At 40.5% G+C, this 57,208-nt stretch overlaps 2 protein-coding genes across 2 annotated transcripts; one reads left to right on the top strand and one right to left on the bottom strand.

Annotated features, from left to right (window-relative positions):
* Window positions 1-10,291: 10,291 nt before the first annotated feature.
* On the top strand, window positions 10,292-15,861 carry DCSTAMP (dendrocyte expressed seven transmembrane protein). Its single transcript, XM_054644476.2, has 3 exons — window positions 10,292-11,347; window positions 14,390-14,710; window positions 15,471-15,861. The coding sequence occupies exons 1-3, from the start codon at window positions 10,322-10,324 to the stop codon at window positions 15,540-15,542; spliced, it is 1,419 nt and encodes a 472-aa protein (XP_054500451.2). The 5' UTR covers window positions 10,292-10,321; the 3' UTR covers window positions 15,543-15,861.
* Window positions 15,862-24,321: 8,460 nt separating this feature from the next.
* DPYS (dihydropyrimidinase) lies at window positions 24,322-54,806 on the bottom strand. Its single transcript, XM_054635379.2, has 10 exons — window positions 54,537-54,806; window positions 51,177-51,335; window positions 48,876-49,055; window positions 47,812-48,001; window positions 40,963-41,119; window positions 39,850-39,991; window positions 37,873-38,015; window positions 27,972-28,179; window positions 26,372-26,477; window positions 24,322-24,558 (listed from the first exon to the last, which is right to left on the bottom strand). Exons 1-9 carry the CDS (start codon window positions 54,804-54,806, stop codon window positions 26,403-26,405), a joined length of 1,524 nt encoding a protein of 507 aa, XP_054491354.2. The 3' UTR covers window positions 24,322-24,558; window positions 26,372-26,402.
* Between the last annotated feature and the right edge of the window lie 2,402 nt (window positions 54,807-57,208).

The raw sequence follows: 57,208 nt of genomic DNA, 5'->3' as shown, positions 1-57,208 counted from the left end.
ACAAGCACATAAGGCCAATCACAGATGCACCTGATGCATTCCACAGCAGCAGACAATCATTGTTTACATTTTGTCCCTGAGGCCTCTCAACTTCTCAGGAGGAAAAAAAATCCTAAGGAAAGGATTTTTTATAAAAAGATGTCTGCGACACCATTACTGTACTGTTGTTACAATTTGTGAACTGTCTGTTCCTCCCATTTTACAGTGACCAATAGTCAACAATGTCAGCAGGGAAGTCCAGGAACCAGAAGCCTCAGCAGCTGATGTTTGCTAGAGACAATATTCCCCCATCAGAGGGAATATTATCCCCCCTCGGCCACCACCAGCCAGCAGGCATTCACCTTGATCCCAGAAATTGTGGTACTGACAAGAGTTTGTGAGGGCGTGCTGTGAGTGGGTCACTAAAATATTCCCTGTTAAAAAACCTGTCAAAAAAATGCAGTGACACCAGCACACCTGGTTGCCGCATAGGGGTTGAGAAAGACCAGCTGAAGCTCTTTATCAAAATGTTGTATCTCTGAAGGGAGCTGTGGCCTTAGGTAGCTTTTGGATTGCGGGGTTGATTTCTACATTGTCTGTATGTACTTTACAGAATATTTGATTCTCTAGGAGACACTAGAAATGCTGCCAGTCACTGTCAGCACTTGATCCAAATTGGTGGATATGGGTAAAGCCTGCCCATACAACTCCTTGTTCTTGAAAATGTAAGGTGTGGAAATAGTCCCTCCACGTGACCATAAACTACTTTCTTTCTCATATAGAGCCCAAGGGAATGCAAAAATGCCTTTCTTCAACTGTGTCTCTACTAGGAGGACCAGCCTTTAGGAGCACCAGGCCTTTGAGACAAGGGCAAAGATGGAGCAAGGAGGACTTAACCTCGGTGGAGGATAACCATGTTGGGGCACATTTAAGCAGGTGTGCAACCACGGGACCTGATGGGAGGCACACAGGGGTGCTGAGGGTGCTGGCTGATGTCACTGTGAGGCCACTTTTGACTGTTTCTGAAACATCATGGGGCTTGGGAGACATTCCTGGAGAGTGGAAGAAAGCAGATGTTACTCCCACCTTCAAGAATGGAAGGAGGATGATCCAGGGAACTGGTCAGCCTCATTTTGATCCCTGGGAAGGATACAAAGCAACTAATCTCGTAAATCATTTGCAGTGAGTATTCAGCATGCATTTACAAAGGGGAATTCACGCTTACTCAGTGTGACAGAGTGCAACGAGTGACTAACTAAGTGGGGGAGGGGAGAGCAGTGGATGCTGTTTACCTCGCCCTCCAAAAGGCTTTCACAGAGTCTCCCATAATATTCTCATAGACAAGCTGAGAAACTATTGAGTAGATAATGGACAGTGAGTTGGATTGGAAACTGGGTGAGCTACTGGTCCCAGGGGTCAGGCACAGGAAGTTCAGTCACACAAAGTTCACTAGTGGTGTGTGCCATGGGTTCATACTGGGGCCCATACAGTAATAATAACATCTTCATTACTGACCTAGAAGGGGTGCACCCTCAGAAGCTTTGCAGATGACAATAACCTAAGAGGGATGCCTGATACCCCAGATGGTTGTGTTGCCATTTGGATTGGCCTCAGAGGATAGAAAAATGAAAAGACGAATGTCAATGATCATGGAATCAAATAATAGTTGAGGTTGGAAGGGATCTCTGGAGGTCACCTCCACCCCTCCTTCCCCCTCCTTGCAGGGTCACCTAGACCATGTCCAAATGGTCCATATTGCCCATGTGGGATTCTGTAAACATCTGCTATATGCTGCTATTAAGGGTTCAGTGGAGACTTGGTCTGATTTAATATGCACCTACCTGCATCCCTTAACAGAATATTCCCTTATTTCATAATATGAACAATATGTTCTGCTAAAAGATCATTTCATCTATTCAACCTATAATAATCAGAGACTTTCTCCAGTTATAGATGGTCCACTCTATCTAATTATAGCCCTACATTATGCATAATTTAGATGCTATGAACATTGTGCTATGTTCACCATTCTGTCTGCCAGCTTTCTGAACTTGTTCAATAGCTGCTTTTGGAAGAGCAAGGATATGGCTGCTCTGTGGAGGGGAAACCTGGGCTCAACCTGCTACTTCAGTACTATCAGTGTCTGCTGCAAAACCAGCTGTCTGGAAAATTACATGCAGGGACATTTCAAGCAAGGGCAAATAGATAATGCGCATGCCAGCACTACAGTAGCTACTGATTGGATTCTGCGAAGAGTCCAAGGACAGAACTGAGACTAGTGTACAGCTCTGGATCTTTGAAATCAGAGTCTAAATGAGAGTCAATTTCCAGTTTAGAATTCCTTACATGTAGCAGGTAACATCTCTGCAATGGACCAAACTACCTATGACGTTTTTGAGAAAAATGAATCTGAAAGGTTAAACAGTAAAACCATAATTGCAAGTTAGTTCTGAAAATGGCTGGAAAAGGCAGTGTATGAAGGATGTTATTGAAAAGGTATTGTAGCTATGTAACAATCCTCTTACTCTTTTCATTGCTGTTGTCCTTGTGAAGCTGTGTATAAGCCTTTGGTTTGCTTTAAATCTGTTGTCCTCTTTATCAGATGGTCCTGATGACAACTGAATAAAAGGACTGACTAGTTCAATAGATCAATCCAATAATTGGCAGGATGTTGTGACACATTTCATGTGGGGAGTATGGGTGTCCAGAATTATCTTTCTCCTCTGTACGCACAAATGCATATGAAAACTGTGTCTGCAGAAACCAATAGCAGATTTAAAACAAAAATTGAAGTTCCTCTGCATAACAGTTCTACCCTCCTGTATATAAATTATCTTTATTATATATAACTTGTGTCTTTATTGTATATTTAAGATGTGTCTTATTCTAAGGACCATATTCTGACTGTCTACAAAAGTATTTGCACAGATCTCAGTAGGAACATTTTTGGGGTGAAAATTATTAGAGCTTTAAATTTATTTGGGTACTGAATTTCTGCAAGTTTCAAAGGAAGTACCAAAATAGCTAAAATGTTCTAGACCTAAGGCATTACTCAACATAATATTAAATCTTTGAAATTTGGGCCCTGAACTCATTTGCTGATATCTATTACCCTGCCAGAAAAAAGGTGGAAAGTGGCACTTGCAAATTATATGCTATTCTGGTCTTGTGCACAAGTTACTTCCTCATGAATCTTTGTCAAAACCAGAACAATTTCAAAATTGTATTGTGTCTGAGTCATTGAGGGAGGGTATAGGAAAAAAAATTACTCATGTGAGATTTTTTACTACTGTCTGTCTCGGTTCTTCACCAAAGTCAAGAGACACACAGCACTGGGAAGAACCTTCAAGTGCTTTACAGCAGTGCCTGTAAGTAACACTTTAAGGTTAATAAGGAACTTTGGACAGTGATCATGGACTGAGCTAGCTGTTCTAAGGTAAAAGGACTTGCTTTAAGTTAACTGCTGTCACCTTACTGATTGGAGAGTCTATTCCTAAAGTTTGTGAAACTATTTACTCCTAAACTCTCCCAAAAGTATGTGTAGAGCCATTCTGTGTAGGAGAGGGACTATGTAATCTCATATGTTCCCTTCCTTCCCTCACACTAGAATTTTCTGTGTTTTGTAGAGTTGTTTTTGGCAATAGGCAAATTGCCATTTGGATTTCCCAAACTGGGCCTACATTCCTTCCTGTGTTTTAAGGGAAGAATTGCTGTAGGTTTATTGCATCACAGCTTCCTAACACAGCCCATAGGGTTGTGAGAAAATTTGATTTCTTTTTCTATGTCCCTTCCATAGCTGTCCATCTTCCGTGGGTGCCCAAAACATCTTTTCTGTGTCCTTCTCTGAGTACCCAGCTCAGTGAAATACAGCCTGTGCTGGCAATTAGGGAACACAGGGAGAGGTTCATCTTCCCAGGCTTTGGATAGCTCTGTCTGAGTAACTCAGACACTTTTCACAATTGAGCTAAAGTTCACATAGAATGCAATCCATCTTCTGTGAAGGTGGACTTCTAAAACAGGTCTGAAGTAATGGTTCTGGGTGGCTGCCCTTTTCTCTTCATTGACATACAGACAGCTCAGAAGTGGACATCACAGAATCACAGAAGACTTGGGTTAGAACCCTTCTTGAAGATCATCAAGTCCAACCTCCAGCTATAGACATCTCATATATATGACATTTAATCAACTTGTGGTATCCTAGAGAACTTGTCATATTGTGCAGTGCTAAGAATTATCCCAAGCTATTTTCAATACATAGAGAAGAAGAAGAGAGAAGAAGAAAAAGAGATCTCACTCAGTTGCTATTTTTGCATGTTTGTTTTTCCTTGTGTATAAATCGTTATATTTGCATTGCTGTGTTGTTTAGTATTTCAAGTTCCTATGTGCACATACATGATTAGATATTTTAGTCATCCCTTCTGTTTAATGTGTTTAGTACCATTTACTTTCTTTCCTCATGCAGCTAAAAGCAAATAATATGAACTTGAGAAATTGTGAGGGTGTCAATGAAGCCCTGGGGATAGCTGCAGTAATGTTGCTGGATTTTTTATTTGGCTGCTATTTCTCTGTTGAATGCTCTGTATTGACCAAAGGAAATAGTGTGGGACTCCCTCCTGTATTTTTGCTTTTACTATGCCATAGTTCAGTACTAGATTTTTTGACGGCATCCAAAAAAGGGAAGTAATTTTCTTGCATTTCAATGTAACTGATTCAGGCTAGAAAAGAAGGCTCCTGAAACTGCCAAAAAAGGAAATATTTCTTTTAAAAATCTTATTGTGTGCTTTCTGTTCTTTAATTCCTGTATAAAATCCCAATAGGATTTATGAGGCAAAGATCACTGTGAAGCTGGGTGTCAATGGGATCTAATGTTTTTCTTAATAAGATTTTGTTTTTATGTATAAGGATCCTGCACACTGTTCTGGGCAAAGGGCCTGCCAAACTTCCATACTGCTCCTGAGATCAGCCCAAACAACAGTGCTGTGCAGAGAAAGTTATATATCAGACTTGATGTGAAGATGCAAAAACTGGGTGGTACTTTCAGGCCTAAATCAATGTCTGTTGTAATCCCCAGGCTTTGCCTGACTTAGGTCTGGATCAAAATAGAAAGTAGACTTAGAGATCTGACTCCTTTTGTCATGCTTTGCCAAATCAGCTGTGTCTCTGTTAAAAACCCCTAATTATTTAGTAAATCCTATTCTTTTACTCACTATATATTTTTAGGAGATACCTGCTTCTTCCTTTGTATTAAAAATTGGCAAGATGTTTGCATGAGTGACTAATCCACATACTAGACATATAGACCTGCTGTTCATCTCTAAGCAAGCAACCTATGTAGAAAAGATTTCACAAATACTCTCCGAAAATATTTAGAGTTTCAATCTATAGCAGTTGGACTAGATGACTGTTGTCGGCCCTTTCCAACTCAATTGCCCTGTTCTATTCCATTCTATCTGTAGCAAGGCCATCATCAGCTGCAGGGTGAGCAAGGGACTAGGGCAGGACCAAGCTGATAGCAGAGGCAGCCACAACTGCTTGGAGGATGAATATGGAGGAGTCTCCACAGAAGGCAGGGAGGAATTCATACATAACAAACACATCCTTTTAAAAAAATTACATAGCTCCAGCACAGGGGTCATGGCTGAACTGGAAGGACATTTCTAAGGGACTCTTGATGCTTTGTACTTATCTTCTGCTTCCTCAAATCTGTAGCCATATCTGAAAAAACACAAACAGGAACTTAAAATGCTTTTAAATTTGTCTTTTTATTTTAAAATGAAACTAGAAAAATGCCTTTTAAATATGTTGCATTAAATTCAGTACATCACAAGTCTTAAGAACTGTGGCCCAACCTCCTTGCCAGAGAAGCTCCTTTGGAGAATTTGTTTTTATAATTACTCCTGCCAGCATGCCATATGGTAGAAGAATATCATGCTTTCAGAGTTGAGTAAATATTTCCTAGAGAGGGAAACTAAAGCATAGAGAGGTTCCCCTTGGACCCAACTAAAAAATCAGTTACAGAATCAGAACTAGAGCACAAGAATTTCCGGCTCCCCTCTGTGGGAGGGGGAGTTTTTCATCACTAGAAACTATGGTGGAAAGAAATTGGGAGTTCAGAGCAAGAAACAGCTTTCCAAGAATCATTCTTTCCTTATGCTACATAAATAGTGGCAGCAGCCCCCACCTTAGTTCATGTTACAGGACAGGAGAAAAAGTATTTTGCTTCAGACTGCAATTGAAATGAAGGTTTTGTTCTTGTCAGCCTCCTGTTATAATTTCTAACTGCACCAAACAGCCTCAGGAAACTTTTGTGATTTATGTTTTTAAGAAGAATCATTCCAGAAAGCTCTCACAATTTACTATTTCTTGAAGTTCTGAATTAGCCTCTTTAGTGATGCCAAGAATTTATTTCTACCTCTAAGCCAGAGTATTATTTTCCTTTCCCAAGCATTCACAGCTGCGTAAGTGCCTAGTGATAGAAGAATGTTCAGCCTCCAAAGATTTTTTTTCAGGTTTAGAGTTTTCATCCTTTGAGTGGTTCTCCTGTACTCAGTGCTGAATATCTATACCTATTGCTGATACCTCATGTGGGGAAAACTGAGGTGTCAGACAAGCCAGAGAAATGCACACTGTGAGCCTGACTCTTACCCTGGAAAGGTTTAAGCTTAGAGATGGGCTCTTGAGGGGATGAGGATGCTCCCTTTGTGACCTCCAATGACCATGAAGAGACACCTGAACATCCATGCCACAGGCTCCAAAATTACAAAATGTGTCTTTACAATGATTTTCCTGCCTTAAAGCTCTGGGCTCACGCAGGTCAGGACAAACCTATCATATATGTTCTGAATACTGCAGGAATCTCATGTAACAGGACTGAATCTGTTCAGAAAATGAGACTTTTTGATTCTTTTTGAGTTCTGCCCATATTTTGCAAGTCTCCAGCCTCCCAGTCCAGAAGTACTTTATTAAATCTAGGGATGCCGTCATGCCAAAATCCCAGTCACATATTGCAGCCGTTTACTGAATGCTTATAAGCATTAACCCAAATTCACCATATTCATACATAAAATGCTCAAAACCATGTAAAAACTGTGCCTGAGAACAGCTGTGAAATTGGTGCTGCTAAAGAAAACTGAAAATGTGTTATTTTCTTATACAGATGTTTTGGACAGTGTTAGATAAATAGCCTTCTTGCTTTTTATTTTGTTAAGGTTTCTTAAATCAAGAACAGAATGCCAGATGTATTCACTGTGCAAGGCAATTTTTCTTAGATCTACAAAGAAGTTGTGGCAGCCCATACTGTTTAACGATCTGATCACGGAGGTGTCAGGATTTGCTGACAAGGTTTGCTGGCTGTTAGGTCTGGTTCTTCTTGATTTCAGGATCATAAACCTCTCCTTTTTGATTATGTTTCCTAAAAACATCTTTCAGTAGAAAAAGGACAAAGCAGACCATCCATATAAGCAGAAGGGCAGCTCTGCTCATAGCAGAGCTGGACTGTGCTAACTCTCCTCCCCATTTCACTTGCAGCACCTTCCCAAACATGGAAGGTTTCTTCTACTTACTTCTAGGGCATTGACTAACTAATTTTGCTTCTGCGAAGGAGCTGTTAATTGCTCTTGTACTTCATTTACAGCTGAGTTCACTTAGGCACTGGAGGGGAGCAATTTTCTCAGCCTTCCTAGGCCCTGTGATAGTGCTAGGAATTAAACCCCCCCAAGGGCCTACTGCCCACTGCTTGCCCGTGTGAAGTGGTTAAACAAAAAAAAACACTCAGCATTTTTCAGAATAGTCCTCAGCACTATAAAGGATCAAGCCCAAGTAAGGCCAAGGAAAAGCAGCACATCAGTACAACAAGGTCCCAGTTGGTGATGGATGCTTGCTCCCATAATATTCAGCTCCTGTTGCGTACAAAGGAGATAATGACACAACTAATAACTAATTACAATGAGAAGGAGGGAGAAATGGTGCAGTGAATGCTAGCAGGATTCATAAAGGCTAATACTAGTAAAATACAGTATGTGTACAAAATTATAGTTTAGTTCCTGGCTACCTGCTGTGCTCAAGCTAAGCAAAAGACAAAGTAGTATCTTCAGGATGTATTTTACAAAGACAACTATTCCCTATTTAAGATAAATTTACCACTGTTTATTTTATTTAATTATTATCTCATTTATTCTAGAATGTTAAAATGCTAATATGCATGTGAATTGACCTTGCATCTTTGGACAAATTGCACTATAAATATTATATTATAACATCTCCCATCAAACAGAATTGAATCACAGAAATACTCTGTAATTTACATAACAGGCTTACTGGTAAGCAGGACAGATGGTGACAAGCACAAGCAATTAAGCTTAATAAGGGTTAAACACAAAATGGTAAGGTTGGAAGGGAGCACAGTGAGTCAGTCATCTGCTCCAACCCCCCTGCTCAGGCAGGGTCATCCCAGAGCACATGGCACAGGATTGAATCCAGGTGGTTCTTGAGTATCTCCAGTGATGGAGATTTCACAACCTCTCTGGGAGCCTTTCCCGGTGCCTGGTCACCCTCACAGTTATGAGAGGCTGGAATAATTGATGTCTCCAGATGTTTTGGGGTGCATGTGTGTGGGGGAAAGGGCAGGTGGAGCCTTGCCCTGGTGAGGAAGTGCCCAGCCCTACAGCCCCAAGCCCAGAGCCTGTATCACAGCCTGGCAGTGGCTCCAGTCCCTGGCACACTGCAGGCAAAGCTGCACACGCCACCCCTGGTGCCTCTTACCCACTCCTGAGTGACCAAATGACTGGGAGTCCCCCCTGGGGGAAGGGCCAAGGGGTGTTTAAAGGGCAACATGAGGCAAGCATGTCTTGACTCTACAGCCTCTTGGAATTTCTATCAGCTGCACACCACTGGAATCCAGGAGTGGGAGTTTTGTGGCTCCTATGTATCTGTGTATTTTCTGCCTTTCTGTTTCTAATTCTTTCTTCTCAGAATTTTTGTGCAACTTAACATCAGAGTTTCCTAAGTTAATGCTTTGAGAAGTGTTTTATATTGATTGAATGTTGCACTGAATATTGTGTCAAAGTTCTCTGATTTTCTAAGTTGCCAGCAAAGCTTTTTAGTTGTTTTGACCTCTTGAGAATATCATGTCCATATTTGTCCTGTGCATCTAACTCAGAGCTTACATGAGCAACTGTAAGCCCTTCTAAGAGCCATGTTGAACAAGGGTTTTGGGGATCTTACAAGAGTAAAGAAGTTTTTCCTCAAGTTCTGGTGGAACTTTCTGTGCATCAGTTTCTGCCCATTGGCTCTTGTCCTGTTGCTTGGCATCACTGAGAAGAGCCTTGAGACATTCCCTTCAGTTCCTTGTATACGTTGATGAGATTCCCCTCTCAATGATCTCTACTGAAGGCTGAACAGGCTCAGCTCCCTCAGCCTGTCCTCCTGAGAGAGATGCTCCAGTTCCCTCATCATGTTTATAGCCCTTCACTGAGCCTGTTTCAGGAGCTCCAAGTCTCTCTTGTACTGAGGAGCCCAGAACTGGACACAGCACTCCAGATGTGCCTCGCCAGGGCAGAGCAGAGGGGCAGGATCACCTCCCTCAGCCTGCTGTGAATGTTCTTCTTAATGCACTCCAGGATTGGCCTTCTTGGCCATGAGGCACCCTGCTGGCTCATGGACAGCTTGTTGGATTTGGACAAATTTGTAGGTGTGCTACTCCAGGGGAGACCCAAAGAAGGAATGGTGCCTCGGAGGCACATTTCCTTTGCTCTGTACTAACCTACCTCCACCTGAAGAAGCTGTGCTTCATTCCCCATCCCTGGGCAGTGTGCACATGCTGCTTTGCCAGCTCCTTCCTCCCTGGCAGCTGCTCTGGCTGCTCCCTGCAGATTGAGCCATGCTCCCCTTCATTGGGCTACCAATAGGAAGTTTCTGTGCTCCTCTCTTTCCCTTCTTGGCGCTTACAAGGCAAAGCTAGCATCTGTGGGGAGCAGTGGGTGCTACAGGAGGCTGGTCTCTTTCTTATACATGCACTCACACCCACACACACAAACACATATGCATGTGAACTATTGTCTCTACATAGCTAATGAGAAATCAGTGTGCAAAATATAAAAGGGCAAAAGATAGAAATGCTTTTGGAGTCACCTCTTCAATATTTATATCTGTGATATTGGAGACAAATATTTTGGTCTCATGTGTGGTGGTTCACCCTCATGTCAGATTGTGCAGTGTGAAGAAGTATCAGACAGTCAGTTAAAAGCACATCATTGTCATTAGTGTGACCCTGTAAATAACAGTGTTTTTCTTTTCCTTTCCTTTTAGTTTGAGCCATTGCAGTGTCAGCAACAATCAGAAGAAAATGCAAAAATTCATCTCAATAGCTCAGAATGCATGGGAAATTTTTATATCTGAAAGGAAGCCTGGCTGGAAGTATCAGATGCAGCTTTTTGCAGTTTGCTCTGCAGTTGGCTTCCTCTCCAGCTTTTTGTTTTTCCTTAGCATGCACTTCTCCTTGGCGCACCATTCCTTGGGGCCCTTACTGATTTCTGGATTCATCTGGATTTTGTTTTCTATCATAGTCTTTTGTTTCAAGCATCTGCGCTGTTTCAGTGTTCTGTTCCTCCTTTCTTGCGGACTGAAAAATGGCAGGGATGCTCTTATTACTGCTGGCATGGGTGTTGTTGTGGCCAGCAACATTCAAAATATTTTTCACAATCTAAAGGTTCTGGCAGACAGTATAACCTGTCATTTAAAGCAGGAGCAATTTGCCTTGATAAAATATTATATTGAGGCAATAAAATGGATTTATGAGGTGGCCAAGCTTCCTGCTGAGCTACCTAAAGATATAGTGGTCCTAAAGCACGAATTCACATCATCTTATTCAATTTTAGATGATGCATTAAAACAGGAGCTAAATGACACAGAGAAAGAAATTCAGAGAATTGCTAACCAGATATCTTTTATGTTGACTATACTGCCCTATATAGGTCAGAAAATATTGCCTGTATTTGGGGTTTTTCTAGTTTCTTTTGGAACTGGCCTCTTTATCAAAAAATTTGTGGGTTCTCATAGTACCAAATTTAAGAATACTTATATCACAAAACAGTTCATTGCATTTGATGAGCAGCAAAAGCAACAGCAAAGACCCTGTCTTCTGCCACTTAACAGAAAAGAGAGAAAAGATTATGTGATGATCCCATCCTTCTTCTTCACAAGAAAGGACAGGAAAAAAATGCTGCGTTATTTTCTCCCTATAATTATTCATCTTTGCATCTGGCTTCTGTTTGCTGCAGTAGACTCTTTGTTTTATTTGTTAATTATTTCTGTGAACAAATATCTCCAAGAAGTACCGGATCTAGACATTCAACTCAGTCTCTTTCAGAATGTAAGTACTTATCAGTACCATATATTTCTTAGTTTATTGCTGAAAAATTTCTCTTAATCTTCAGCAGCTGCAAGAGCAAACATATAGCAATGAGCCATCAATTCTTTCCTGGAATATCATTCATTTCAAAAAGGGTCATTGCCTCAGCATACATCGGTTGGATGGAACCAGACAGCTCTTTCCAGAGCATTGTCATATTTCTAGAGAATGGTAAATTTAAGAAGAAGGATTTTCATTCCTCCATTTATATATATGAAGAAAACCAGAGGCTTGAAATTGGAAACTCACAGAACTGAAATTTGTGAAGCACTACTTTTTATAGTCAAAAGACACTGTGACACTGATGTAAGAGATGTCTACCTTTCTTTTACTGAGTATTGTGAGGATGCATCATTGCTTGTATGGATGGGCGCATACACACAAAATAATGACTTGTTGCCAAAATCTCCAGGTCCCTCTAGCAGGAGCAGCAGCATAGAGAACCATAGATTAGCTAGGTTGGAAGATAAGTCTGGAGGCCATCAAGACCAACCTCATGCTCAAACCAAGGACATGCTGGTTAGAGCATGGTACTAATAGCACCAAGTTTTAATGGTGTTGTTTGGTCAAATATTGTACTCAATGATCTTGGAGGTCTTTTCCAACATTAATTGTTCTATGATTCTGTGACCTTTCAGTTCTGTGCACCATTCAGGGAGAAGAGAAAATTAGGACAAAGTGAAGGAAATACATTTTTTGTTTACTCTTCAGTTGATCAAACAATAGAACAAGTTTCTGAGATAGGTTGTGGGATGTCCATTCCTGAAGATAATAAGGAGCCAATTGATCACAACCCTAATCAACCTGTTGTTGTGCCTTTGCTGTGTACTCACTATTTGCTGTGTATTTTTGTGTGTCGTTTTGCCTGTGTTTCTATCCTTTGTACCTTGAAGGCAACCTCTTATCATGACCTGCCTTGGGTGTGACCTGAGTCAGGGCAAAGGAGCTTAGTCCCACTACCCATGGACGGAAGTCCTGAGCACTATGCCTGCCTGATTCATGGCTCCTGTGCTATGAATTTTCTCTCTTTGTGTGCATCATTCACTCATGTGGAAAGCTGCTTGACTCTTTCAAAACAGAAAACTAATGCCATCATCAGATTGTTTCTAGTTCCCCAAGGAAAGCTAAGTACATTAAAATGTAAAATTTAATCTCAACAGATTTGTAATATCATGCCTCAGGGCTGCTGATCCCAGGGAGTCCAGGAAGCTGGGTGAGCAGGACAGACTCAGACACTTGAGATGTTTATTAATTAGCATGAACAGTAAAATTCTTCATGCACTAGTACTCCTGTTTCATACTGAGTTCCTAATGAAGATTTTTCTTGCCTATACATCAGTTCAGTTTAGGGATAAAATGGCCTGAGATAGTTTGGAACAGGATAATGTCAAGGAAGGGCTAACAGGCTGAAGATGGGTAGCATGCTTTGGGAACTTCATTTGTCCAATGAACATCTAACAGAAGTTCTTGGCCTCTGTAGGGTGATTAGAAAAGCCACAAGGAAGACCTTATTATTCCTTTGACATGATCAGAAAAGAGGCTGGGTTATTCAGTGACTCTACAGTGCTCTAATTCACAGAACAGAAAGTTGCCTGATAGTATGGTCCCAGCAGCACGTGTCATTTACCCTTCTTATTGAGCTTTTCAGTCCACAAGCAGTGAAAGACATCAGCTAAGCAGAGGCAGCTACAAGAGGAGGTCAGGCAGCCTCATTTGTGTGACAGCCTTTGGTCAGAGCACTGCCTGGTCCAGTGTGTGGCTGCAGAGAGGGGACAGAGCTTAGTACCATGTGGGCATGGCTGGGTTGCTGTTCTAGACCACGCACAACATCACTGCAGGTGTGGTTTCAGGGGGAAAAAAAGGTGAGCACCCTGAACATGCGACGTTTTTGCCTCCCTCTCTCCATTGGGAAGGTTGTCAGGATCAGCCCTGCCCCTCTGCTGCCCATGGCCCTCCTGTTCATCCAAGACTTGACTCAGGCACACGGTGCTGAGAAGCAGCTGCGGGGAACAGAGTGGCAGAAGTGAGCCTGAGCCCAGCCAAGTCTGAGCTGAGCTGAAAGGAGCTGAAAGGAGCTGAGTGGAGCTGGGTGGAGCTGGGAGGAGCAGTCAGTAGCACCAGTACTGGAAACTGCTGCACAGAGTTGAGTCCAGTGTCCGAAGCAGTGGCGCAGTGTGGCGAGGACAATCATACTTTCATACTTTCAGGGGTTTATCTGTCGTTGTTTTCTGCTGTCTCAGGCTCAGGCACAGAGAGAGTGCTGTGGTGAGTGACTGCCACCTTGTCTTTGTCTGGGGACAGCCACGTGGTGCCGGGCATAGGAAGAGCCACCATCCTGGCTTTGCCCCAGGGCCACGTGGAACTAAGTCGAGATGGTGAATACCTTTTGTAGGTAAACCACCTTCTCTTTTTATGTACTTTTGTTGATAATATTGCTGCTGTTACTGTGCATGTCTTATTCCATTGCTTGCTGCTTTCAGTAACTTGCTATCTCCACCCATAGTCTCTGCCTTTGTCCCTATCTTACTGAAAGGGGAGAGGCTTATTTGGAGTTTAATTTCTGGCTGTTGTGGAACCATGGTGTGGGAGCACTGCTGATCATGTGCTGAGACAAAACCAAAGGGACAGACACTCTGCTCTGCAGTTTTACTCTCAACGAAGGACCCTCCAACAGGGCATCCGAGCAGAGTCATTGGAGTGGAAAAATACTAAACTATTATAACCACATTAACTAAATATTTCCCTGTCAGAGCCACTGAGAAGGTAAGTTTTTAATGATCCAAAGTGCTGGACATTGTCCACCAAGAGAAATTGTGAAAATAGAGTCCAAAACATTTATAAATAGCCAATATATATATTGTTTTGAGCATACTGTATATAGCCACTGGATGGTCTAGATGATTTAGAGTCCTTTGTAAATCTGAATGTCCAGTGGAAGAAATATTAAGAAAGGAGGGAATCTGTCTTATAATCAACACCTTTTTTTCCACTTTTCTTGTGCAGAAGAATGAGAAAAGCTATATAATTTCTATGAAAGAGCATATTGGCAAGACTGATTCTTTCAAGATCCCTTTGGTCAAGCAAAACTGCATCCCTCATCCCGAGCTTGCTCTCTCCACAACATGGATTCAGCTTGGAGTCATCATCTTCTTCTTAATAATTTTTGGGTTATTCTCTGGCCTCCTGACCCAACTTAAAATACTCGTGTCAACTTCCTTTTATCCTGATACTGAGATGAAACGGATACATTATTTACATGCAAAATTACTCAAAAAAAGAAAAAAGCTACAAGAGAAAACTGGGAAGAACATGTTTGCAAGAACGGTAAGCCATGAGCTCTGGGGAAAAAAATAAACCTTCCAACTGGGTGGTAGCCAGATGCAGGAAATACTTAAACACTTGTTAACTTCAATTATGTGCTAATAGACTTTCCCCAATGCTCAGGAGCCACACACACATTGCCTAATGGTAAGATTAGATCATCTAATAGTTTTGTTCTGTACTTCAGCACACATGCCTCAGACATGACATTGGTATACTCAAATGACTATGTACTGGTAAGAAAATACTTCTCAGATTCAGAGTCCTCCAGAGAAGAAACTTTGTTTTCATGAACATATGAAAAGCACTTAGAGTATTCCTGAATCTAGATAGCAAGTGCTAGGCAATAAGAGCAGCCCTAAATGTAGAGAAAGATATTCTGATATTGCTTAGCAATATGGAAGGTGGTATATTTCTATTTTAAAACACAGTATGACTGCATATACTATTAGGAAACAGAACTTTTGCTTGCAAAAACATTTATCCTGTACACACACACACACACACACACACACACACACACATATATATATATATATATATATATATATATATACACATGCACACACACACAGACACACTAATGGAAACAACTAGCACACATGCATATACCTATGGCATATCCAGATAGAAAGCTGCAGACATATAGTTTGTTTAAGTTCATTTTTTTAACAGCCTTCAATACTGAATATACAGGGTATCAGTGTCTGGGTGATCTTAACTCAGTAATACTATCATACAGATCATATTTCTGTTTTTTCAGGTCAACTTTTGGTTTCCAATACTCAAGGCAAGAGAGGCAGTGAGGAAGAAAGAAAGGAGTATAGCAGAATGACAGGATGATGTGAAAGAGACCAAGTGAATCTTTGGATATGGCTGAGATGCTTTAGCTCCACCTGTGTTTTGCATCATTTTTCCTATAGAATGTCAATTGTAAAATGTAAAAATTTCACACTCAAAGGCTGAACAGCAGTATTTTGGAAAAGATGCCATTGTGGATAGTGTGCAGTTCACCACAGATCTCTCTGGATTGCATTAACAGTTGTTTTTCAGCTTGGGGTTTGCATTATCTGGTACTTGAGAAAATCGTGGATGATCTGTAATTCTGTCTAAAGCAATAAAATAGTTTGGACCTTTTAGGTCTACACCAGAAACCTCTTTGGATTGAGCTAACAGAGGATGTAGTGACATCAGCAGGTTTGTCTTCTTCAGGTTTGCCAGACACAGAAGATAGAAGACACAGCAGAGGCTGTGCATCCGTTGCCTTCTGGAATGGCCAAGAACTGGGACTTAGATGTTTCTAGACATTTTTATCCATTTCTCAAGCCTCAAGCTCTTCAGCCTGGATCTTTGTCATCCCTAGTTTCTTGTCTCGTATCTAGTCTCCCACCCAGAATTCCTTACTTGGTCTTAGTCCCCAGTTCCACATATCCATAGACTGTATCACTAGTGCAGATTGTTCAATGCCTTTGATAATCATGAGAAATCATGTAACAGGTCACAAGAGCTAGAATGGAGAGGAATCAGGTGCTGTGCAGGCAAACAAGGTATCATTAAAGGATGAGGCATGTAAGTAGAGGTGAACAACATTTCAGATCTTGCAGACTGAGGAAGCTTGAAGAAGGGACAATAATGGGCTTAATCATGTTGCATAAGCACCAATTACTTCAATTCAATTAAACTGAGCCAAAACTGAAGTGCTTCACCTATTCAAGCAACAATGCTGATGTGACCTTCATATGATACAAGAGCAAATGCAAAACACCTAAAGACGTAGGAATGACTTATGTAGCTTTAGAGATTTAATGTAGAGCTAAAAAATATACCCAACAGGCAGTATATTTCTGATTTGCAGCCACAGCCAACTTCCTTTTTTAGTCTGAATAATAGGAAATTCTGCTCTCTTCCTCTATAATACATGCATGGTTTCAGGACAGCCATTGATCAATGTCTCTGTTATCTGAATGAATTAAGACTTAAAACTCTCCAGTAGCAAGTGTCAGAAGTTATTTTGCACTTAAAACACTGAAAAACACAAAGACTGCTCTTCTTTGGGCCTTCCAAAGTCTCACTTCTCCATGCACGCAGGTGGTTCAGGTTGCTGGTGTAACAACAATTTGTCTCTGGGAAACAGTGCTGGATTAAAGCCATGCATTATTGAGGGTTGTGCTGAATGTCTCTGAGAGGCCTGACTATGTCCTTTTTGCTAAAGTGGGACAGCCCTGAATAGCAGCAGAATGTCAGCTTGTATTTTAGGTGCTACTGTCAAGCACCAGTGGCAAGAAGCATTCTGGTGAGAAAGAAGCATTTAGAAGGTTGCTCTAAATTTGGACCCCAAAACAGAATAGCTATCCAGGTACTATTGATAAGAGGATCACACTCTTGTTATCATTGAGATGAAAGGGGAAGAGTTACAGGTCAATAAGAGCTAAATATTTTTGGCAGAGTTCTCACTAATTGCAGGCAGGAGTTGGATGTGCTCCTTCCAATCCCAAAGGACAAGCTGGTGAGAAGCCCCAATATGGGGGCAAATCTGACTGACAGCACTACCACAGAACACCATGCACTTATCACCTGGAGGAAAACTTTGGTTTGGAGTTTCTTGCCTGTCCTGTTTGATGGTGCTGCCACTCAGAATACCTTTTCACTCTGTTGTTCTATGAGGAGCACACGAAAGCTTTGCAGCCCATGGGAATGGTTCATCAAAATTACTCAAATGCTGGTGAATCTTTGGGAGAGATGCCTAAATCTGCTAGGATTTTGAATTCCATAGTACACTCTCAGGACAGTGCCATTTCTGCATTTTTCATTTACTTAAGGAAATTCAGCCAATGTTGAATGTGGATGCTCACCCCACTACCTGTCAGGACAGTTAAACATTGCTTAGTTTGCCCTTCAAACTGATAAAAACCAATCCTTCTTGGGCAACTAACTGTAATTCTGTAAAACATGTTCAGTTCTGGTAAATATTTTACCTAGATGCTTGACCTCCCTACCAGTGACAGAGGACATGGAAAAGCCCAAGGTATTTCTTTGTCTTGGTCTTTGCAGGTAAGACTGGTCTTTAGCCATAGACCTCTCAGACCTGAAGGAAAGGCTGGAGCAAGGAGGACTTACCCCTTGTAGTTAGAGAGGACTCAAACACACAGGAGCACTCAAACACTATGAGACATGAAGAGAGGTATCCATGGCTATTGGTGGTGCTGGTTGATGTCACTGAAAGGTATCTTGATTTTTTGTAAAAGTTCTTGGTGATCAGGAGGCATTACTGACAACTGGAAGGAAGCACATGTCACTCCAATTTTCAAGCAGGGCAAGAAGGAAAATCTGAGAAACTACAGATTTGTCAGACTCATCGCCATCTGTGGGAAGGTGATGGAAAATTTTCCCCTGCTAGCTGCTTCCAAACATAAAGGCCCGGAAGCTGACTGGTATAACACTGAAACACAAGAAAACTTTTTTACTGTGAGGGTGGTCAAACACTGGAATGGGAGGCCCAGAGAGGTTACGGAATCTCCAGCCTTGGGAATACTTAAAAGCCACTAGACATTGCTCTGAGCACCTCAGAGCAGCAAAGCTGGAGCAGATATCTCCAGAGCTGCCCAACAGCCTCAGCCATGTTGTGATTATTGATTTTAACACAGCACATTTTAGGAAAAATACTAGATATGCACAGCAAAAGCTTGTTTTAATTTGTGAATATTCTGTGCCAGCATCAAGGGTGCCAACTGAAAAATATTGTTACAATTACACTCAGAAAAGTCACATACTTGAGTGGACTAATGCACACTTTGTTTGTGATCATACACATGCATACCTGTATGCTGAACATGACCCGAATGGCAGGTAAAAAGGAGATAATTTTGCTCTCCCTCCATCTCCCTAAACCTGGTTTATCAGGGAAAATGGCACATTCTGCACCTTTTTTTTAAAATATTTTTTTAATAAATGAAATCTACCTTCTATGCCTCAAAGTTATTGAGTTTTATCTCAGCAGCAGGACAGTTCTTACCCTGACCTACAGTAAAGGACCTATTCCTTCAGTTGCCCAGTGTCTTTCTTTAGCTGTACAGATGAAAAGGCAGGTCTGTCACTCCCCTGAAATTACACAAAGACACACTTCTCTTTCTCTCCAGACCTTACTTTCTTTTTAGTTTCTTCCATTTCTTTATGTCATATGAGCAGGGGAAGTCTAGGGTTTGTTTATCTTCAGCTGTCTCCTCTGCAAGTTGTTCAGCTATTTCCTTGGCTTCTCTGCTAACCATAACCCTCAACCACAGGATTCAGTTGTTCCTTTTTCTTTAAAAACAAAGTCGATGAATTACAATATAAAAACAGTGTTCCACCCACAATTATTTCTGTTCCTCTTCTTGCCTTCATAGTGTTCTTTCCTCTTTTAGTATGTTTTCTTCACCTCCAACAGTCATTCTTTCTCATCCATAAAAGCATACAATGCTTCTCTTTCTGCTGAGAACAAGAGAACTATAGGTGCAGTTGAAATGAAGCATTTTTATTCATTTGTTGGTGTAATATAAATTTTAATGTCTATTAATATCATGTTACTGGGTTTTGTCTCTAAATGATTCTCTAGGACTTGTCAGAAACACATTCAGCACTAAGAACAAGTGTGAGAAATCTGGATTTGGCTTTTGACTCAGTCATCCCTGTCCTTCTCTCAGCTCACAGCAGAACTCAACTTCCTTTTTAAACATCCTTCACTGGAGGAGCTGTTTGATTTACTGTAAAAAAATCCTCCAATTGGATCAAATCTGGTTTGTAAAATTAATGAAAGGCTGACCTGATTGTCTTGTGAAGGTAATTCAGAGAGACATGCTAGTGCTCCTGACCCTCCTGACAAACAAGGACATTTCCTTTCAGCAGCTGTGTTTATGGACCTCTCCTTATCAGCACCCCATACCCCAAACCTGGCTGGCTTCTAAAGCCAAGCCAAGCCAAGCTAAAGGCTTCTTTTCCTCTGCGCTGGTTTCATTGCAGCATTTCATGTGAGCAGCTGGGTGTGCAAAGGGTGCTGGGTTACAACTGCTGTCACCGTGATCTCTGCTCTGTCAATATTATCACATTGACTCACTGCCTTCATCCCAGTTTAAATAGTCCAGAGATGCAGTTAAAAAATAAATGGATAATCAAAGCTTTTCCTCTAATTCTGTTTTACCTCGCAAAAGTGGAGAGTAAGGACCAAAGGATCGCTCTCTGCTGCTGATAAAATAAAGCCTGGAAACAGGGATGTTTCTGTCGGCTTTAGGGGCACGGATTTCCAGCCGTGAGCACGCTTCACGGGTGCTGCTGTGCATGGCAGTACCTTCCTTCCTCCGCCTTTCTCGGCTGATACCTCGTACCTGCCCTGCCCTCCAGTGGCCCCGTGCAGCCACAGGGCCCAGGACTGCTGCTCTGCAGAGATCCCCCCGTGCTGCTCCAGCTGAAGAGAGAAGTGCTGCAGGCGTGGGTGTTTGCAGCACAGCCGTGGGTTTCACAGGTGGTGAGCTCAGTGCCAGCAATAAGCACAGACCGTCCATATGAGGCTTCCTCTGGCAAATGATGGTGATGAAAGCACTATTGTGCAATCAGGGATCTGATCTTCCAAATTGCTTTTCTGCCTCTGCCTCTGGAATCCACATCACCAGGGAGAATGGAATACTAAAGATCCCAAATGTCTGTCTGGGTGGGGAGAGAGATGAAAATATGGTTAACAGAATATTTTCCTTACTTTAACAAAGTGTTTGAATCTTCAGGCTTTGTAGCTGCAGCTCTCTCCATAGAGAGAAGCAGGCATGACTTCCCCTGGCATTTTCCAGGAGAAGGCTGTGAGAAGATCAGAAAAAAGAATGATAATGATAAACAATTCTTATCTCCACTTGCTGCACCTGTTGTTGTGCACATGTGAAATGTGTTATGGAGATTTGTTTACCAAAGGGTGATTTCTTAATTGGACACTGTTTGGATTGATTGACCAACTAGGTAAAAGCTGTATTGGACCGTCTGTAAGGGGATGAGTTTCTTAATAAGTAGAATAGAATAGAATAGAATAGAATAGAATAGAATAGAATAGAATAGAATAGAATAGAATAGAATAGAATAGAATAGAATAATTGATCAGCTTTCTGGAATCATGGAGTCAATGCTAATTATTACCTGGCTGAGGACCTGTGACTTTTCCATACAATAAAAGAGATGGAAACCAGTAGCATTCCAAGAAGTGCTAAGCAACAAAAGGATGTTCAGTGTTTTAGCCTTGACAAAACAGTTCCTTGGCTCTTCTGCACAGACACTGCTCCAGAGAAAAAGGGGTTTAATGCAGCAGTATCCCCTCTCAAAGCAATCAGAGTGATCAACAGACTGAAGGAAGAGTCAAAGCAAGGAAACCTTTTTCTCAGTAGGTGGTGGAGAAACCTGAGGATTATGGCTAAATGAGACAGGATTCAAACATCTGGGAAAGCAATTATTGTCTTGCTTTCCCGTGAAAGGCTCAGGACAACTATGTGGGCTGCAGAAGTCATCTCTAAACCACCTTTCCAACCTGGTGTGTGGCATCTGTTGTCTTAGCATGACATTTACAGAACAGACAAAGCAGCAACTTGAGAATGTAATGAGCAAGTGATAGCTCAAGGATGGACTGTAGAATGAATTCAGAAGTCTTGTCAGGGTCTAGAGGCTGAGATACAACTGAGAGACCAGTCAGTGCTTCTTCCAGTGCTCCAGTTCAGGACCTGTGCTGACATAACTGTAATCCCATTGAATCCCAAACTATACACCCACTAAAAAAATCCCATGCTTCTGTTTTTGGCTCTGCTATCACTCCTTACTGGTGTTTCAGAATGGAGACCTGGGCAGTCCCAAAATTACATCCCTATGAAGATCCCACCATCATAGCCTAGCCCATGTAAGGGGAAAAAGAACAAGGATGACAGAGATTTACAATCTGACAGTTTCAACATTAGTAGGAGTGCCTGAACAGCACAGTTGAAATTCTTTTGATGTCACACAGCTCCTCAAGGGCTATTGCTTGGAACCTTGTGGCTTGAGGCAGGATTCAGGTACTAGGGCCAGCACATGTCATGGCAAAACAAATATTCATAAATATAACAGATTTGACAGGCTCCATAGCTTATTGTACCCAAGGATGCAAAAATACAGCAGATAATTTCTGTAAATCTCAGCTCACAATATGCAGGTAATTTCTTTCATCTGCGCAATAGTTAAGACTCACTGGAATTCAAAAGTAGGTATTTCTTAAACAAAAAATAGTATAGCCCTATAGGAAGAATAGTCCATGATACAGAGAAGTAAGTACAAACATAGGGAATTATACATTTTTCCATAGACAATACATGTTCATAGTTTGGAGATTACTCTTATCAAATTTCTGCTCTTCTTCTAATGTAGCAAAAGATTAATTAGGAAGAATGGATTCGTGGTTGACCTGCACTGTTGATGAGTGAAAACATAAGAAAAGACAGGCATCCTTCATACAAGAAAGTTCCAGTTCTGAGAGGTAAAGATGGGCTGAGTGGAAGGCAGCTGCAGAGTAGAAGTCTGCACCATAGTTACACAGACTTTGGAAATAATCAATGGATACAAACCGGTATTGCAAGAAAAATGCCCCCCTCATCCCAAAGAACAGCTCCAGACCAATTTATCTAACCTATGTGAGATCTTGATGCAGAGACAAAAAAAAGTTGCAGAAGTATCTCTTTCTGTGTTGATGGTAAAGGGAGACTGGACAACAAACTGAGATGCAGAGCATGACAGTACAGAAGTCTGTACTGAGCAGTGAACTCTGTTTCCTTGTAATAGTGCTGGATTGTTGGTTGGTTCTGACGTTCTGCCACACCAAAGATAAACCTGAGAAATGCTGCTAGACCTTCTCAATCATACCCATGACTATCCTCCATCATCCTACAAGGAAAACCCTCTTTTTTTGTTTAGAGACACAAGAAATACTGACCTAATAGTAGTTTATTTTTTATAAAAGCTCATACATCACTGTATGCCTATGAATATAGCAGAAACTGCAAGTCTGCTTTCCACTGTCAAAAATAATATTAATTATCATATGTTTAATGTGTACCTAATGTGTTTAATGTGTCTTAAAATAAGCAGCACTTTCTGTGCCTGTTTGGCCTGTGGGTGCACAGTACAGGTTACATTGCTTCTACACATAGGACAGCCAACTCACTGTACAGGTGATTTTGTGTTGGCCTCATTTCTCTCTGTGGTGCTTTTGGCTGGGGTAGAGTTAATTTTCTTCACAGTGGCTTGTGTGGGGTTATGTTTTGGATTTGTGCTGGAAGCAGAATTGGTAATTCAAGGATATTTTCATTATCAATGAGCAGTGCTCACACAGCATCAAGGCCTTTTCTGTTTCTCACCCACCCCATCAGCAGGAGGGCTGGGCATGCACAAGGACATGGGATGGGACACAGCCAGGAGAGCTGACCTCAGCTGACCCCAGGAATGCTCCAGACCATATGCTCATGCTCAGCATGTAAAACTGGGGAAGAAGCAGGGGGAACATTCAGAGTGCTTTCCTGGGGATGCCTGAGCTCCTGCCTGACAATGGGGAGTGAAATTCTTGTTTTGCTTTGCTTGTAGGTGTGGCTTTTGCTTTACCAGTTAAACTGTCTTTATCCCAACCTAAGAGTTTTCTAACTTTTACCCTTCTGATCCTCTTCCCCACCTAACTGGGGAGGGGGGAAATCAAGCAAATGTCTGTGTGGTACTTTGCTGCCAGCTGGGATTAAACCATGACACTCTCAGATTTTTCCCAGTGGCGGCTGCTTAAAATGGACAGCTATTGCATATGAAAGTGCAACTTTAAACAACATTCCAGTTCTCCAAATCAAAATTTGTCTAGACATGGTAGCAGAATAGTGCTTCTGAAAGTACTACAACCCTCTGAAAATGGGAATTAGATAAATTGAGGAAAAGAGATACTTCTTTTAAATTAGGAATCCTATCCTACAAAAACCAAAGTATTAGTTACACTGGGAAAAACCTAATTTTCAGTTAAAAGGGTTTTTTGATACTAATGTTTTGCTCTGGTGATCTCAGTTCATAAGCCTTCAGGTAATAACTGTGTCTCTCCATAAAGCCAGAACACGAACTATTACTGTAGGTGAGTTCACAAGTATGGTTAGTATAGGTTTGCCATTTTCCCTTGTTTCTCAACAAGGGAAATAGCTGAACCCACCAATAAAAGCTCGGTGGTGCAGTTGGCAGGGACAAAATACATAAAGTTCTTTAAAAATAGTGACATGGAGATGGGGCAGCAGCTCCAAAATAGTGAGTGTTCTGAATCAGCATTTTTCTGTACTGACCCCTTCCAGATAGGGAAAATTAAAAAAATAAAATTCAGCATCTGCTCTCAGAATTCTCTGCATTGCCAAGCACAACAGAGATCTTCCTAACATATAAAATTAATGGATTAGGGTTCATCTCTTGGGACCCAATGGAGCAGGAGTTTAAAAACCATTCTTAAACACCAGTGTTCATTGCTTTTACTTTATTGGATAGCTGATACCTTCTAAAGATAAACATTAAGAAATACCATCCCAAAACTTACAAGATTTTAAGAATGCACAGCACTGTTACCACATTATAATTGTAAGGTTTTTAAATTATTACTCCATTTTCTAAAAAGAATTTTCCAATTCTTAAAGCAAAAGTATTTTCAAAGATAAATTTCAATAACAATTTTATGTAGGAAACCAAGTATAATGCTTATTGGTTACTATTGTTTCATGTTGGCTCTTGAGAAGTTGATAGTGGATTGATTGCTGGACCCAGAAGGAACTGCTGGTGGGGGCAGCAAGGTCATTTTCATTTGCTTTTATCTACAGAGGAGAAAAAGACAATACAATATCATCTTTCAAAAGAAAATCTCTTCTTTGCAATTTGTCACTCAGAGGTAATAATGGAGAAGGAGTGCTAGGAGCTAGAAAGAATGATTATTGCTCCCTCACTCTACTGAAGCTTTAGCCTTTAGTCCTCTCTATTAGAAAAGTTTTTCCCCTAGGACAGAGAAAAACAAATAGGATACTGCATTCTGTTGCTGCTACTGCTGCCCTGGATGAGGTTCACTGTAAGGTAGCTTAAAAGAATGATATCATGAAATGTGGAAAAGTTAATTTCACCCTCCTACCATAGCAGGTCTGTTCCTGTCCCATATTAATTAGCACTAAGAGCAGACTCATTTTATCTGAGGTACAAACTGGGGCTTTCTGTTCACCTCTTGGGAAATCATTTCTCAAGCTAGCTGATCTCATTGTTGATACATATATGCACCCAAATCTTCAGCTTGGATTTTGGCATGTTTCCTGCCACTCACTGTTCCCCCAGCCCATACTAATCAACTCCCCTGCTGTAGCTGACAACATTTCAGCTGCAGCTGGCACAGAGCAGCAGCATGGCTCGACTGTGCTTGCTGAAGGACTTGCCTGGTTTTCACCTTTTCCTGAAGCATTTCCTCTGCTTGTTGAGCAGTTGGAGAGTGTGGTGCTGTCACTAGTCCTTGTTCCCAGTGCCTCACCCCACTCGTATGCTGCACTGCCCAGGTCTTTGTTTGGTTCTTCTAAGAGACACTTCAACTCACCAAGGCAACAGAAAACTAACCCAGGAAACAAAGCTAATTGATTTCTGCTCACAGAAAGATCTGCCAAGCACCAGGGCATATACAAGGAGTGTCAATAACCAAGTTACACACTGTGAACACTGCAGAGGAGGGAAAGGGAGATGCTGGGTGTTGCTCCTGTTAGCAGTGATGAGCTCGCACTCATTCAAACACTGCTGGCACTGCAGCACCTTTATTTGTGGAATCACAGAATGGTGTAGGTTGGAAGGAAGATTAAAGATCATCTAGTTCCAGCCCCTCTGCCATGGGCAGGGATGTTTTCCATTAAACCAGGCTGCTCAGATCCCCATCCAGCTTGGCCTTGAACACTTCCACAGATGGGGCATCCACAAATTTTCTGGATAACCAGTTCCAGTTCCTTACCAACTTCACAGTAAAGAATTTCTTCCTAATATCTAATCTAAACCTACTCTCTCTTTCAGTGCAATGCCATTCTACCTTGTCCAACTACTCCATGTCCTTGTAAAAAAAACTCCCACTCCAGCTCTCTTATAGGCTTCCTTTAGGTACTGAAAGGCTGCTCTAAGGTCTCCCTGGAGCCTTCTCTTTCTGTGAAGACAGCTTTTGGTTTTGCAAAACAAATCTGTCAGCTTAACCCAAACAGCACATTTGTTGGGGGGTTATTGTCCGTAACACAGGACAATAACAAATTTAATTTTTCACATCAAGTTGTTTGTAAATTTGCAAGTCAAACAGTCATGCTTCATTTTGTACTCTTGTTGCTAACCAAACCCAGGTTTTGTATGGGCCTTCATACCCATGTCTCAGTCTAACAGCTAAACTTCATCAGTTTCTTCCAGCTGAACTTTTTAAATAAGGTTCCAATCAAAATGAGGTTCTCCATACCTGGGATGCCAGACCTTCTTGTTGAATTTACAGATACAGAGACAACTCAGCTTCTGAGAGGGCTTATTTCAGACAAGCCTTTCACCAGATAAACAGACTGCTCCCCTTTTGTTTTCTTGAAGTTTCAGAGAAGCAATAAGTAGTCTTTACTAAGAAAAAGAGATGGTTACCTGCAACAGCCAAAACTGGGGGATGAGCCTGTTATTTTCGTGTGACAGGTGTTCCTGAGACCGTGCCTGTATATGGTGCCCTCTTGACAGGAACAGGCTGACATACCTGCAAAAAAATATTTTAAATCTTTCACTATTTTGTCTTCTCTTGCAATTGCTAATTGGACAAAATTGAAATAGAAGTCCTATGATAATCTTCTTTCTATGAAATGCATCCCAATACTTTCATCTAACTTCTCTCTGGAAAAGATCTCTTGCACTGGGATCAAACTGTTCAGTTCTCAGCTTTCATCAGGACATGATGGCTAAATCTGCTCAACACTGTAGCAATCCAATTCTAAATCCATTTTTTAAGAAACAACATGTGCCACCTCATTTTATGTATTCTTCTATTTGTTATTCACATTTTCCAGTGATGTTTTCAATACATCAGGTAAGAGAGGTAAATAAATATAAATGAAACAAAGCAAATTCTGCCTTGTGTAGGTATCTATCACTCACTATTCCAGTTGCTGGCTGCAGGAGTCTGAGCTGGTTGAAAAATCACTTCTGAAGACATGCTGCAATTGATATTTGGGTTAAGGGAAAATTCTCTCTAGCTTTGATGGGAAATTGTAACCACTACATTCATGGAAGTCCTTCAGAATTGTGTAATTATCAAATTTCTTATAAATTTCAGTTTAGTTTACTTTTGATACTGTATTGTATGTGTGAACATGCAGGCAGCTCACTACATGCTGTGAAATTGTGTTCTTTGGAGGAAAGCATCCTTCAGCCACTTTCACATGCCCTTCTCAGTCCATCAAGACAACAGAAAAAAGGAAATATACAAAATTATTTTGGAGGCATTTCACTGGGCCTTATTTCGCATGGATTCAGCTTTTAGATCCTGCAATGAATCCCACTGATTCAGGTGGTGATTTTAAAATGTACTTGCTCAGTGTGCTTTACTATTCACAGTACATTAAGGATGCAAAAGCATCATGGATGCTTGCACAGTAAATAGGCACTGAAAATCCAATCTTTATGTATTTGAAATATTTCTCTTTAAAAAATAGAAGAAAACAAAAGCCTAAATTGAGCTACTTGCTTGGCCCAGCAGTGTCGTTTGCAGATGTTCTGTTTTAACACATTCTTGTTGGAACACAGCAAAATGTTCAGTGGTCTGCAGGGTTAATATCAAAATATCTGATCCATGAAAGAATAAGAAAATTTTTTATTTCTTCCGTGGTGCAATATTTCTTCCTCCATATGAAATTTGGGCTCTCTGATTTTCAGTGAAATCAGCGATGAAATGTAGCAGATTACCCAGAAGCAAAGCTTTGTCCATTTTGATTGCAAGTAGGACAGGTTTATTTCTAAAAGTACTGAGGCTTAGTTCACAAGCTGGACAGACTAATGTAAGAGCAGGAACTAGTCTACAATATTTTTCTGTAATATAAAGACCAATAAAATTTGAGTCCTTCGTTTCCTTTCCTCCCACCTTGGCATATTTTGATTAGTAAGGAAAATTACCATTGAATCCCCAAACTTCTTTTCTCAAGAGCTAGTTATCCTCATGTTGTACAAGGCATTTCAGAGATTTATTAGTTTAATTAACCTGTTCCCGCTGTCTGACTCGTTTGTAGACATATGGAGGGAATGGTGGACGGGAGACATATTTGCCTTCTCCTGCTGTGACATTGAAAACTCCACCTTCATAAACCACTTTGCCTCTTGAAACTGTCACAACTGGAACTCCATGGCAGACCATTCCTTCAAATATATTGAAGTTATTTGCCTGGTGATGTGTCTTTGCAGATATTGTCCTGTGTTTGCAAAACAACACACAAAAATTACTATGATTCGTACATTTGACTTCATTATAAAACGTTGATAAATTGATATAGGAAGAAAATTTAGCAGCATTATTTAACTACAGCCCTGTACAGTACATCAGAGAGCAGCTGTAAAAATAGGATAGCACAATAACATTTCATTGAACAGTAATTGCATTTCAAAAGAATGAAGAGGAGTCAAAAGGACAGAACTCAGCAGCCTTTAAATGCAAAATTTTCCACTTCAAAAGAGATTAGTGGAAAAAAACCCAGGTTGTAATATTTTCTTTGGATAACATGATTTTATTTTGCCTTGTCAAGCAAATATCTATGCACAATTCGATCAGAAAAAGCTCTGACCTTTTAGCTGGAATGACTTGCAATTTCAAGTTTGAAAAGCATGGCTACAATGTTTCAGAGATTGAGTCTCACAAATAACACAAAGACCATTTCATTGGAAAGTCAGTAGATGGTAATGATTTTTGGTAATGCTTGGTGTGAGCTCAATTGATTCAATGACTGACAGCCCAAATATCTTAAGGCTGCTAAATAATAAAGACATCACACTTCTATATACCTTTCCTCCAAGGGTATTAAGTAAATTAGAACTTCAGACTTCAACAGTATTCATTTGAATGATTGTATATTGTTGGGTTTTGTATATATAGACTTCATTCTATATGATTTCCATTTTTCTAGACCATTTTTCCAATCCCAGCTGGCTACTTTAAAGGCAGAGCCAATGCTAGAGCTGACATTACTGTCTGGAAGTTCCAGGCTGTGTACACCTCCTTTATTGTCCATTTTCCCTCCTAAGCTACTTACTATATACTGTAACAACAGACTTTGAGTTTCAGTTAACTATTTTATTAACTTCCTGTATCCAAGCTACAGATTATATATATTATTTGAGAGCTTATATTTTTATCATCATTTCTAGTCTCTGAAAAGAAAGAGGCTTCATGCTTTTGGCTACTAATTGGGCTTTTTCCAGGATGGGTGCTCATGCAGTCAAAAATCTATCATGCATATATTATAATGCATATACGTGAATACATATTGTTCCAGAGACTACATCTTTCTGCAAAGGAATTATCAAAGTCAAAAGAAATATGAAATATTAATAGATTAAAATATTGATCCATTTGGAGAAGAATTTTTTTAAACTTTAATCAATATCCTTACCAAAATGAGAAACACAAAAATCTGTATCTTACTTGAAGTATAGCATTTTCAAAAACAATCATACTAAATATTAAAAATTATTACATACAAAGAGGAAAAAAGAATTCATGGAGGGACACTTAGTGTTCTTTCATATCATTCTGTTGAACTAAGAGTAATTGGTTCTGCTAAGGGCTACATTTAAATCTTGGTGGTAACTGACATTTCAAAGGCTATATATATGCATATGTAAATACTGTCTATGACCAGTCTACCCATAGAAGTAAAAACTTTGCCTTATACAACACACCTTGAACAGAAAACTTATGCATGCCTGCTCACCAATATCAGCATCACCTTGTAGGTTCACGTTGGGAAAAATCAAACCTCTCTTGTTTTCACTGGTCCTATCGAATGCTGTCAAACAAATTTATGCATGGTTGTTATAATTGCCCTAATAGGAGTTTCTGAACATATTCCTCAGGCTTATTGCATTACCCTTGTGGGTGCAATTGCTAGAACAGTAAGTAAGAACAACTGTAATATAATAATCTTCAGCATTCTCTGCCTATATATCCTATCTACTTGCACAATAGCACCAGGACATGAAAATAAAAATGAAGAGGGTAATTTGAGGAAATGCAGAAAAATAAGCAAGATTCTTCATCAACATGTGAGCTGTTTAAAGGTGCAAGAACAGGATCACTAGTGGTAACCATGTCTCAGAGGTAAGTACATCCTTCATTTAAAGATACAAAATGAATGGAAGTTGGAACATTTTAAAGTAATATCCATTTGTACAGGTAAACTTTGCAATAGGAAAAACACATTTCCAGAGCTAGCCTCAGCAACAAACCTCAATAGAATTAATTTACAGCTTTTCTGTTGAAACAAGCTGTTGATCATGCTGCCCTTTCTGAAGGTGAAGTGCATTTTCCCTGATGGAAATCACCAAAATTTGCCTGTGATTTAACCCTCTGACATTATCAATGTCAGTAAAAGCTTCAGGTAGCAAGCAACCAACCAACCAAATAGAACTAGATGGTATGTTTGGGTCTGAAGCTCACAATTCAGCAACCTGATGCAACAGACTGTTTACAGCTGTGTCACCCATTTCAGCTAATGGCAAAAACAGTTGTAACCCACTAATAATCCAAGAAACCAAGGCTACCACCATGGCAGAGTACAACTTAACAGCTGTCTCCAGCATCCCAAGTGATAAAGTGTTACTCAGCATGAAAACAGATTCCTTTCAAAACTTTGTATTGTATTTTTAAAAGAAGACTTGTATTCTGGTTATAAATTGCAGTGGCTCTTTTTTCAAACAACCCTTTCTCAAATGGAGGCTGAGATCAGAGCAATTACTTCAACATTTAAAAGAACATTCTCCTTTACAAAGAGGATACTCTAAAGACATCAGGTCCTATACTGCTCTTACATCAGTGTTTCCATGCAGTTCACTTCAGCTGCTTTTGATACACCTGGCTTGCAAAGCAATTTGAATTTATTAATATATACATTGCCATTCCTCTAGTACCAAAGAGGAAGACACGCTTCTGAAATTGTCTTTTTTTCACCATCATACATCTTTCCAACTAATTTAGAGTCAAAGAGTAATTTAGTCTAAGAACAGCTGACAGATTTGCTCTGTGTGAAGATGCAGTGACAAGCAGTACTGTATTTATTTATGCTCTACGTGAGAAAGGACTTTACAGCCACTCCTAGAGTATTGCAACTAAATAAGACACAGACTGCAGCTTGAAACTTGAAAAAGAGCAGCAGCTTAGACTTGAATTTCACATAGGGTGAAATTCAAGATTATACAGGTAGTCAGCTCAAGTTATGACCTAAACTTTGTTAAGGAGTTAGAGGGACCAGTTTTCATCTCAAAAACATGCCAATGCTCCAGTCAGAGGTGGAAACAGTAAACAGTGAGTTACAGCTGGACAGGAGGGGGCATGGATGAAGGGAAATCATTGGATATATTAGAGTGATCTTACACCTTTCCTAATGCATAGGACATGAAGGTTCATCAGCTCTAGAACCTAAACTTTGACAGTCATAAGGATTGTCCTTTTAATTTTCAAGATCACATAAGCAAGCAAATGAAGAATTTAATTACAGTCAATAGAAATGGCTACATACCTCACTCAGATTTCTTTAAATAGTTCAGCGACAGGAATATGAAGGAATGCTGTAGATGACAGCCCTCAGGCAACAATAGCTGTTCAACATTTCAGTAAAGGGAGGACACCTATTTTATAATCAATTAATTACCTAATTTAAAATGTAATAAGAAAGCCTGTAATTGAAAATAGTTGCTTTGTTGACAGCTGCCAAAGAAAACCAGTTTATGTAGGAGTGAGTATTTGAGCTGTAAGTAAATTCTCTCAATGCTTATTGTGCAGTATCTCTGAGCTGTTCAGAGCTGGGGTTAGGTGAGAAATGCCATTTGGCTGAGGACACTATCAGCCTTTGTGAATTGCCTCTTCATCTTCAGATGCCTTTGAATTCTACATATTGTTAACCTGCTTTTCTAAAATCTAGAAAAAAAATAAATCTTTCACCTTTCTGTGTTTTCTGAGTCACCACTCATTTATAATGATAATTAAGAGTTTTATTAAAAAGAAAAGCAAAGAACAGGGAAAAAAAAGTAGAGGAAATATAAGAAAGTCTTCAAATCTGAGTGTAAAAATATAGCTATAAGCCTATAATGTGGATTAAAAACCTTACGGTCTACTTTATATTAAGGAGTTGCAATAACTGCATATGCAAAAATATGCAGGCAACTATTTGTAAAGTTCCTAGCCTCTTAAAAATTATCTTCAATAAATATTAGTTTTGAGTAGTCATATGAATTGAGAAGATTTGTAGATAAAAAGAGGGAGAAAGAGAATGTTTGGGAGCTTCAGATCAAATTGACTTATCTGAAGAAATGGGATATTTATTTCATGCAATCATATCTCCTAAAATTCATCATTTTAAGGGGATTAGACAATGACAACAAAATAATTTTTTTATTATGGTAAGTAGCTCATTTGTAAACAATATTATCCAGTCTGGTCCTACCGATTGTTCCAAGCTGATACAGAATGGAAGTGAACATTTGGGAAAAATTGTGGGCAGAAGAGAAGCAGTAATGAAAAAATAGCTTGCAAAAAATAGCTTGCAGAAAAGCATACAAAAAAAAGAAGAACACGAATTAGTCTGTTCAATGACTAGAGAAGATCTTGAAGTGCTTACAAGGAAAAAAGTCAGAATTATGTAAAGGGAAAATAAAGAATTATTTAATTTTTTGGGTAACATTTCTGAGATTCACTTTTCTGAAGAGACCAAGTGACATTTTGGAGATGGCAAGTTACTAGGGAAACAAACATCAAGCACTGTCAGAGAGGCTCATCTTTTTACAGGCCACAGAACCAGTGTCACTGAGGTTGGAAAACATCTCTGGATATCATCTATTTCAAGCCCTCTGTTCTGATCAGGGTCAGTCTAAGTAGGCTTCTCAGGGCCATGTTAAATTGGGTTTTAAGGAGGGACATCCACAATCTCTATGGGCAACCTGTGCCAGTGTTTGATCACCATCACAGAAAAACAATATTATTTATCATGTTGAAATGGAACTTCCTATATTTTAACTTGTGCCTATTGTTTCCTTCTCCCCATTTATTTAATCTGAGATAAGATGTCTTTGGCAGGATTCTGGTGAATTAGTGTACATTCATGAGTGCACACTGCTTTCACTTGTGCAGAACATGGGGCTATTGAAAATGCCAGAACATACTTGTCCTATGCATAGATATTTGTACACCACATTATTTAATTTTGTCTCATTGTGATTAGATGCAGTCATCCATATATTCAGTATTCAAAATTATGCTCATTCATCAAAAGAGTAAGATAGTTACAGCATTATTTATTCTAAACTTCTGCTAACATCCTGGTTTCTTCCTCTCTTATGTTACTAAAAATTACAGGCAGTTACTTGGCAGGGTGCTTAAACATTGTGAAGTCCCCACTTAAGCCTCTGAGGCTGAAGACTTGACTACAAATGAGACAGACATAGGCTACAGATTTTGGTTCTAACAAATGCAAAAGATTTAGCCATGAACATATCTGCATGGAAGAAAAGGCATATGCCAGGAGACGGGGGAACTCTGACATTTTGCTGATTCACCTCCAGTCACTGTTTCCCTTAAAATGCAAAAATACTAGAAACAAACTAGAAACAAAATTCTTCCTCTGTCATGTCAGGCAGGTAGATTACAGAGTGACCTGTCCCTTTCCTCCCTCCCACCCCCACTAAAGCTTTCCCATATCTCCTGCTGGTCAGGGCCCCCACTCTGGCAGCTGCGCTGGGGCTGTAGCCACCCCTGCCCTGCTCAGGGCTTGAGCCCAGCTGCACCAGCACATGTGGGGCACACACTGCCAAAGAGGGCCACTCCAGCAAAGCCCTAAGAGGATGGTGCTACCTGCACACCCACCTCTGCCTTTGCAACCAGAAGTATCTAACTTCTCAGCTATATTTAATGAGGGAAAAGCCTGGGGAGTGTGGCTTCCCAATTTGCATGTTGTTATAATGAAGTGGCTGGACTTAGAAAGTTAAACTCTGTTTGAGACAGGTTTTTTATCCTTATGGGTGTTTGATCTTGCCTTTGGGACCTGATCCAGAGTTTACTTGCAAGGCTCTGACAGGCTACAGTGAATTAATTGAGCCCTAATATCTGCTGGGAGCTGGATGTCTGTTTACAAGATCTTTAGGACCTTCTGCCCCTACTTTACAAGGGATGCTCAGCTCTTCACTGCCTGAATCGGGCACTGCAGTGTTTAGATTCCTTGCTGAGCATTTCTGGAACAAACCTTAGAGATTTTATACTCTTGCTTGCTTTCAAATAGCTAAAGGCATCAGCTATAGAGGACACTGACTTGCTGACAGGTGAAATTCCCTTTCCCTTACTTACCCTGCTTTCTCCTCCTAAAAAAGTCATTACAGTTGCTTTTGTCTCACAGACTTGGGACTTTTATATTATTTGTGTGCAGCCACAAAAGAAGTCAGTGAACAGTCTTGATCAAAGCACAGATTAAAATAAGATGGTACAGTGAGTACACATTTGCTGCCTACATGCATTTTCCCAAGGAGTTTTCACAGAACAATCCTGTATGCACAGACTGTACTTGGGATGCTGAGGGTGTTGAGGTCTGCAATATGATATTTGGTAGCACATGGCTTGCAATAAACCAACAGATCCCTTTTGTATTTTTGTGGCCTTTAATGAATGGAATAAGTATAAGGAAGCTAACGAAAACACCTACTTTGGGGCAGGACTCACAACCCATCTTTTGTAATGCAGTTTCTAACCAATTTGTACATTTAATGTTTTTTCCCAATAATGCTTGCTGTCATGCAGACCTGCTAAAACCAATATTCAGATGCTTTTAAACACAGTAGCAAATGTTATACTTGTTGATATAGTATTTTCTGCAGAAATTACCAGAAAATGCTACAGAAATAGGCCAGTCAATGAAGCTGACACTTGAAAGCCTCAGCTAGAGCAGCAGTGCTGGAAGCAGAATGTTAAATTGCAATTGCTCCCAGTTTGCAGAACCGTCACATCGAATTCACTGGGGTTTCGTAACCTAGAAAGAGAAAATCCTGAGAGCTCAGCACCCAACATTATTGGGCAATGATGTGGGTGGGGAAATGCCGCTGATTTTATGGGGATACAAGTTTTTGTATGAAAGAGCTGCACTACCTTTCTAAATGACTCTAGAATCTTCTGTATAGACTTCCTCTGACAGATAGTGATAAGATTGATTCCTCACAGCAATACTTCAGCAACTGTCTAACTCATTAGGCTGGCTTCAATCAGAATTTAAGACTACAGCAAAATAATCTCAAACCAGAACGGGAAAATTGCAAGACTCATGGTTGCAAATAAGAAAAAAAATCATGCACAAAAGAGGAAGAACTTAGCAAGAAAGAGGAACAAGCCTATTGTGAAACTGAAAATCACTCCCCAGAATCAACAAAGCACAGGAGGCTGTGCCTTGTGTAACATCTTAAATGGCTGAAATCCATTAGCTAGATCCCTTTTTTCTACTGGGCTGTTTATGCCCTCTTCAGGATTTGTAGTGAAATTAATAGACAAGTTCCAGTGAGATTTATTTATACTGTCTCATATAGTTCACAAAATTGTACCTGCAGAGAGACTGTTCCCAGCAAACCCAAATGGATCAACAGTGGAAACAGTACCAGATCCCGAAGAAAAATATTGGCTGAACCTTAAATAAGCTTGCTCAATAAGAAAATACAGTTTAAAATTTTAAAAAAATGCTTACAGAAAAACTGCACTTTCACAGCTAAAGAGGGTGAAAAGGCAATTAGGGCACTCAGGAGAGAGTGAAGGGGAGCAGAAGAAATGTTTGAGGGGCAAAAAAATTAAATAATTACAGGGGCTGACAAAGCACCTTGAGAACATTGTCAGAACTCTGCTATCCCTCTAGATTCATTTGTCCCCAGGCAGAGCAGAAGAGAGTTCAGAAAACAATCCTTCAGGGGTTTTTTAAATCAGAGTTCATAGCTCCACTCTCCTGAAATAGCTTAGTGCTGGTATCTCAAAATATGCCTGCTCAACATGCCAGAAGGTATAATGCACATGAAAATCTCCCTGACCCAGCACTGGGCAAGCCTCTATATTTATTTGGGTTGTTGACACTCCTGAAAATTCTTTTGCTGGTACTGTCAGTTTTTTTGTGGGACTTCTGAATAGCAGCCTATCACAGACATCTTTTATAAAAAAATCCTTTCCTTAGGATTTTCCTCCTGAGAAGCTGAGAGGCCTCAGGAACAAAATGTAAACACTGATTATCTGCTGCTGTGGAATGCAACAGGTGGATCTTTGATTGGCCCATGTTGGATGTTTGTAATTAATGGCCAATCACAGCCCAGCTGGCTCGGACAGAGAGCCTGAGCCACAAACCTTTGTTATCATTCCTTCTTATTCTATTCTTAGCTAGTCTTCTGAGGAAATCCTTTCTTCTATTCTTTTAGTATAGTTTTTATGTAATATATATCATAAAATAATAAATCAGGCCTTCTGAAACATGGAGTCAAGTCCTCGTCTCTTCCCTCAGCCTGAGACCCCTGTGAACACTGTCACAAGCAACTTCCATATCCTCAAATGTTGTAGCTTAAAACACAGAAGACTTCACACTTTCACTTGTTTTTTGTACTCATTAATATACTGAAATGACTGAGAATTGCATATCAAAAATCAAAAACCCAGAAGATTGGTCAAAAGACCTCTGTGTAAGGTAAATCTAGGATTGGGCAGAGGCTGTGCAGCATGTTATCTATTTGGCTTCCAAAATTAGACATGTCCAGTTATGCTTCAGAACTTTCCTACACCATGAACAGAGTATTTAACTTTTTCCTTCTCAAAAATCAGAGGCTGAAAGCACAGTTGTATGGTCACACTGCTCACTAGAGCTGAGCCCATGAAGAAAACCACCAGCCCAGAGCACTTCCTGACCTGTTGCTGCTCCTGCTGTGCGCACGGGTGATCAGAGGCAGGGCTTGGCTGTTAGAGGTCCTGCAGACTTGAGTTACCCTGCACAGCACTGGGAGAGTGGAGATGCACTCACAGAGCTCTAGGCAGCTCAGCTGAGACACAACTGCCCAGGAGATCTGGCTCTGACAGACAGCCCTCAGACCATTTCCAGGCAGCTGAAACAAGACCAGGATGGGCACAAGAGCCAGAGCAAGACTCAAGACATAATTCCTGAAATGTTTATAGAGTCCTGACCACGGAGTTGGCTGATGTGTGAATACACCTGAGGACAGGAATCAGCTGTAATGCACACTATGCTGTGTGAGTTCACTTCATGCCCTTTCCATGGTGTACCATGGGATCAAGTCATGCAGGGTGAGACACCAGGACACTGTTTGTGCATCTGTTGGTAACACAAGCTCTATTCTAGCAGAATTACTGTGCACACAATCAGAAAACTCATTAAATAAAAGCATAATCATGAAAAGATTGACGTTCAGAAGTAAGTTCAATCTACCTTTGAACATGCTTTAAGTGGCTCTAAGTTCAAAACACAAGTTTGTAATGGGTCATGCTGCAGCAGTCTCTTCTCCCTGCCCTTTGCAGTGGAGGAATTCAAACATACTCCAGCACTAAAAAGAGTTGCTCTAAAATCCCAAAGGAGTTATTTTTACTCTTAGGATACCAAGCTCTGGTTGCATAATGTGCAGACTTTTTAATTTTTGTACTTGGTCAGCAATCAGAGAGAATGCCTTTTAATCCATCTAGAGATCAAAGATCTCTCCTTACCTACACTATTGTTGGAGAAAAACCCCTTTAATTAATTCACACAAGGTGCTATTTAAAACTACCATAACCTCAACTAAAGGCTAATTGTTGTACAAAGTCTTTGTGTTGCTTTTTTCCTACAGAACGGCTGGAAGGGTTGGGGGAAGGGGAGGGAGGGGGGAGAACAACTTCCCATGCATACCTTGTAGCTTTAGGATCCCAAATTACAATGTCAGCATCAGAGCCCACAGCAATTCTGCCCTTCTTTGGGTAAAGGTTAAAGATTTTTGCTGCATTTGTGCTGGTAACAGCTACAAATCTGTTTTCATCCATTTTTCCACTGTGCTGCAAAACAGTACACAAAAGCAAACTCATTACTTTTTTAAACAGAGAATGAAAAAATGTTCTTCTTGTTGAAAAACTAGGGTGAGTGACATCCATCATTTTTTTAAAAGGTCATACTGAAGAATTTAGAAGTAAAAGTAACTGTCTCAGATGCCCATAATGCAATGTACTTTTACTAAAAACAGTAACTTTATCTGTATCCCACAGCAAAGAGAAAAAAAAAGACAACTTTAAACCAAACACTCTGTGAATCCAGCCTCAAGTCCACTGAAATGAAATGTTTTAGGTGGCTTTAAAATCTGTAGTTCTGCTCAGCAATTTCCTTAGGAAATGTAGCATCTCTTGAAGTATCTTGGTTCTGAAAATGGTGACACAGTATTAAGGGGAGCCTAGAAGGTGATAAGGCAAGGCAAGGTACAATGTGTAATACAGGAAAACTGATTTGCAAATTTCTTTAGCAATGACACAGAGTATAGCAGCGATCAGCAAATGCTGCAATCAAATAGTATAAAAAACAGATTGCTGATGTGACATTCCAGAAAAATAGCAAATAACAACGGATATACATTTGTCTTGAGACTGTCCACTGCTGTGTAACTAATTTAATCCAGCTGCCACGAACGTTGTTTGTTTGGGAAGCCACCTACACTGGAAGTAATATTGTGCACAGGCCAGTCTGGGAATCAGACTATCACAAAAACGTGTTTATGGTGGTCTGCAAGCAGTCATCTGAGAAGAAAAGTATAATGAAAATGGTGAACACTGCTCTTCTAAGTAATAGCGTGTGGGAGGAGAGGGAAGCTGCTCAAACAAACTCACACAGCTGTGTAATATTTTACAAATGAGAAAAGGGAGGATATTATCAATTGAAGAACTTTTAAAAAATGAATTTGCCCAACAGGATGCACTGTTCAAAAGTAGCACTGCTGAACACATTCATGTCTCAGTTTCATATGAGCCACAAGCTAGATTTCTGTTTACACCATAAGAAATCTCACTAGAGCTGTGCCACAGGGAAGTACAGGCACAAGTGTGTGTTTTGAACATACCAGCTGAAGCTGAATCCCAAATACAGATAAGCAAGAGATATCATGAACCACATTCTCACCAGGTGTGTGAGGTAGGTCATTATACTGTGACAAGTGAATATGCTTCACAGTGCATTGTCAAGGTGACTTCACTACTGCAAGAGAACTTCAATAGAACTGCAGCCTCCAGAATGTCACAGTTTTGCATTAGCCAGAGCAATCATAACACCTAGTATGCAGCAGATTCCTTGAGAGATTTCCTTACCTCCCCCCTCATCAGAAGCACTGACCATTCTTGTGTTGGTATGAGAATCTGAAGTCAGTGGGACTTGAAGCTGCTCATTTCATCTTATCACATTAGAGAAGCATTTCTTAAAACATAAATTAGAAGTTGATAGGCACACCACTGTGCAAACTCCTCCAATGGCTAAGTTGGAGAGAGATCAAAAAGGAAAAAAATACACAGCTGATAGAGTTGAAACTGTAGGTACCTCTTTTATTTTCATTTCACAAGTTGAAAAAAATGCTTCAAGAAAATATACTTGCAGTACCACTGAAACAATAGCAATCCCTTAATGCTAAACACTAGAAATTATTCTTTAGTGAAATACTTTAAACACTAAGAATCTTCTTCCCTCTTCCATAAGCATAAAGTGAGAGCTAATAAAGATTGTAACAATTTTCAATTGAATGAGTTATCTTATGATAAACACACTGGATAAAACTGAAGAGTTAGTACCTGCTGAGAGATCATGTTTTGTGGGAGAAATCAATTACTCTATGTTTGGACATTTTGATTTACTTACAACGCCTTTTTCCCATATGACTGACATCCTATCCTCCACACCATTCACTCCATTAGGGATTTTTGTGAAGTCATCTTTTCCCAGAGCTTTCTGGCATATGTCAAAGGTGCAATTGTCAGTCCCTGTCACAGATAGGTCACCACTGCAGAGAAACAAAGTTCATTATGAATCAGGGCATGTACCAGACAGTAGCACAGAGGAAAACCTGTTGAAAGGCTGGCTAGATAAAGACATCCATCCTTCAAGACAAAACCTGGTATGCCCTGCCAGCCTGCCCTCAGTCCCATCCTCCAAGACTGGCTCCACAGTAACAGCTAGTTGCCCTATGAAGCAGTTTCCTCTTCAGAAACCCCTCAGAAGAAAACAAGCACCAACACTGACTCTTTTACTCTGGATATGTCAAAGACATCCCACAAACGGAGGAATTGTCCACTTTGCCCAGAACAAGCAGCTTGGTTTCACCCTCACATTGAGAAATGAAATTCCCCAGTCTGTGTCACTCCATATTACCTCTGAAATTACTATGGATCTGCACAACAGTTATTCTGTGTTCAGGCATACCTTTACAGGCTGTTCCATCAAATTCAACCCTTTTGTGCAGTTAACCCTTACTGGTAATGAGATGACACAGCAAGCCACACATCTTGTTAAGTGCAGATGTCCTAAAGGTACCTCTTTTTCTACATCCTTCTTAAGTAGATGTTATGAAATGAATATCTTATATGTACCTTCAGAAGTTAGCAGGCTTGAATTTCAAGTGAAAAAGACATCAGACAACAAACCCCAGAAAATCTGGCTGTGACCTCACCTTTTACACATTTCCCACTGACTTACAGCCTGTCTTCCTGGTCATGTTACAATTTTTGCTGTGCTATGAGCAAGGCAAGGCTTATTGAATAAAATCATATGTGGACAGAAGGCTGTAAGAGTTCAGAGAAATAAAATATGAAAAGAGAAATTCTTTCAATCTGTGATTTCACCCTCCATTTCTCCTTTTCTGATAATGTAACATTCTGTACTTAAAAAATCTCCAGAGCATCAGCCGGCTATTATGTACTCCTGACAAAATTTGCTGTGCATTTGGGTATCAGTGGTCACTGTTCATCTGCTTACTTGGCCAGTAAGTTCATGAGGAAACCAGGAGTAGATGGATCTGGTCTCAGTGGGGGTCCCATCACATATGCTGCAGCATGAGCCCAGTCTTTATTCCAGTAGTTGGTGCCATCAGTGCCAAGACTTGCAGCAATAGGCTCCCCATAAACCACCTTTCCTGAAAAATGTAAAGCAAAGGTATCATCCTCAAAAAACATAAAAATACATAACCTGTATTTTCTCTGCTAAGGATCTTTTTGGTGGCAATGAATTTAAATTTGAATGAGTGTTTCAAATTAAACACCTATATATGGAAGGACATAATAAACTAAGCTATAACACAGCATCTTTGTTCTGAATTTTCTGCTAGTGATTTCCCAATATAATTTCTCCTAAGAACATTGCTTGGGCAAGTTTTTTAATTAAATTGTTGATAGATATACTGTAATGGGTTTTACACATTGTTTACTAGGAATGTGATTGAGATTTCAAAAAGAAAGCAGTCCTCAGTTGCATTAATTATGTTTAAGATTCATATACTTGCTAGTACCTGTTTAGTGCTTTGAAATTACTGACTACACAACAGTGTCAGTTAATATATACAGCATACAGACTTTGCAAGGTGGCACTTTCAATTGTCAGGCTATAATTATGCCTGGAAGAACAATATGGCAGGAGACATAAGCCAGAAAGTATAGAAAGATTTCCCAGATCAAAAACTATAAATAACTTGATTTTAAAAGTTTCTCCCAAATTTTAATCTTTTATCCTTTGCTGCACAGTATCCTATTTTCCTCAGAAGAAGACATCAAACCAGGCTGGCTGTTAGCCTTTGGACAGAGCTAGCATATTTTAACTACTTTTTTCTTCTGGGAAACATGGATTTGACACTCATCAGAACAAGATGAACACTCCCTGAGTGGTCCAGACACTTTGCAGTTCTGCAGCTGACAGGTGGAAATGCCCCCAACTGCAATGGTCACTAAAGAACCAGGATGACCTCCCACACCCGCTGAGAGGCCACTTGGTGCTGGTTAAATGCAGCCTCTGCTGGGTCCCAGCAAGAGCCTTCTCCCTCCCCTGGTCCCTACAGACAGTGGGTATTTTGCATTGGATGCCAGATTTCAGTCCAGGCACAGTTTCTATTGGAACCATCACTGCATTGACCCAGCAAGGCCACAGCTGGGGGTTGCTTGGTGATACAACCCTGTGACCTTTCTCTGACCTTCTGAGTGTAAATCATGCAGTCATGGTACTGTGGGAAAACAAATAGCAAAGCTTTGCAGATCTCTCTCTGTACATTAGATTGCTACTTCTGTGAGCTACTGGATTGTAACTCCTACACTGGCATAGGTAGCTACTGAGGAGCTCAATTACCTTCAAAATACACTTCTCATTGCACTAGTGCCATTTCTGAAATCTTTGGTGCTAGATTTGCTAAAATGCCTCATACAACTTTATCTCTACGTGGTTCAAGGTCTGCTTTGGTGCTACTGTATTGTACATTTATTCCAAGTACTACCTAGTACAACTTTGTCCACAGCCTAAAGCCTCCCTGTTAGCATAACTAATTTGCTGCAACAACCTCAGTGTCAGTGCACTCTTGACATGCTCAATGTGCTTGTCTCATGTTGATGCTTTGGCTTGGAGCATTCTAAGCTCTCAGTCCCACTTACCTACGTATGTTATAGATTAATACTTGGGCTCAGAGGGAGACCACAATTTTTAGACTTGAAAACATGACTTAGGTAGATATTTACTGGTTTTTTACATCTTATTTTCGGAGCTCAAAAGCACTGACTATGAGGCCATGCATGGAAGTGATATGATCTCTCACTGATGAGGAGATGTGAGCAGATCAGTGTTTTCTTAATTCAGAGCTGAATGAGGAAACCTAAGAAGAGACATGGATAAACCCAGGAGAATGGATGAAATTAGGATGAAACCTGGTTCACCTTAGTGCAAGGTCTTCCCTGACTCTTGCAGGAACCCTTGGCCTTCCCTGGCCAACTCCAAACACTGTATTTGAGGGTAGGCTGCCACCAAACTAGAGGTATATAGAGAAGGTCTGGTATATGTAACCAATCTGTCACATTTACCTATTAGTCTTTTGGCAGATTTTTCAAAGCCACCAGAAAGGGGAGGGAGGGAGGGAGGGAGGGAGGGAGGGAGGGGAAGTGTGGTTCGAGTCTCTTCTTCTGCATTTAAACAAGATAAAGAAGCTTTCATCCAAAGTAAACCTGAGCTATGAATCATTAGGACATAGCTACAAATTATTAAAATTAAAATTGCAGGAAAAATGATTTTTTGCTTAATAAATACTTCAGAGAATAATAGAAAAATAATTTTCTCATCATAGTTTCACAACATGAAAATGAAAAGAAGTTTCCAAGCTCCCAGTTGGATATGCTGAACTGATTCTAGTTCATGTACCATAGCTGATGACAGTATTTCTGCAGTCAGAGTTTGAGCTGACCAGCTCCCTTTGTTCCCATGAGTGGGGAGGAATAGAAGTTATTCCCTCAAGTGATTTTGAATCTGAACACTGCAGTTTCAACAGACTACCTCTGGACAGTTCTGCTGAATGTGCAACTTCCTGCATTTCACTTGGGCCATGACAAGCCAGCCTGAAGGATACAATAACATCAAGATTCTGCTTTAAACCTAGTGAAAAAGGAAATTCTGCACTAAGGCTCTTTCAGCTGAACTGGCAACAAGAGAATTCTGCATTAAGGTTCTTCTAGCTTGATTGACTTCTGCCTATAGGCATAAAAGTGAAGTAATGCAGTAATAAATCATGTCTTTCAAATTGTTATATTTTCCAGCATTCAATTAAAAAAGAAACCACTAAGTGTTCTGCTGTTTGGTCTTCCTGACACCTCTGAGCAGCTGGTAAACATCTGTGTATTTGGTGACTTTTTATCACATGCCCTAACTGGCTAGCTAAAAAATCTATTTTTAATAGATTACTTTATCAAAAAGTAGAGCATTCAATTGCTATTTTTGTACCACCTACCAGAACTCAAAAAGAGTTGAAATACTGAGTTGAAACACCAACTAACATTGACAGATTTGAAAAACTAGTCCATATGTTCTTATTCTAGTATAAGTTTTAGAAGCACTTAGGATAAGGTCCTATGGGGCAAAGATACTCACAAGCTCTGAAAGGAGCAGAACTGCAAAGCAGGGCTTACTGAATCACAGATAGCATTGCATCCATTAGGCTATACACAGCGTGGACCTGAGCTGTCCTGCATGAGACAGCTAAACATTTGACATTTTTAGCTGCATTCCTGTGCTCAGAATCAGTTTGAGAGTTTGTATTCCCTCAGCAATGGACATGCCTTTCCCCTCACCAAGAAGAGACATAACTCGTGACTGTTGGTAGGAAGCAATTTTGTAAGCCTAAGTAAGCTTCTTAGAATCTGGCCAAGGACATATTTTTCTATGCACTTTTTTAAAAAGGAGAAACTTTTATTAAAAATTACTTTTTCAGTAAGATTGTGCTCTCCAGGTTTCCACTAGAAAGTTCCATTCCTGGCTGTAGCATCACATTAAATGAGAAAAGGGACATGACCTTTAATCATCACACTGCATGATCCTTAAGATCCCTTCCAACCCAAACCACTCTATGATTCTATGGTTTCCATCTTTAGCTGAGATTTAGCTTAGGATTGAAAGCATTTTTTAGGAGGAAACAGTATAAATCATGTACCCCATAATCACATTTTATTAGCCTTGTTCTCTCCACAAGCATTTCTGGTAGCAGGAGTGGTTGACAAGGTCACATTATTTTTCCCCAGTAAGTTCACATCAGGTAATCCTAATAAGGAGAAGGAGCTGCACAGCTTGACATGAGAGCTCTACAGCCTTTTATTCTCATTGGAGGGAAGATTTTACACAATAGCAGGAAGAGAATCCCTTTTGTCTTCCCACTTGAGGGAATGAGAGTGTCATGCACACAAATATATCAAACTGCCCTTATGTAGAAGAATACAATTCCTCTACCTACTCTGTCCAGATTCAAGGCCATATTTTGCACAGGGATGAAGAAACAGCCCACTGAGACAAGCAAGGACAGAGGTGCTGTCACACCTGTCACACACTGCTGTTCTCACAGAGGTGCTCTCTTTCATCCTCTCAGTGGAGAGCTGATGAACCTTGCTTTTGGCAAACAGGCTGGTAGGACCCCACAAAAATAACAGAGTTAGCTTGTCCCTCTCCAACATGGCCACAGTGTGGAATTTTGGATTCCCTGCTGAATATTCAGCAGCTATTACAGATGTACATGAAAAACATGCTGCTATAATCTGGAGTTCTCCTTCCTTGAGTGGTGTTGCTGGAGATCAGAGCAGACATAGATGGTGAACTCTGACACAGAAGAGAGAAGGAAAGATTTTTGCTCATCTCATTCTCTTAAATTTGCTTAATCTAGAATAAGAACTGCTGGTCCTTTACAGAGTGTATGACTGATTTTAACCTTCAAGGTCTGAGCCATAGCTCACTGAAGACAACAGAATTATGCCTAGTGTCTAGAGCAAGTTCTATCAGGCCTTCAGCCTCTAATGGTAGCTCTCACCTTGTATAGCTAAATGAGTGACAAGGAAGAGCTGGGCTCTGAGTTACATTTTTGACAAGGAAAATTACTATCTCATAGAATTTGAGAAGCAATGCAAGAGCTCTTCAATTGCAATTCAATTCTGGTATCACACTGTCAACCAGAAAATAGATTTCACTCACTGAAGACCTGTTTTTCCCCTTCTGAGGTCAGTGATGGAATTGGAAGGGATATCAATCTTCCTTTGACATTGGCAGGGATGAATATGTACACACACTTTGTATTTCATGCTAAGTGCTTGAAAAGAACCATGAAAAATTTCACAATTGTGAATAGCAGGAAGCTAGCATCAAGACATGGAGAAATGATCTTGAAAAGATGCATAAACTGTTTTAGAGTGAATATTTCAAATGCTTGAGAGGCGTCCAGTATCTAAGAGTTTACACAACTTTCACATTTAGAGTAGTTTTTAACCTGTCCATTATATCATTCATACAATACTTTGCGAATACTTTTTTTTTGTCTGGAATTCCTTGCTTTTTATTACCACTCTTTACTGAAAAATGAAAAATAACTTCTACTGAAACCAACAATAGTGAATTTTCAATTACCAAAATTCATGCAGATCAATCTCATTAAAAACTACAATTCCTGTAACTACCTTTGTGGTACCTTAGTTATCTTTTGACATTTCTTAATCAATCTTATATTTCTTTTTTCCAAACAGTATACTTCTATGCAGATGATATGAATTATGAAGATATGTTATATGTTGCTGTGCACAAAGGAAAGCATTGGTGAATCTGACTGCAGCAGCCCAGGAGGCAATAAAATACAATTTTCTCCCCAATGTGCATCAATTGTCCCAATTTTTTCTTAGTAATATTGGGAAAGCATACATATTGGAAAAGCATACATCTATCCTCAGTAATCAAACTGGCACTGCAGACTATTCTTACAACACACACCTCATCCATGTTTTACAGTATTTAGTGTCAGCATAAAATTCTTTACTTGAACAGTATTATAAAATACTATCTTAGCTCTTCTATGTTCACAGACAGTTTTTCATCTTTAATCTGGGTATTTCAACTGTTGTCATAACTTGTAGTTAATGTGCACCCTGTGAATGTACACCCTGTGAATGTACAATCAGCCGGTGGATATAATCCACATTCCTGGCAGCACTGGCATCTAGTGGAGGAATCCAGTATAGCGCAGTAGAAAATGTGCCAATAAAATATATTCTGGTAAATTCTTTCACAAACTTGAATTACTGCTAAATCTTATAGAAGTCATGGTCATACATATTTTGCATAAACATATACATCTATATTAGTACAATGACATCACACTGCTTTGATTTAACATGATCACATACTCTACATTTTAATATTAATAATCTGTGCCCCCTGTGTAGGGGCATTATGTAAAGACAAGAAATAGTAAAACTGAGGTATATATGAAATTCGTACCAAGTCAGGTGAAAACAAGCTGTAAATACAAAAGATGTAAAACCATAGTAAAAAAGATTCAAAAAGATAATGAGGACACATAATTTTAAGTCCTCCAAATCTTGGGCTCCTGTCCTGCTCCTTCCACCTTGATAATGTCTCCTCACAGTGCTGTTCTATGAATGAATTTACATGAATTTACAGATGAGGAGATAAAGCATCCTGAATACCTACAGCCTTCAGGCTGCTTCTAGCCTACCAAACAGATGGTCAGGAAAGTCAGGCCCCCTTGGCTGACCAGAGTTATTTGTGAACACTGCAGTGCAAACCTGAGCAACTCTGCACTGGTGGGAATCAAGGTTTTCAGACACTGTCATCTTCACCATGACTTTTAAATGCCCAGTGAATAGAAGTCATCATGGCACTGTCTGTAAAAATATGGTGTGGTCTCTGTTATAGAATTTCTCATCAAGATATTTGGTAAAGTCTTGCAGACAAACTTGAGAGAGAAGAACAGTAGAGTATTTATTGTTTTGAACTGTTCACATAATTTTTAATGCAATAATGCTGTCCTGACCATCATTTTGACCTTGGAGGTACAGTAAGAAGAGAAAAAATTTGCTCTGGGGAGAATTGTGGTTGCTCTTCTTAGACGCTGCTCCCCTTGAGCCCAACACACAGACAGACAGACAGACAGACAGACAGACACACACAATTTAGACATCCCACTCCAAGAAATTCACCCATGATCTGAGGCTTATAACACCCATGAAAAGTGAGACACTAATGCTGTGTTTGGTTTTCCATGACCCTTCCCCCAATGCCATTGTCCAAGCATAAAAGAATTACAACTTTTACCTTCTCTTCGTGCATTGCTTATCACCTTAGCTGAAGATTTACTCATGACATGGACAACATAAAGGGGGCAGTTCACAGCATTTGCTATGGTAATGGCTCTTTGTGTAGCTTCAGCTTCCACTTCTTCAGGACGACACAGTTCATGACCCTCAGGGCCAGTTATTCCCATTGCCAGCATCTTCTTTGCACCCTGCAGACCCCACACAAGCATGTAAGAGTCAGTTAAAATGTATCTACGGTGTCATGAGCATGCTGCCAGTCAAATGGACTCTGAAGCAGCCATTGCAGCCAGTTCAAGGAAAAAAATCCAGGCAGTTGTGATTATTTTCCAAAATAAGCTACTGTAGTTTTACCTGAAATCTATATCTCTACTGAGATATATATCTCAGTAAATTCAGGTCTCAGGATACTGAAGTAATTCAGAGAACTCATTTCACTGGCTTGCAGGATTAAATCACTGCTCTTGAAAATCCTACCCCTCTCTCAATATGTACATTAACTGTCATGGCCAATGATGTCCAATGATGCTATTAACCCTCACTGGAGAGAAAAAAAAGGAAAAATTCTTACTAAGCACAAAGATGCATATCCAGAGCCTCTGAAAACTCCAAGAGTCAAAGAGGTTTTAAGAGGCAAAAAGGTTTTTTCCCTATGTTGTTCCAGGAATTTAAGATTTGCTGATTTGAGTTTATTTAGCAATGAATTAATTTCTGTTATGGGACGTGGGGCAGAGTCAAAGCGCTGTTGACTGGAATAGCTGAAGAGAATATTCTATTAGAGCCACTCAAGTTACCACTGATGTCCAGTATTACCAGTGTAGTTACACCCTCAGGGCCCCAGAGCTCTCAGTGTCTCCCCTCAGCACTAAGGTGGCAGAAGCAAGTATGGAGAGAAGCATTTATGAATTATGCACAGAGGGATGTTGAGACTTCTGTGCCCAGCCACTGGAGCTTTCTCCATACTTCTGGATCTGCTTCTGCTGCATGAGCTGACTATGTCTGGGCAGACCTAGGCCTAGGACCTCTATATTCCTGACTTTGATGGACAAAATATCAAATGTGCACCTGTGCAATTAGCTCCCCATTCTCCGCATGGACTTGAGCAACTGCCCCAAGCTCCTTACAGCAGGAAAAGGCTTCATACAGCTCCTCATCATTGACCATGTATATATCTTTATAGGCCATAAACATCTTGAAGGAGTTGACACCTTTGTTTTCAACAAGACTTTCCATTTCTTGCTTCACCTGAAAAATACAGCAATTATATTTTACATATTAATAATTTTGAATAAAGAAATTTTAAGTATGGAGGGTGAACCTTTACTTACCATCAAACATATGTTCAGTACAAATAGCCCAAATAGTTACAAATAGTCACATATTTAAAGACTGGTTTAGACTACTCGTCTTGTATCAAATTGATCCTCAAAGTATCAGGGTAGCACTGCAGTGAAAATATTAGAAGCACAAGCTAATTGCAGGAGGGAATGCTTTTTACAAAAGGTAATGAGGCAGAATTTTATTTCAAATAAACCTTCTGGTGTTGAAAACACCCATTCCAATATTACAGTCAATGTGTCCAACTCACACAACATGGACATGTATGCAAAACTGATTTTCAAGATTGGATTGCAGTGGGCTGCAGCTTCTAGCAAACAACACAGTGACAGAAAAGATTTCATCTTTTAGAGCTTTGTCCTGACTCTAAACAACACAAACAGCCTTTTGAAACATTTTGTTGTCAAACAAAACAGCTCCAAAATGCTACTTGGAGGCCTGCCTTTTTTTCTTTTTTTTTTTTTTAATTCACTTCTGTTAGGATTCCCTGCTTCAGCTAGAGCCTATGAAGCCCAGCAAAACATTACATCACAAAGAAAGAAAGACACATATTTTAATCTCAAGGCTTCTTGCACAACTGGTTAGCTAGAAACATATATTACATAACTTTGGTTCTCCCCTCCCAGTAAAATGATGGTTACAGTAGTTGATATGCATCTGTAATGCTATTAGAATTTCCATGGGATTAATTCCTTTCAAAAAGTAAAATATTATTTTTCATCTTCTCTCTAATAATCTGGTAGAGTCTGCCCAAGAAGGGTAAGATATATAAAAAATTCAAGGAGATATTTTAGTTATCCAGAGGAGGGATGGGAGCACATTTTGAGTGGGAGTTATCAAAGAAGTACCTGACAAAATGGCACAAATATAGAGGCATGTCATTTATCCTCTTCACTGTTTACTACAACTCACAGAAGGCATTGTAAAGAATGTATGCTTTTAATTAATGGTTCAATTAATTAATCCTGATGAGATGAGAGCTGATCAGATGGGTATGACATATCAGTCTTTTTCACCCAGGCCTTTTGCAGCTACAAAATGTCCAACCTATTTCTTTTAATCTTGGCCTTTAAAAACAGCTACATTCTTAATATAAACTAGAACATTTCATTGATTTACATCACCCTGTTTTTATTGGATTTGTCAGTACAATTCCACTATTGTCTGCTGAGGCTGTTTCAAATGTACATTAATCATATTTCGTTGGAGAATTCATTTCATGACTTTGCCTTAAGTTAGAAGGTGTGATCAGGCTATTTTAGCACTCAGTAAACAGAATACCAAAGATGTGTTTTTTGAAGAGTGAATGCTTTGGTGCATATATTCTAGAATTTAAAAATTAGAGGAAGTACTCATATATAAAATAGGAATTTACTTAGTATATCTGTGTACTGATGCATAGTTCTCCAAGAATCCAAAGTCATATTGTAAAACATGGGTCTCATTCCAATAGATATCAAGCACCTGAAAAATTAATTTATCAGTGAAGCTTTCAGGGTATCAGCAAACACTCACTCAGCAAAGATGATTCTCCAATATGTAAATTCAAAAAAGGTTTTTTAGATTATTTCACATTCAATGTACTATTTGCTACAGTCCTGCTTTACTTTACATGGTTTTTACTGCAGCCACCCAGGAAAATAAGTCTTCCTCTATAAATGAAGTCAAGTACCATATTTTTTATGTATATACTTGTATTAAAAAAAACAACCAAACTCATCAGAAGCATAAAATATCAAGTGTTCAAGCAACAAAAGACAAAATTATTGTGAACACCTCTTTCCCCCTCTGACCTGCCTGATTTTTGTCTTGCACAATCCCTACCTTTAACTTTGTGCAGTATTTTCCAGAGATATAGGCTATCTGCAATCTTCTTTCAAATACATATACCCTCAGAAGGGTGTGGGCTATTTAAAATGTTTTTAATTATAAAATCACTAACCAGCAAGCAATATTTAGCACATGAAGACTGATTCCAAGCAGGTGTAGTACAAATTTATGGAATTTAAAATCAGCTCTTGTGTCTACCTTGTTGCTCCACCATGTAACTGCCACATGCAATGAATAATCACAGCAGACTTTAGGGTCTGCCCAGCTTTTCCATGTATCAAAAGCTTCAGTAAGAGAGCAGCCTTTCTGAGGGATGGCAAAGTCGATGATCATAGTGGTTCCTCCTGCTATAGCTGCCTGAAAAGAAGAAAGTTAATATTTAGCAATCAGAAATAATGCAAATTTCCTACCACCCTCTCCAACTCCTTTACATCAATTAATCTGGACTGAAAAGCAAAAACCCACTGAGGAGTTCCCCGGAGTAAAGTCCAGACTTGAAAAATTATTTTGGAGATTAATTTAATTTGCTTTGAGGAAAATGTTCTCAAAAGCATGTTCAGGAGAATCCAAGTGAAATTCTCACACTGAAGGAGAAGCTTCTCTTTGTGTACAAAAACTTATCAAAGAAGTGGAGATGTGTCTGTAGTGTTTATGCATCAGTGAGTTTCCTCAAGTGTATGGAATCACTGAGGAAGAAGAGCACTAGAAGAGCACAGTCAGCTTGAGATGTGCTGCCTCAGAGTCTGTGTAGTGGAAAAAACAAGCCTGAGTGACAGGCAAGTGCTAAGGGGCAAATACACAACAGCAAAAAGCACCATTGAGTTTGAAAATGCAATATGAAAACCCCCAAACTCTTGACTAATACTAAAATATTTTACAGGGCTTAAAAACGTATTTTTATTAGAAACAGAATATAATTTAGTAAAACTGTATAGAGGGTTTTAAATAGAATGAGGAATTTACATTCTCTGCATAAATGTTGTAAAGTAATAAAATAAACTACAGCTTTACTCAACAGATGAATGGTGATCAAAAATTGCTTTTTAACCAATAATTTCCACTCTTATTAATGGAAAACTGAATTATTACTTTTCTTGCCTTTGGAGGGAAAAAAAGTTACACAGATGCCAGATCCTTGACTAAAAGAAATTGATCCAATACAGAAGTTCCTTTGTTGAAATTGTTGCTTTCTTCCAGATTAGCAAAAGAAATCCTCTCTTTTGCTCTGAGCAATGTCCCTTTGTAAAACAGCAACAACCAATTCAGATCAAAATATGTACAGCTCAAATTCACAGGATCAGAGAGTCACAGAATTAGCTAGATTCAAAACTACCTTTGAGATCAAGTCCAACCTATGACCTAACACCACCTTATCAACTAAACCATGGCACTAAGTGACACATCCAGTCTTTCTTTGAACATCTCCAGGGATGGTGACTCCACCACCTCCCTAGGCAGCCCATTCCAATGCCCAGTCATTCCTGCTGTGAAGAATTTTTTCCTAATGTCCAGCCTAAACTTCCCCTGGCTCAGATTAAGACTGTGTCCTCTTGTCCTGTCGCCAGTTTTCTGGGAGACCAAGCCCACCTGGCTGCACCCTCCTCTCGGGATGAGGTCTCCCCTGAGCCTCCTCCAGGCTGAACAGCTCCAGCTCCCTCAGCTGCTCCTCACAGGCCTTGTGTTCCAGACCCTTCACCAGCCTTGTTGCCCTTCTCTGGATGCATTTGAGCACCTCAATGCTCTCCCTGAATTGAGGGGTCCAGAACTGGACACAGCACTCGAGGTGTGGCCTCACCAGTGCCCAGTACAGTGGAACAATGACCTCCCTGCTCCTGCTGGCCTGTGGCTGATACAGGCCAGGATGCCATTGGCCTTCTTGGCCATTGGGCACACACTGGCTCATGTTCAGTCTGTTGTCAGCCAGCACCCCCAGGTCCCCTGGGCAGTGTCCAGCCTCTCTGACCCCAGCCTGTAACGCTGCAGGGAGTTGTTGTGGCCAAAGTGCAGGATGCTGCACTTGGACTTGTTAAACCTTGTATTGTTGGACTCAGCCCATCTATCCAACCTGTCCAGGTCCCTCATGCTGTATTACTTTTCCTTTTTCTACGACAATTAGTCTCTTTCTTCCTTCTGCTCATTTAGAATTCAGAAGAATAACTGTAAATGTGTCAGTATATTTTGCAAAAAGAGAAGTTTGGAGAGTGACACAAGTATTTGTAATTTCTAATGAATTGAGCAAAACATTTTCTCCAGGAAAAGTTGTTCAAACTGTCAAATATTTTTCAACAAGACTGATTGACTTATTTATTAAACAGGATTTAAAGAAAATGTATAGACTTCAAGAAAAAAAAGCCATGGGTTCCACAACTCCTCTTGAAGTCTCCTTTTATTCCCTACATCTTTTTCCCCCTCTGTCTGTAAAGAGAGATGCCTTTACTTGTTCAACTGAATGGGTAAATCATTATAGCTAATCATTGTAGCACATTTTGCAATACCTGGAATACAACTCTGTCCACTGAATTTCTTGCCAAAATATTTGTCAGAGGATGACCATCAGTGAATAGTCTGAATACTTTCCACACTTTGACCTGGGTTAAGGATAGCCACAATCTCTAACTTTTTGACATCTGATTGCTAAGCTGGATCTAGAATTTTCTTGTAGCCACTGAAGCGACTACCTGGACATCCTGTTTTGTGTATGCAGCCTCTGTCTTGCAGCTTCCCTGTCCTATAAGTACCTCAGAGTTACTGAGAAAACCTTAAAAACTTATTTTCTGTTTTTTAGTAAATCCCAGTTCCCCAGTGAGAGGAGCTGGATATAACAATCTCTGTGAAGGTGATGGCTAGCAGACAAACCAAGTGGGGCAATGTGATCCTTTCTGTGAACAAAGGATTTCAGTCTGCACAACAAAGCTCTTAGAAAAGTGCCTTGAAATTTTGGTTATGGAAACTGTATGGAGATGATGCATAATACTGTTAATATGAGTAATTGATACACTATTCATATTCAGAGAATATAATAAGATCAGCTAAAAAGCTGAAAAAAACCCCACTCCAAGTGTAAAACTGGGAGAAATAATGTACTTTCATAAAGTGTATTTGAAGTGGACTTTCATTGAGACACACAGTAAGCACCAAAGTGAATGACAGAAGAAAAGCCTGCATTCCCTCATGCTAACAGAGGAGAAAGATCAGATTACCACAAAAGTGCTTAAACAGCACAGGGGAATTAAACTGTTGCTTTAGTTAACCTTTGCTCAGAGAAGTATGAAGCTTGATGCATCAAGGCAGGTTGTAGTCTGCATGCTGACAGCCAGGGTAAATGCCTGCCCCACTTGACCCCTGCAATCACAATAGTTTCTGGAGGAGCCCAAATAACATACTGGTTAGGGGTGGACCTCTGAGTACCCCACCTGAGTACAGACAAAGGGACAGGAACAACTGGCCATGCTTGATTCACATTCTATTCTCTATTTTAGAAATAATACTGGAGGACCAGCAGACATCCCTCTCTGAGAAAGCCCAGATGCACACACAGACATGCACATGTGCACCCACCTTGGTTCCAGTGTAGAAGTCATCTTTTGACCTGCTACCCATGAAAGGAAACTCCATGTGTGTGTGAGTATCAATGCCCCCAGGGATCACCAGCTTGTTGGTCGCATCCAGCACAACAAGTCCAGTCGAGGGCTCCGGGTTTAGGCTTGTTCCCACCTGCTGCACCACTCCATCTGCCACATACACATCAGCCACCACAGAGATGTCATCATTCACAACTTTTCCCCCTTTGATCAAAAGTCTCTGCCCAGCCCGGGTTTGGGGTGGCATGCCAGCAGGTGAGAGCGAGGCCTCAGCTCAGAAACTTGCTCTTGCCTCAGAGTAGTTCACTGCCCCGTCCTCCCAGAGCAGCAGCTCTCTCCAAATGGCCCTAAACACACAGCACACCATGCTCTTTAAACAGACGCCGATGGAACTGCCCCCTCTGCCCCTGGCAGCTCCTCCTCCCTCCTCCCGTGCAGCCCAGTGACACGGATGGGAGCAGGGCACTGCCCTTGGGCCCTTCTGCTCCAGACCCTGCCTGGACGAGGCGAGCCAGGCTTTCAGGGTGCTCTCACAGCACGTGCTCCAGCCCGCCCTGTGCACCTGTGGGTTTGCAGCTTGCTGAGCTGCTTTGAAAGTGGGGCTATTTTGTCATCTTGTGATGCCCAAAAACAAACTAAGCTCTTTGCAGCCACATTGGAGGAAACCAAGGGTGACCTGGGCTCTCCACAGAAGCAGCCAGAGAGCCATGGGGTGACCTGAGCTTCCTGCAGCCACGTCTGGGGAGCCCTTGGGTCCAGCCTGTGCAGAGGGAAAGGCAGAGTGCAGTGCTCTGGTGAGCCAGGTGTTGCATCCTTCTCAGTGGAGATGGTGGGGCCCACACTGCTCCCAGGCTGTTTCTCAAAGGATTTGGGACACACCACCCTCAGGATCCAAACATGGCTCCCTGCTGCCACTGCAATGACACCACATAGACAGCACTCCGGCCTGAGGGGGCAGCCGGGGTGTGTGTGCCAACATCCAAAATCCCATTTCAGTACCTGAGGTTCCACCTGCCCCACAGCCCTGCTGTGCCCGCCCGGCAGGCCCGACCTGTGCTCGCCACACCCCACACTGCTGCCCCCACAACCACTGCCAGCCTGGCTGTGCCGGCCCCTCGAACCTCCCTGCCCCACAGGAGCCCTTCCCGAGGGCCAGGGGAAAGTCAGGATCCTCTGTGGTGGGTCTCACACAAGGCTGGTGTGACCTTGGCAGGATGTGGCTTGTGTGTTTCAGAATATACACCTGTAAAAAGAGGTGGGGAAGTAAAAGGAGGACGACTGAAAAATGAGCTAGAGACTGTCACAGCAGAGGAAAGACCTGCTCAGTACCATCTCAGAGGCACTCATTTCTATGGCATTTTCCCAATTCTCCCATAACCCTGGATTTGCAAACTCAGCAGTGACATGGCACTGCTCAAGTGTGTCCCTAAATCTGCTGAGCACTTGCATCTTCATCCCCTAACCTCTTCCAGTTCAGTGGTGATGATTTAGCGAGATAGAACACTGCCTCTGAGGGCTGTGAGAGGGTGCACACATAGGATACCAAAAAGCCATTTAGACAATGGACACAAGATATGGAAAAATCTCACCTTCCCATCAGCATGTCACCTTTGTTCCTTCCCTTATGATGGGTAAGAGAGAATTACCCTACATTAAGTTTTCTATCTCCTCATCCCAAAGTATCTTGTCTTACATCTCACCTTTCTGCAATGGAACAGAGACCTACTGGGATTTATGACCTGACACAGCAACAGAACAGGTCAAAACTCATTTGGAAAAGCAGCTTCCCTTTGCATAAATTAAGTGACCTTTGTTAAGTGAGGAGAGGGGGTAGCGAAGTCAGAGGTTCATCTGATCATGTGGTGTATAGCAGTTAAGCTCCTATGCCCATCCAATGGATATTTAATGATTTGATGTAGAACAGCATCAACAGATTTTACAGTATTTATTGTCAAAGAGACTTCACCCTGAAATTTCAGCATCACTTCAATACCTAGACTACCAACCTAAAATAGGCACTTTCTTGTAATTTCTCCCTGGCCAATGACTACTTAGTATTTTCTGTGAAAGGAGTTTTGACATGACAGACCTAGACAGCCATCTCTGTGTGTGCTCTTGGGCTAGTAGTAGTCGGAAACTGTTTTTGCTCAAATCCTTCTGTCAAATTGGGTGATCAGAGGGAGATCTGAAGGCAGATCAGCCACATCACAGCAGATTGTAGTGTGCACTGGGATATCCAGTTCCCTCTTTGTGTGTGTTGCACAGGAAAAAGCTGATACAACTTTCATACATAAATGCATGAAGAGTAGCACAGCTCAAGAGTATTTACATCTGCTTCTGAACAAGAACAGGCTTGAACTCTGTTTCCTCTCCTCTGATTTCCTCCTGGGTAATTTAGACTTTGTGGATCCTACTCTTAAATGCCTAAACCTTCCTATCTGTGATTTCATGCCCAGTTCAAAATAGCACAACTGCCCACAAACCAGCAACAGAACATCTTGCAATGCTGTGCCTAGGAAAACTGAATTTATCCCACAGGTGGTTTTGAACACATTAAATAACATATTGGTATATAACAAGATTCTGTCTAAGCAGCCCTTTTATTTAAACCATTTGGACCAAAAAGATAATCTCAAAACAGTTGCATTT

This window comes from Agelaius phoeniceus, chromosome 1, assembly GCF_051311805.1.
Source record: "Agelaius phoeniceus isolate bAgePho1 chromosome 1, bAgePho1.hap1, whole genome shotgun sequence".
NCBI lineage: Eukaryota > Metazoa > Chordata > Aves > Passeriformes > Icteridae > Agelaius > Agelaius phoeniceus.
The sequence above is the reverse complement of the archived record's forward strand: the minus strand, read 5'-3'. Positions and strand labels throughout refer to the sequence as shown.

Coding starts and splice junctions, on each gene's coding strand:
- DCSTAMP (XM_054644476.2), top strand. CDS start 10,322: ATGCAAAAATTCATCTCAATAGCTCAGAATGCATGGGAAATTTTTATA. Junction 11,348..14,389: donor AACTCAGTCTCTTTCAGAAT/GTAAGTACTTAT, acceptor TTTCTTGTGCAG/AAGAATGAGAAAAGCTATAT. Junction 14,711..15,470: donor AGAACATGTTTGCAAGAACG/GTAAGCCATGAG, acceptor CTGTTTTTTCAG/GTCAACTTTTGGTTTCCAAT.
- DPYS (XM_054635379.2), bottom strand. CDS start 54,806: ATGCCACCCCAAACCCGGGCTGGGCAGAGACTTTTGATCAAAGGGGGA. Junction 38,016..39,849: donor TCATATGGGAAAAAGGCGTT/GTAAGTAAATCA, acceptor ACTGTTTTGCAG/CACAGTGGAAAAATGGATGA. Junction 26,478..27,971: donor GAGTCAGACAGCGGGAACAG/GTTAATTAAACT, acceptor ATTTTTTTGCAG/GTATGTCAGCCTGTTCCTGT.